Source organism: Tachypleus tridentatus, chromosome 7, assembly GCF_004210375.1.
Source record: "Tachypleus tridentatus isolate NWPU-2018 chromosome 7, ASM421037v1, whole genome shotgun sequence".
In the NCBI taxonomy this organism is placed as follows: domain Eukaryota; kingdom Metazoa; phylum Arthropoda; class Merostomata; order Xiphosura; family Limulidae; genus Tachypleus; species Tachypleus tridentatus.
In genome coordinates this window covers 149,283,494-149,348,038 of record NC_134831.1, presented here as the reverse complement: position 1 = coordinate 149,348,038, position 64,545 = coordinate 149,283,494, and the positions used below count along the sequence as shown (strand labels likewise).

Sequence of the window (64,545 nt, the reverse complement as noted above, 5' to 3'; positions counted from 1 at the left end):
GTTAATATTTCTGTTTAGTCATAGAGAGAGACTATTATGACGTCATCAGGTCGTCATACATAGCAACTTCAAGAAAAACCTTAGTTTACTTATGCACAAGATTCGGTGTAGCACATTATTTAACACACCCCATTTCAGTATGAACATGGATAGGGCTGATGTCATCCAACTTGCTGCAACTTGCTTACCACATGCATGCCTGGGTGTGTTTCTGCTGACCCTTGCATTGTCATTGCTAGTGAAAGTATATAAAAACCAGTCCAGATCCTGGTGCTTCATTCATTGTGTTTCACTTTCCATGGCTGCACTTCCACATTGCTCGGTTGGTGTGAAGTTGTCAAATGGAAAACAGTGCCAACAAAACAGTTCACTGTTATAACATAAAATTGACTCATCTACAAAATCTGAGACAAGAAGACACAGACCTTCTTAAACACAGAATTTGCCTTGATCTGAAATGTTGGAAGTGCAATACAAGTATGCATGGACAATTCCAGGCACAAGAGATAACCACTCTTTCATTCCAGATGGAGGGTGGCTCAAGATCAGCAGAGTGTTTGGACAAGATAAAGTATTCTTCTCCTCGAGTGCAATGACAGCCTCAGCTACAAAGGCGCATCCAGGCCAGTATGTAGCCTGCATTTATAATGGGAAGTGGTGGCTAAGGTTGGTATCTGAAACTGATCAGGAGCATGAAGACATAAAATTGAAGTTCATGCATCCCAGTGGTCCATCTCCATCATTCAGGTGGCCTCATCCTGAGGACATTTGTTGTGTTCCAATTGTTCATGTGCTCTGCTGCATTGAACCAGCGAAAACAACCCGCACAGGTCGGCAGTACACACTGAATACTGCAACGACTAAAGTAATTCACAAGTCATATGAAAAATTTTTGTCTAGTAACAAATGAACTTACAACTTTTTTTATATGTTCTGAGCTTGTTGTATACATGAGTTAATAAATGCCTTTGTATGATTAACAAATCTTTCTCAATAAAGGTCTCAAGTTGCTTTGTCTTCAATCAGTGAGTTGAATTATTTAATTAAATTGATTGACTATTTGAACATGAAGGCATTATAGAAGGATATTGAAACTTGGCACACAAGTAAACTATACTACCATCTTTTACTACTATAAAGTTCATCAACCTACCCATGACTCAAGATGTCCATCTGGCCATTAGAAAATTAATAAATTTTTTTTGTGTCAACTTTGATTGGCCATAACTCCCATTAATACTCCAGAACTACAGATGTTTAGGCATTCGTAATGTAACCCAGATATTATTCTTACAATAAAATTGATCAACTAGATTCTACGTATTAAAGATATGTTTTCCTAATTTTTTGGAAATCCACTTTATTTGCAATTTTAGAACAAATCCTGAATTTGAGAGGTCTTAAGCAAAAAACCAAGGCTTGTTTGCCAGCATTTGCTGCATTCTCTCCATTCACCAGAAACATCTGAACATTTTCTGAAAACTAAGACACTAAGACTTATATTTCAATAGATATAGACATCTAAAAGTGGGCTCTCATTCAATTTCCAACTTGCAAGTGATTTAATAAAAATTTTCATTGGGCAAAAAATAATGAAAATGTTATTTCAGCTAAAAAATTGACAGGTGTCAGTTTCAGATGCCAAAGATCATTTCTACAAAATTTCAAGAGATTCTGGGATGGTCAAGCAACCACCTTTGCTGAGTTGACACAGAATGACCCAGGAACTGCTGGTACTTTCAGAAATACTCAAGTATTCAAATTATATAGAGGATTATTAATTATATGTCAAAAACCACCAAATTCTTACAGCATCTGCAATATATTTGTAACTTGTTTGGAAAGGTGGTGAATTAGAAAGTAGAGACTCCAACAACTAAGAGCCAATGTATACTAAAACTAGGCAAGTCTATGCAACCTCAGGGTATTTCTACAGTCTAAATGCTGTGCATTCACAAATAGCATTTGAACTAGTTTTTGTCTGTTCTTTTAGGCCACATACATATAGTCAGAGCATGTTGATTTCTTTGCATTAGAAAGATAAGAAACACTAAACTATGAGCATAAGGTTATGATGAACAGATATCATACAGATGATCCATAAACAATTAAAGAAAGAAACTGTACCATTATAAAGTGTACATACATAAAGGAATAAAAGCCAGTGTTCAGTGAAAAAAGTACAAGTGAGATATAGTAAACCCTGAATAATTATTTTGAAAGAATAACGTACAAAGACATAAGCCATTCACAGAGTTGAGTCTTCATAGTATTAAAGATTTATGTTATAAAAAAAAAAAAAAAAAAAACTGTGGGATGACTAACTTTTAATTTCAGGTTAGACTTCCATAGAGTATTTCAATTATTCATGCAATGCCTAAGAGATTAAGGACATGACTTAAAGTATATTCTACCATTCTATCGACCATTAATGCATCAGAACACACTAGAGTTCTGTTACATCACAATTACTAGATGTAAATATAACTTTAACAAATCATGGTATTAGTATTTCACTTTTTGCTATTACAATGACTGCTCATTTGTTATTGTGGAAAGTTGAACCTGTCATGTAATGCACAGGAATTTCCTGGTCATATACTGTGAAGCTAGCATATCTTTTATCTATTTTCTATATGAGGTCTGTTACCAACATGCCCTCTTTCTTGATACAAATTATTCATACATCATGATGTGTAGAGAAGTTTCATAAAGTTAGGATAATTCCTGACTTTCCTCTTGCTGTCCACTTGTATGCAGTTTTCCCTCTTTTGTCATCTCTGGAAATAATTTCCCAATTTTTTTTATTTATTACAGTTAACATGAGTTAATGTTTAAATATTACTTGATATGATGATTCCATAACTTTGAAATGGTGTCCTTAGTTGTTTATCTATGAGTTTGAAGGATTCCAGTTCCATCATCATCTGTAGAGCTTATTTAAAAATGTACACCTAATTTGCTTCAAATAGTTTGCATATCATTTGTTATGTCATCTATAAATTGGCCATGTGCTGACAAATCCACCATTTTACGAGTGGTATGTAGGAAAGAGAATTGAACAAGGCTTTTCAACTCTTCTGAAAGTTTGGTAAAAATTTCTTTTTCCCTGTATCATTTTCTAGAATTATAAACAGCCTAAAAATTTTAGACCCATAGCTAATGTGACTTTTTTGCATAAATGTACACAAAAATGTGGGTTATGATTGAGCTGTCTTTGTTGAAAAACTAAGCATATGCAGCTTATTTTCAGATCAAGCTCTACATTTAATTGCAAATTATATACAATGTACCAAATTTAAAAAAAATCCATTAAAGTTAAGTATGTCTTATTTATCAAATAACTTTTTGGTGTTTTGCAAATAAAAAAAAACAAGAAAAACTGCATATTTTTGTAGCAAAACTCAAAATACTTGTCCTACTTTATGCAATTCATTAAAGTAACATGGTGCGAGGCACAGGGTAATTATACATTTTATTTTCATTCTTTCTTTTGTCAAATGTATAATTTCTTTTTGGGGACAGCCAAGAGCTGATTGAGCCTTTTTATCAAGTTTAACAAGAATGTTGAGGCCAGCTGTACAGCTGGTGGAACCAATCAGAACCTAGGTTAAAAAACAAAAAAATTAAAATTTTATGAGGATACAGCAAAAAGAGCAAATAGTCCTAGTGAGTTCACAATGATGAAATGCTGATACAAATTTAATGATTCTGTGAGTTTTATTATAATGATGTACAGTGACTTAGTTGAAAAGTGCAACAGTGTATGTTGATTTGGAAGTTATGTTGCAGTTTAAACAATATATCTTGTCTGGCACTATAATGGTTAGGGGTTAGAAATGTGTGTACAGTTATAAAAGACTGATGACTCAAACTCACTTATAAGTAAATCATGGCAATTTAAAGTAACTACTTGTTTTATTGTTATCTATTTTATGTGTTGACGTTGGAATATTGTTGGCCTACTCCTCAGTATTAATTGTGAACCACAACTTGTCCATATTTTATTACACGCTAGAGAATGGGGGCAAATATTGCACTATCTGATAAAATTAATCTAGTATTTATTTTGGCATGAATTATATAATCAGGTTACAGAAAGTAAGACTAAACATTCACTAAGAAGAAGAGAAGGGAATGTTTTACTCATTCTTCATGGATATATTCATTACATCTTTATCTGTTATTTAAAACAGAAATGTTTACTCCTTTGTATGTGTTCAGACTCCTTATTTTTCATTCAAATGACAGAAACTCAACCACAACAATTCTTGTGAATTTCCTTGGCAAACTCTGCGACTATTGTGGAATAATTTATCACACTTGTTGGGAAATTAGTTTTAACTGGAAATACCACAAACAGAGAGAATCGGAAAAGTCTGGTGTTACGACACCGTTTGTTTGTTTGTTTTTGTGGGATTTTCTTGTGATGACTTGTTATTATTGAGTAAATAGCCCTAGTGGTTTTCTCCAAGTGTGGAAGTACTTGTTGGTGGCAGAAAAAAGTCCATTCACAGAGAGAGTTGAATGGGTTAGCTGTAGAATATGGTAAGCGTGTCTATCTCTGCATATAACGCTTTTTCCAATTCTCAAAAGTTGATGACTTTTTTTTTGTTAGCTTTCAGCTATTGAGTGAGAGAGGTCTGCACACATCTTCTATATCAATTATACACAAATAAGCTTATGTCTCTGTGAAGGAATATTGGTGGTAAAGAAATGTGGATAACTGAGATCTACCAGAAGGATGGGGCATCTGGCGAATCCGAAACTGCATAGAAAGGTCTCTATTTAACTTCCAGTTTGTTGCCAATCAGAACACTGCAACTCTGGTTCTGGTCAAAGCCACTGGATATGAGAGGATGAGATTGAATGTTCCACTGAGAAACGAATTCTGCTAGTCAGAGTTGTTTTACTGGCTCTCATAAGCAGCTTGTTGCTCTACAGTCATGGACCACAAAGAAGCGCCCATTGTTGTGGTGGAGTACCAGTGCATAACTTCTAAAAAGAGTTAAGAATACGGTAGTGTCTTCTTTTTGCATCCACCAGGATCAGTACAAGAATAAAAAGCTTTTGTCAAATATGCAGAATCTGATAAACTAAGTTAAATATATCATGCCTCTAATCTTTAAGAGGAAATTAAAAGAGTACATGGACCAGTTCTTAAGTTGTTTCGGACAAATAACTGAGGGACTGACTACCTATGTAGGTGATCTGAGCCAATTCCACAAGAACATGGACCTAATAACGACCTAAGTTCGGGAGGACATCCTGGTAGGTAATTTTAATGAGGAGCTACTCAGCGAACTTGCATGGCAGCATCTAGAGGTGCAAAACATATTTAGACCCATTGAGGCTATTTCTGTTGTGACAAATGTGAAAGTGGTAACTTTGACCATCAAAAAGAAGAAAGCCCACTATTGCAGTGACAACTCCATTAAAACAGGCTAAACCCAACTGAGAAGGTGCAAACTGCCATCTACACAAAGTAGGAGCAGAGTGCAATCACAATGGCTACCAATGAAGAGTGACAAGGCTATACAGATCTTTTCATGACGTACATGCTAACACAAGGCTCACCAGTTGGATATTCTCCACATCTGCAGCTGATGCCCCTCTATATATTGTTCAAGGCAATAATATAAGTTTCTGCCTTGTTCAGGTTCATGAAACCTTAAGAAAGGGACTGCACATACCCTGTAGCACAACAAGGATGGTTGGGCCGATGAATATAACTAAAGGCTCAACAGTTTGTTTATTAACCATCAACAATTTCACTTTGCCAAGCAGTAAAGTGGACAAGGGTTTCAGTATTGCTCAGTTAAGTAGCAAGTCAAGGCCAACAAAATATATCATCCAAGCTAGCTTTAGCCACAATTTGGAAGAACATGGAGGTCATCCTTTAACAAGGTGTCTAAGAGTATGTCCAGCACTCTCAAGACTGGATGGGGTCTGGTACATACTTACAAAGGTGGAAAGGCAAGAAATTGAGTTCTTGGGGTACAACAGAGTGGGGATAATCCGAGATGACTTTGTGGTCTTCAAAATCCCTTCACGTGAAGCTGCTACTATGGCCAGTAAACACATGTTGTATTAGTGGAAAAATAGATCACTGGCTCAGTCTGGGATCTTTCATTCACAGGATGAAAGTGGTAGGTTCTGATTTTGGATTCACATTAAGCATTCTTAGAATAGGTATACTACAGTAAATATTTTCTGTGCAATGAGTGAACTGATATTCTAAAGGAAGGTAATCCAGTGTCACCAACACTGAGCTCAGGAACAGTGAACTGTACGAGTATACTTGTGAAGAGAATGATGACATTCTAATGTATGCAGATTTAGTTCTACATTAAGATTTAGACACAATCTAATATGCCAGTTCTGTGCAAAATATATATAAGACACGTAGGAGGTAAACTGTTTTCTGTCCAAAGAGCAAATAGCACTTACTTCATGCACTGATATTTTGCCCAGTATGGGATGAAGTTTCAGTGTTCCTCTGCAGTTATGGTTTATCAACTAGTCATTGGTATGTTAAGTAAAATGATAGCGACAAAAGTTAGTTGCACCTGTAATGTAATAGCTGAAATCAAATACACGCTAATCAGAGGACATTGGTTGATGATTCTGCTGACAATTTAAAGCAAATGTAGTGAGAGTAATTCAACTTGTTGGTTGATCATGCCAATGAATTTCTGGGCCAGGTGATAGTAACTTGACATCACATAGACACAGGAACTGCACGCTCGTTAACACAACTATCATCCAAATTGCATGCAATATCAGGTAGCACGTGAGCACTCAAAGTTTTTAGAGAATACTTTGTCTTCTTCAAGAGTTACTGTCAAAAAAGAAGTCACACAAATGTTCTCTGTGGACTTAAGATAGGTAAGCATGGAGACTCACGTCAAAGTCTTCCCATTACCACAGACATAAGGCATCTGCTTGCTCAGCACCCTGGATCTAGTCTCTGAACATTGAGAAGTAAAGATGGATAAAAAAGGAGAGCAACAACTGCTTTTAGCATGAGGTAGCTTGTATTCGATCTGTGTACTTTTACTCAGAGACTGATAGAGCTTATGTTCAAGAAACTGTAATGAGAAAAATGATTACTCTATGCCAACAATGTTTTAGTATACTTTTGAAGTAACATCTAAGAATCTTAGGGTGATATTTCAGTGCTTGTTAAAAGCAAACCTGAAACTAAAACCCAGCAAGTGTTTGCTCATATGGATAGAAGTGAATTTTCTTGGCCACAATATTAAAAGGAATGGAGTCTTGATAGCAACAGTAAGAGACTGGCCCAGCCTGATACAAAACAGAGTTTTGCAGTTTTCTCGCACTGTATTATCTGTGATTCGTTGCCAATTTTACAACGATAGCAATATCCATTTTATATCTCACGAAAGTGGAAAGACCTACACTAAAACTGTAGTGAGAAGTGTAACCAAGAATTTCAGTAGCTAAAGTTGTTTTAATGATGTTCCATTGCTAGCTTTTCCTTGGTATAACCGCGAGTTTCTTTTGTACATAGACATCAGTGACAGAGGAGTCGGAGCAGTACTGTTGCAGTCTTAAAAGAATTGAAATATGTGATCTTACATGTCAGTCATATGCTTACAACCTTCAAATGCACATACTACAAAATTAAGAAAGAATTGTTGAATATGGTTGTCCTCGTCAACATTTCTGTCACTTCTTGAATGGTAAGAGGTTTACCTTGTTACACTGAAATAATAAATTATAAAAATCCAGAGGCAATGGTTGCTGTTGATTGATTTGTAATTAAGCACAAAGATACACAATTGGCTATCTGTTCTCTGCACACCACAGGTATCGAAACCCAGTTTCCAGCGTTGTAAGTCCGCAGAAATACTACTGTGCTATTGAGGGCGAATGACTTCCAGATTGGACAACAAGGTCCTAATAATATGACTGTCATAGCTCGTTGCTTGGGTTCATAACACGTAAATGCAGATAGATAACATCACCATATAGTAAGATATTGTGGAATGTGCTCATCCTGAATACCACGTGGAAGTTAAAACCATCACTCTATCGGTCATAGGTGCAACAAGCCATGAGGTAACTCAGTTTAGCAAAGGGTGTCTATTAAAGTAAATAATTTAATAATTCTGAAATAAGCGGTGAAAGATTCCGACTTAACATGGGTGCTTCTTGTGATCCAATAAGGACAAGCCTACCTAGCATATTCCAGTGTGGCGAATGAGTATGATATGTGCTAGCAACAAGGAAATAACTGGAATCTGGATGAACTGGTCTATATCTTGTACTCTAAAGCAAAATAAAACGTATTTGAGCACCAATGAAAAGCTGAATTTAGAAAAATTCCTTTTCTGACCAAAGAGATGAAAAATATACAGTGTTTACCAACACTTTATCGATGTAAATATGAAATTTTTGTCGTTTTGTTTTGAACAGAGAATTTATTTAGTTATTAATATTTCTAGACCCAATATCATATGGTTCACGTTAAAAGTAAGTAAACGTACTACAATAAGGGGAATCAGCTATTTGACTTTAAAGGATATGTTTGAAATATTTCAAGCAGTAGATAACACAATGAGTGAAAAAGTAACGTTTAATGCTAATTTAAGTTACAACTTAAATAAAGAGTTTCTTAAAAGGAAACATGGTGTCATAAAATGAAAACATGTAAGTGCACTAGTGTTTTGGGGTCCGTTTATTTTAACTTAAAGTTAAATAATTGGTTTTCTGCACTTTGTTCATGGAGGAGAATCAAACCCCAGATTTTAGTGTTGTAAGTTCACAGATTAAAGTTATTCGGCCAAGAGACTGAAAGTGTAGTCATTCATTTTCAAATAATCGTTACAATTCCTCTTTATTTATGGCTTTTGAGTTACAATTCAATTTCAGATTTTGGTTCAAAATTAATATTATTTATATATTCCCGTATGGAGGGAGTTCTTCAGGTCTGCGTTATAGCCACCCAGTCTACAAATGAGACCCACTTACTTTGTATCAGAGGAAGGTACATATTCCTAGTTCAAATGATAAAACTCATGTGGGTTTCATTCGTAACTACCACCTTATTGGTTATATATACACGTATAGCAAAACAAAAATATAAAGGATACAAAAAACAACATATGCACCTTAACATAATAATGTAATATCTTTTGTACTTAAAATATAAAGCTAAAACTTTTCATGAACAAGCTAGATACGTAGGTTAGTTTTTTTAAAAGGCATTCTACTGATAAAACATAAGATTTAAATTTCTATTTAGACATAAATATATTAGTAGCTTTATTATTAATAAAATGGAAGTTGGTTAATAATCTCGTACTAGAACGTACTTTAGAAAACTTTGATACTGAATGTACACCTTTTAGGGTAATACGTGGAATTATTGGTAAGGGTTCAGAGAACTACTAGGATGATACATTGTATGAAAAAAATTATATATGAGGATAGGTTAAGATTTCTGAATTTGTTTTCTCTTAAAAAGAAGAATTAGAGGGCATCTAATTGAGGTGTTTAAATTTGTTAACGGACTTAGTAGTGTCGATGCGTAATCTTTTTTTCATATTTAATGGTTAAAATGCTAAGACTTGGTGTTGTCAATCTTCACCACATATATTGAGTCTTTGCTTGAAACAGCATTATCACGTTTTCAAAAACGAAACAGCAAAAACAAGGCACTTTGTTCGAATAATTAGAATTCACAAGGCATGGTCGGAGAACTTTGTCTACATTATTTTCAGGTGAATATAAAAATTCTTCGTAAAGTGTCTAGAAACTTTATCATTATTTTGTGTAAATTCAATACCATTGCAGTTCGAACTTTAGACATCTCAAATAATGCACTCCAATAAAATGACTCATACTTTATTGAAAACATTGTACATTTATTAGTTATAAATTGATTTTTGCTGGGAATACTGTTAAAAACATTGTTATTATGCACGACCTGAAACCATTTGAAAAGGCCAGATTTTAGGTCACCTATAAACCTTTCTCAGTTTGTGGTGTTTATTATATTTATTGTCAAAAGTGGTGAATACTTCAATTAACAAAATAACTTTGAAAAGAAATATATTAACCAAAACCAATCATACTGAATTTGATGAAATGGTAAAAAATAAAATAATTGCTATTCTAAGGTTAAAACACGCTGATTCATTTCGATCTAATAACAAACAATCCTGCCGAAACCCGTAACAAAAATGTGGGCATACCTTATATGGTGCAATATTTCATTTACTCCCATACAAAGAAATAGTGTTCTTAAATCAGCAGAACTTTGTAGACAATTTTTAGCGGCACATTAAAAACATGTTGATTAATTTAAATCTGCTACACAAACGATGTCGGAAATCTCGTCAGTGTTCCAAATAAATGTAGTGTAGAGGTTAGACAGGTTAGTAAGTTTACATTTATTGCTATTTAATGTATTGTAATAATTCGCAAAGTTAACAATTCTTAAATAGTATTGATTTCACATATATTTTTAAATTAAAATCAAATTCTTCAACGAAACGTTACAGTTTAATACTTACATGTATACACTGTATACATAGGCCTATTGTTTTGGCCTATATAATATGTAATAATTTGGGAGTTGCAACAAGTCGTAATATTTGTCTGTATGAGCGAATAGTCGTAATGTATACACCAAAATCGTAATGATTACGCTCAAGTCGTAATGGTTGGCATCTCTGTTAATGTTACTATCTTGGTACCGTTAGAGCATTAATCACAACTATTTCTGTAGAAGAAAGTATACACCTTATGGCGCAGTTGGCCTTCATGAGTATTAGTATCTGAGTCTTCAAATAATAGATATATAGCACTCAAGTACACTCATATTTAGTAGATAGTCACAAGTATCTGCAAAACACGAGTTCCGACTGCTTAGCGAATAATTTCGAACATGACAGTAAAGGATATATGAATAATACAGTGAACTTAGTGTAAGGAGGCAGGAGAGATGTTATCACGCTTGTACAAGATGAAATCTTGTGAGGTTATACCACATTGTTATCAGGGACGACTGTGACAAACCAAGACTTCTTAGATTATCTAAGTCAATGATTATCACCATTAGACATATTCGTAAAACAACAGTCCCCCGCTAGTACAGCGGTAAATCTACGAATGTACAACGCTAAAATCAGAGATTCGATTCCCCTCGGCATATAGCCCAATGTGGCTTTGCTATAAGAAAAACACACGCAGACACTTAACAACAAATATATATATGTATAATTATATGCCTGGCATGGCCAAGTGGGTTAAGACGTTCGACTCGTAATCTGAGGGTAGCGAATTCGAATCCCTGTCACACCAAACATGCTCGCTCTTTCAGTTGTGGGGGCGTTATAATGTGACGGTCAATCCCACTCTTCGTTGGTAAAAGAGTAGCCCAAGAGTTGGTGGTAAGTGGTGATGACTACCTGCCTTTCCTCTAGTCTTACACTGCTAAATTAAGGACGGCTAGCACAGATAGTCCTCGTGTAGCTTTGTGCGAAATTCAAAAACAAACCATAACTCATATTATCAGCAAAAATAGTAGAACTAAGGGACACAAATATAAGGGATGGCTTTTAAGTTATTCATTTAATAGTTTTAGTTTCGTTTACAGGAAGGTACATTCGAGATGGACCAATAAGACCCCTGTTGTTCCAAAACATTATGTTATGTTAACTTCTACAAGTCTCGTCTCTCCCCTTTGTAATAAGTATTCTTCAACCTTGTTGGCCATGAAAAAAATTGATTTGTTTTACTTTTCGAATTTCACACAAAGCTACATTAGGGTTAACTGCACTAGTCGCTCCTAATTTAGCAGTGGTGAACTAAAGGGAAAGCAACTAGTCATCAACATCCACCACTAACTTTTGGCTAGAGGAAAGGCAGCTAGTCATCACCACCTACCGTCAACTCTTGAACTATTCTTTTACCAATGAATAATGAGATTGGCCATAATATTATAACGCCCCCCCCCCTGGATGAAAGAGTGAGCATATTCAGTGACAGGGATTCGAATCCATGGTTTCAGATTACGAGTGGAGCGCCTTATACACCAATGAAAAAAGAAACTACTAGGCGAATATACGCCTTATAACAGAATGGTTATAGTATTTTTACCTTTGTCTAAGGTATAGGATTAATGAAAGAATATGGCATTCCCATACTCGACTTACAAATATATCAAAATTACCTTCAGGCAACTTAGAGAAACTATCTGAATATACCTAAATAAAGACTTTTTTAAAACTTTCTCTAAGGGATAAAGTGTAATTATATTTTCCAACTACAATACATGTGTGTATTAGATCCTGGAAAGTCTTACCCATAAGTGGCTTGTCAAACTGTAGTCCAGACTCTTCAAGGTTCGAAGTATGATACTAATGGACACACTTTTCAGTTACTGATGTATTACAAAGGTAATAGGTAGTCTCGTTAACTAGCTCAAACCAGGCATCATTCTTGTAGCGTGAAAGCAACCGGTTGGCTGCCAGTCATCTGATCATTGCTTCAAAATTAGGGAATCTTATACTTGAATATTAGGAATGTCTAACTTAGATGTTCAGGTCACGTGTATATTAGGGCATAAGGCAATTTTCTTTCTAGTAAAGTTGTCTTTCTGAAATCTTCAAATTTTACAATAAGTAGTTCTTCAAAAGAAATTAACAAGCACAATCGTATAACGTTGAGGTAAATTCAATGTCGTTTTAAAATAGCCAACAGGTAGTAAGATTATTTTGTTGAATTCCGCGCAAATTAGATTCCTGTAAAAGTTGCGCTTCAGAACTACCGTCTGTCTCCCATTAAATCATTGTTCTAAAGGCCCTTCGAACAATACCAAAATTGTTCGTGATGTGATGTGAGTTATAAGAAAATTTTGCGTCGGAAGGGACTATAACATACCTTACCACAAATCGATCCAAAATTTTCAGTGACATCACATTATCTACTAAACACCTAACATATGTCGTTCCACAGCAACCTTATATCGGCTTTAGTTCTCATACAAACTGTTTATTTGCATATCCAAAATCATTTGAGCTGACAACCTTCTACTAATATAACTCTCCCTTATAGAAAATAGTATTGTGGGTTAAGCCTTTTCCTCGACATTGTTTGGACTACTTCCTACAAAAGTAACTCAAAGATCTCCTTCCTCTTGCTGTTTCTGCTTGAAAGCTCTATCTATCGGATAAGGAACATACTACAAAAAAAAAACCTGTATTGTAGTGAAGGTATTCATATTTAACTATAGGAGCAGTATAAAAATAGTCACAGGAAACATAACAAATATTTAATAAATTAAATATTTTCATATTAACAAAATATATATAATATATATTTGAAATAAAAACAGTAAGAATATATATATATAACTTTAAAATTGAGTGTAACTTTAAAAAAGTGAAATAGCTATGCTAAACTTTTATACTGGGTTAAATTTCATTCATTTATTTATAAAACTCACTTTATCCTACATACCACATGTGACACAGTGAGTCGAGACTGAGTGGTATAGAACTAAATATTAGACACAACTTTAGTACTATTGAAATATGTCAGTGGTTTAACGACACTCTCGCCGGAAAAATTATTATCTCGTAAGGATGTCTAACTCAGATTTTGCATGAATATCAAGCATGTCTTTGTGCCGAAGAAATGAAGTAATAAATGTTAATTTTGCTTGCTTGTCTGTTGAAGTACGATCTACCCTCCACTCCAGGTACTGGTTTAGAGAACACTATTATTGAGCGTTTGTGTAATGTAGTCAATCATCATTCTGCTACTCTTAATAAACAAGGACATTGGTTTAATATGTATGGCAGATGGTAAAAATTTGGGCACAGAAGAAGTTAAATTCGAAAACGTGTAATGTTCTCTATTTTCATAACGTCGTATTTCATCAGGTTAACAATATGAAGCAAACAGCTGAATTTTACAGAGGTGAGCTGGGTGCGTCTGATCTTTATCCAAAACAAAAGTGAACCCGTGCTTTGAAAGTCTGTATAGTATTATAGCTCTATAATAATCCGGGAAAGCATAGTTTTCAATCGCTTTTTCTCCCTTGGGGTTGCCAAATGTATTAAAACGGTTTGTAGCTCCAAACATAATAACGTAACCTAAAATAGAACGAGTCTGGTTTGTAACTTTATCACTCATTCTGTTGAATTGAACCTAATATTCTCTCTTTATGATACCATTTGTATCGGGAGATGAATGGAAAGCATAGTTCCTTATAGAAAAGTAAACAGCTTACGAGCTAAAAAGATAAGATTATTTTTATCAGCCCTTAGGCACTTTTGTTTTTCGATATTTTTCATCAAAAACACCACAGTAAAATTCAATAGTTCTTAAAGGTTGGTTAGCGGTGACGTGCATATTAGTGACAGAACGGACGTTAAGTTTCGTTGTTCTTCTAGTTTCATCAGAACAAGAAATATCCACAAAAGCATAGCTTTCATTACTAACTCTATTATCTTTTTAACTTTAGATTTAATTTTCTATCCTTCAATACTTTTAAAATACTTTCCAATTTTATTTTAATCAGCCCGCCAAAGTGGCACAACGATACGCCTGCGGACTTACAACGCTAGAAATAGGGTTTAGATACTCGTGATGGGCAGAGCAGAGATAACCGATTGCGTAGCTTTGTACTTCACTTCAACAAACAAACAAACAAACAAACTATTTCAATCGAACTATTAATTTTTTTTATCTTATTCAATATTTAATAGCTTTCGCTTTTGAGAATGGTTATGCCTGGTTCGGAGGACTCTTATAGAAACAGTTTAACGTTGTTGCTGTGAAAAATAGTGCAGCGATTATTTTTGCTGTTTTATTTTTCATGTGCCTGTACTGAAAAGAAACTAACACCGAGCTAATGGTCTGCAACTGCCTCTTTCAAAAATCCAACGATATTTCAAATTCTGTATTAAGGTTTGTTTATTTTTTGAATTTCGCGCAAAGCTACACGAGGGCTATCTGCGCTAGCCGTCCCTAATTTAGCTGTGTAAGACTAGAGTGAAGACAGTTAGTCATCACCATCAACTCTTGGGTTACTCTTTTAGCAACAAATAGTGGGATTGATCATCACATTATAACGACCCACAGCTGAAAAAGCGAACATGTTTGGTGTGACGGGGATTCGAATTTGTGACTCTCAAGCTGATACTTGTCGAGTCGAGCGCCTTAACCACCTGGCCATGCCGGGCCCTGTATGAAGGTCTTCTTCATGTTGAAGAAAACTTTCCGCTCTAGAAACTGACACAAACAGCCAGTAAGTCAAACTTTTCACCACGTCCACACTGCCTAAAATACCTTCGAAACAACAATGAGTTACGACTAAAAATATTTCCCCAAAAATTTGGTAAATAATATATACATGGCATTTTATTTAGCAAATTAATTAATATAATAAATTCATGAAATAGTTCTTATGAGATGCCACACATCATTCACATCAACAGTAAATTCACATCAAATGTTTCTGAATGATATCAAAACATTTCATTTCTAGATTAAGAAAACCTGCTTTATAAGCCAAAGTAAAATCAGTAGTTGTAAATTATTACACATATCACTCTAATTGTACGAAAAGTGGAGCTTATTTAGGTAAACTTAAAGCCATAGGAACAACAGTGAAAACAACATACAACTCATAATTTAGGTGATTTATATCACAATCGTTGTTGTTGCTTAACAATTAACATCAAAGAGACATAGATCTGTAGAACTCAACGTCTTCATTAAGACGGAAGTATGTGTCATGCGTCCCATAACAACGTACTGAATGCACCGAAACTCATGCGCTGTATTACTGCTCCCTATGTAATGCCATTCTATCTTGAGCTTTGACGAAGATTAGACAACCACGTTGATTTCAAGTTACAACAGAACAGGTACATTGTTTTGAAGTAATATTGACTATAAACACAACATGATGAGATAGTTTGCCTGATAGTGACTTTACTTTTCCTCATAGTGTATTAACTTCACATGGGATAATTCGTTTCTGCTATGTAAACTATGTCTTTATGTTATATTTCTTTTGATTTGTAGCTTTACTCTTAATGGTATATTAAATTTTCAATCTAAGCTAATCTTGATTTTCTTTATTATTATGTATTACCTTGGATGGAATTTAGGTGAGCTTCTTCTTTTACATATACGCATATTTTCATAAGCAGATTATTTCTAATTTGTAATAATGAATTATTAATCAGAGTATGAGTTTTCAATGAAAACTGCATTGAAAACGCAGTTCAAATAACACACCTTTCTGAAATGTACCTTGGTATTTACATTATTATAATTTACCATCTATACTTCATATTGATGGCATTTTAGGAAGCCCCTCCACAGTTTACCTCAGCCCCCCCTCTCACCCCCAACGAAAATATTCTGGTGCCGCCACTGGGTTTTCCAGTTAAATAAAATTTAAAAAAAAATTAAAATTATAAGGACCCTAAACATGGTACAATATATAAAATATCACAATATTAAGTAACTTTTTCCTTATTACGCAGGGTAAAACTAACCCTGAGAGAAAAGTTCTGACGTCAGGCTTTCCGGTCAGAATTGCGTGCCTTCCTTATTCCATTACAGAAAATCATTTTACACTGAGTCACTTTCTCACCTACAAAAATATTAAGTGCAAAATTCTACTCTTTAAATAATTCCCAAGAAAAAATAAATTCCTGTCTTCCCTAATTTTAAAATTTAGGGGAAATTTACCATGGGTAATAGGTAAAAGTAAAAATCCAAGCTGTTTCAAAAATTTAAGAATCAACTTCCTGTGGAATGGAAAGTAAATAATAAAGCGTGGATGACAAGTGCTATATTCAAGGAATTTTTGAACAAATTAAACAAAAGAATGGAACAATAAAATAGGAATATTCTACTTTTCCTAGATAATGCAACTTGCCACCCAAAAGTTAAACTTTCATATGTTCGTTTAGTCTTTCTACCTCCATGTACAACATCAGTTCTACATCCACTAGATAATGGAATTATACAGTGTATAAAACTGAAATACAGAATATTGATGCTTCGGCATATTATTGCAAATATGGACGACTATAAGAGATCATCTGAAATGACAATGAAAATTGACGTGTTAGATGCAATTGCATTTTTAAGTTATTCAATCAAATGCGTAAATGATGAATGCGTAACAAAGTGCTTTCGAAACTGTGGATTTATTCTTGATAATAGCGGAGATTGTGAAGAAGTTATTTGTTATGACGATTCTAGTGAAATCCAAACTCTGATTGAGAAGATTGATACAGATGATTCTGTGAACGCGGAAAGTTTTGTGAACGTTAACAAGAATGTTTTAACAGAAACTGATGAAACTGACTTAAAATCTATAATAGAATCGCAAGATGGTAACAGTGTGAGAAATTCAGAAGATGAACAAAATGGAAAAGATAGTGAGAAAATAGAAATTTCTACTTCACCGCAAGTGTTAAGTTATATTAACGCTAACAAATTGTATGCAAAAATGAAGGGGAAAATGAACTTCATGAAAAGCCGTAGAATTGGGGTTTTCTTTTAACCGCAGGAGAAAACCCATTAAAAAAAACGATAAGTTAAAACTGGACACTTTCTTCAAATAAATTTGATGTATATTTTGAATGTCTATTTTTGTTCTTATTCTAATAAATATAGCATAAACAGTATAATAACTTTATTCACAAACGTCTTACTTCTCTTGAGTCAAGCCAGTATAACGTTCCACACAAAAATTATATATAATTAAGAAAATGCATGTTCACTATGTCTGAGCCGGAAAACCTGTCTAAGGCGGAATCACACGGGACAGATTAAAATTTCCGACTTAAGCAGGTTTTCCGGCTCAGACTATACACTCTTCTAATTCCCGAAAATCCTTAAGGATCCAGATAAAGAAACTAATGTTTAAAAATATAATATCTGACATTAATGTCTCATGACGATTGTAATTTGTTAGAATCCGGTTATAATTCATTTTCTAGTTCAACAAACTCAAAACAGTGGGCTATGTGTGAAGCTTACTGCTGAATCAATGAGAGGGTAGGGGAGTTTAATGCATTCTTTGAAAGGCATGCTGCTAACAATGTAATTATAAATGCATTATTTTAATAGCGAATTTTAAACATTCAATCTTTTATTTAGGGCCTATCATTACGTAAAATGTCATACGTATTAAATATTTGCATTCATTCATTTACTGTAAATCCTTATAACAATGCACGAATGACATACAGACTTCAAGTTTATTAAGATCTATTCTTCACTTTTTTACCGTTCTTATGGATGTAAAATACTTTGCTCTCGTTATCTTTTATGCCTACATATGTATTACAAAATTTAATCAATAGGACGTGTTCAATAACCATATAATGTTAAAAATGTTTTTATAAATATTTTGTCATTACGGTTTTATCTTTTTTGTTCTAACAAAACAACAATGCCTTCATATTGAATACTGCGCTCCTAGAAACTCGCACATGAATTTAATGTTCATTGTTCCGAAGATAAAAAAACTAAGAACCTCTTATCTCCTGTTCGTTTAGAAGCAGCACGCACTCGCGTTGATAAGCATTAAGGAGATACAGAGGACAGCAGAACATAGACGTTCTCTTTTGGTTTGAGAAAATATTTTACGTAGAAGAGCGAACAACGTTTCGATCTTCATATATATTTCTCTACAAGTGGGTTTTCTCGACGTCACTGATAGACGTTCTATAAACGTACGACATCTTCCTTGTTTATTTTCCTCACTGTCACCATCAGACATCATTCCACCGTAACTAGTATATCTACTATGAACATTTTCGGATGTACTAGTAGGAATTCTCATCGATTTGACAGATTTTGGTGTTTTGCCACTGGTGAAGAAGATGTATTATTAATTAGAACAATAGATGTGGTAAAATTGTTGTTTTTAATTATCTTTCGCCCAATTAAAATGTATTTTTGTCATGAAAATTGGAATCTTCTAATGGTTTCAAAATCTCTACAAATATACTCACCAACTCTTACGTAAACAGTCCTTTGTCAGTAATTTGTATTTGTACTGATGTAAGAAGGACAGTTACTCTTTTCCCACCCTTTCCGACAGTTACAAATGCTAAGTGAGGTACGTTTAGGAAACATTACTAATTTTTGGTTATTAAATCAGTTTACTATTATTCATTTCATTCAGTGAAAGTAATTTTGTTTATGTAGCTGTTTAAATTTTAAAATAATATTGCTTATAGTAGCTTAAAAACCTGTCTTTCAGTTTCAACTGCTATACCGGCACTACGTCATTGCGGCCGAAAGTACTCCAAACATGGTTTTTAATTACATCCGAGATGTATTTCTAGGTTTCCATTATGTACGACAAAAAAAGCCAGGGCAATGTTGCGATTGTTACTGTGGTTGAGAAAAAGAGATAATCTTTCAACAATGATGTTAATATTAGTAGTTCATATTTTCATAGTTTTATGTTCTTGTTCATTGTTTGGTATGCGACTAGCTATGAAGTGTTGAATTAGGTCTAAGGTTGAAACACGTCTTAGGCCTAATTCAGCAGTCGCGCTACATGTTTATATAATAGTGTGTTTTAGGGTTATAACATATATAAAACATTACCTTACCTTGTTTATAAACATTTGTGTTAGAACAATGAGAATATTTTTCGAGATCATTCGAATTAACATTTAGACTTTAATAACTAACTTTAAATATAGTGTGTCAAGAAACCTTGATAATTTGTATTGAATCTCCCGGTGGAACAGCGGTAAGTTAACGGACTTAAACGCTGAAGTCCAACGCCCGATTTCCAGCGGTGAACACTGCAAATAGCCCAAATATGGCTTTGCTCTAAAATTCAACAAATTGTTTGTTTGAGCTTTACGAGGTTGAATGAATTTGCAAATTTGATTTTGGTAGATTTTAGTTGTCTTATGAATCTATAACTTCTCAGATATGGTTGAAATATTCTAAATTTATAAATACAAAAAGAGAAACTGTATATTGAGTAGACAAACTTAGAAATATTAAGCAACTTCCTCTGACTTATGGTTATTGTCTTAATACAGGAACAGCTAATTGAACATGTTCGTCACAGCATTTCTGTAAACTTTCTACAACTAATACTTCAGCCGCTGAGTTTGTTCGACAGTACTGCACTACCACATTATAGTGTTATGTTGGAAATTGTTCATTTAACATTAAGTTACATATTCAGTTCCTGTACAGTATCATTTTGAACATACTCATGGGTCGTTAGCCAAGTTTAAAGAAGATTAACTAGACTTGCATACTGGAGAGAGTTCCATCGGGATGTATTAGGGTGCAGATTCTGGTGAAATACTTTTTAAATTCTCCAGTGTGATTACCAATGATGTGAAAATGCTAATTTTTCGCCTTCCCCCGAACTACCTCTTTTGTCCCTCCTGATAAATTTCAAATAAAAAAGTACTAGAAGCGCCGATAGTTCTTAGAAAACTGTACTTGTTCTTGTGAGCATTTTTGTTTCATTTCTCATTATTAGTATATTTAAATATCATATTACATTAACTTCAGGCTACTGTTTAACATTTTGTTCTTCAACAGTGGTTTGTTCAAGTTAGAGTAAATAAATCTTTACTTCAGGAAAACAGATTATTTAATATTTTACCACCTCCAAATGGTACAGTGGCATCTCTGCGGACTCGCACCGCTCGAAACTAGGTTTCGATACCCGTGGCAGGTAGAGCACAGAAACCCTGTGTGTAGTTTTGTGCTTAATTCCAAATAATCAATATTTTACTTTATATTCCTTTTGTTTAATAAAGAGCAGAAAAAAACGTTTCTGATGCCTATTGTTCGTGATTTTTAATATTGAATAAAGTATAATACGTAATGTATACTGAAAACTACAAAACATATGCTTATTTGTTTTACAATTCATATGATATTTGACCTTAAAGTCTTCTTGGACTATTATAATTTTTGATATAGAACATTAATGTTTGAAACCATTTCCGTGTGTAATACTTGGAAAACTTTTAAAGCCAACACTTCGGACGAATAATATTTCTACACTTACAGTTGTTTCTGTTTTTAAATATCTTTAAAGGTGATAGAAAATAATTGTCAGCTATTTGTAGATAACAAAGTTTATGCTTTCAACTTTAATTTTAACCAGTAACACACCTGGCGTTATCAAGAAGGACTATCAGTTATAAAACCAGTTTTAACATTATTGATAATTGCTATTTTAAGTTTTTTGTGGATTACAGAGAAATAATAAATCCGATAGCAATGCGACGAAGTTTCTTGTAGTTTTTTTATTAAGAAACGAAATATTGTACAAATTGATGCATTCAAAATGTGCACAAGAACAGTCTTGATAATGTAACACGTAATTAACAAATCTAGATACATTTACACGATTTGCTCATAGCGTCATAAACAAAATTGACAAAATAGTTTATTGACAAATTCTGTTTGTAAATCAATAATTATGTATTATTTACACAAAGTTCTTCTATATTTTAACAGCGTATCTATTTGAAAATATTCTGTAAATACACCTACAGATTATATTTACTTTTGTAGTATTATGTTTGATTTTAAGTCACGTATTTTTGAGCAATTCACAAGCATTTATTTCTTAATATGTAGATAGTATTATTTTAGCTATATATATTAACAATACAAGTTTTTAAAACTGACATCTCTAGTTGTAATTACGAAATAAGACATTAACAATGGTTTTTAATTATTTTAATAATCATTGTCTCAGTAACACATTGATTTTATTAACATAATTTACTGTTAGTAATGGGTAAAGTCCAGTTAAGCAACTGCTTCTTGTCTGAAGTAAATTTTTAGCTAATAAATTGATTAATTTTGCAAAGCAAATGTTGTTAAACTTTTCAGTTTAAGTAGAACGTCATTAACAAATAATGGTGTTTTTAACTTCAGAATGTGGAAGGCGCAGAATCCTTCCTAAGTATGCGTCTTCTCGAACAGTTTATTTACTGAGGTTATGTAGTTATTTCAAAAAATAAAGTATTTAATCATAATTAATTACTTACAGAAAAGACGAAGTAAACAGTGTTTACCAGCTTCCAGTACTCTTACTTCACAAGAGAATGGTAGATGTTACGTTCGGATACAATCAGCGAAGTTGTAACAAAAACATAGAAATATGTTTAAACTGGAAGGGTAGCGAATATAATGAATGTATATAGTTAGAGCGTGTTCACTTATTAGATTGTGCTATGTTCACAGAAGTATGATGGCTGATAATACATATAGATTATAAAAACCAGTCGAACCATATATCACTTTCTGGAGCCTATTTCCACAGATACCAGTTAGTTATTTTTCCCCCCAATAAGATTCACATTAATGGAAAAAAATAAACAAATAAAACAACCATGTAGGTGTTAGGGTGTCTGGATTAGTGTAGGTGTACGTTTGCCGTTACGAATAAGTTATTGTACATTCCTATGAAAAAACAATATTATTTTTATAGTGCGTTAGGTGCAACTTATCGCATTCCAGTTAGCAGTCGTTATGACACTATTTAGTTCTCATCCGTTCAAGATTACTCATAAATAATGTTCAATTAAATTAACGGGTTAAAAGGTTCTAAAACACGTGCCAAAAATACAGACGTGCTCATTACTAGATGTTACTTCAGTTTGTTGACTGTTTCTTTTTTAACACTGAATAGCTTTTGAATTAAAAACGACATTGTCAGAATACTACCAGTCAATACGGCACTCGATAGTATCTAATTCATTTTGAAATTGTTCAATTCGTACACGATGTAAAACATCAGTGATAATGCAGCATCAAACACTAGTTTTAAATAATATTGAGATTATCACAAGATCTTGCTTTTAGTTCACATCTATGGAACAGTTTACTCATCAAACCTCGAGCCTTTCCACCCATTCTTTTTGGCCTGCAGGCATCATTAGTGTCATTATTTAATCTCATTCTCAGTCGGATCTGACTGACAATGCCCACCAGTAGCTCGTCCACGTTGTGATTTACCGCAGCCGAAGTCTCGATAAACTTAGCGTCGACTTTTCGTGCCAAACTACGACCATCTGTTAAAGACAAGTATATTTTTCTACGTTACTTGGTAAGAAAATAATGAATAGTAAAACAGACATGCTTATAACCTTTTCTCTATACTTTACTATTTCTTCAGTGGCGCGTAGAAAAATAATATCACGTGCAATAAATTCTAATCACTGCATCAGTAGATACATCATCGTACCTCAGTGACGTCATTCTTCGAATGTATTAAATGTCTATTCTTTATGTCATCTCTAAACGTCATCTTACATCCGTGCGTGACGTAATCATACAAAATCCTTAACATTTGCTATTTTAAAGTGCGTTCAAAGTTGCTGTTCTATTTGTATCGTCACTTTTTCGTGGAGATCATTAAACTTTTACTGAAGACACATAACAGGTTAATTAAGTAAACAGGCAGATTTATTCAGAGAACAGAGTAACAATCAATGTGATAGAAAATTAGTTTATGATGAGACGGCTCGGCATGGCCGAGTGATTAAAGCACTCGACTCGTTATCCGAGGATCGCAGGTTCGAATCCACGTCCCATCAAACATACTCGCCCTTTCACCCGGGGAGGTGTTATAATGCGACGATCAATCCTACTATTCGTTGGTAAAAGTTCAAACACATTTTGAACTAAAAATAATCTTAACGTTTTTGTATTCAACACCTTAAAAATGAGACCAACTAAAAGTTTAACCAGCTATTGTAACTACTTCTTAAAGTTAAACTGCCCAAAATATACTCTTCAAAAAAAGAAACGCAAAAGGGATATTTTGTTATTTTAAAGAGAAATATATGTAATAACGTTACAAGCTCAGAGTATGTGATGTTACACGTGTTAAGGCACTGATTGTCAGACCAAAATGACAATAAAAGTTGTGCACTTTGAAAACGGAGGAAAACATCGGATTTTTCGCCAAAATGCATTCGTGTCCAATAAATTTGTTTGAGAGATCTGCATATTCTGCAAGTGCAACATGTGCAAAATCCCTATAAAAGTGACGGGTTCTCGGTTTCCATAGCTCAGTGTTAAGCCACCGACACGCAATACAGTTACGCCAAGACTGACTGAAGCACAACGCAACAACGCCATTGGTTGCTTGGAAGCAGGCTAATCTCGATCAGATGTTGCCAGAGCTGTGAATGCCCACCCAAGCACCATCACAAGACTATGGAATCGTCACCAACAACATGGATCAACTCGTGACCGTCCACGATCTGGCAGACCTCGTGTGACCACGCCCGCACAAGATCGCAACATCCGGTTACGTCACCTTCGGGATAGGACCACCACTGCGACGTCTACTGCCTCAACCATACCAGGGCTGCGTAGGATTTCCGATTACACCGTACGCAACCGTCTACGAGATTCTTATGCCCCATGTGCAACCCATCATGGTGAACGTCAACGACGTTTTTCAACAAGACAACGCCCGTCCTCACACAGACCGACTCACCACTGTGTTCTTGAGACACCACAACATCAACGTTCTTCTCCAGATCACCAGATTAAAACCCCATCGAACATCTTTGGGACGAGTTGGACCGACGTCTGCGACGGCGACAACCTCAACCGCAGACTCTACCTCAGCTTGCAGCAGCTTTGCAGGCTGAGTGGACAGCCATTCCACAGGATGTGGTTCGTCATCTCATCGCTTCCATGGGCAGGAGATGCCAAGCAGTTATTGATGCTCACGGGGGGCATACTCGTTATTGACGTTGTGTGACGTTAAACTTCAACTAGTGAGCGTGGACTTCGCCTTTGCAGACTTTGGATATTCAGCAGTGAATGTGCAAAGTTTCACACATGTCATACAGAACTACCCGGAATAAACTTGTTAACAATATGTCTCAAATTTTGCCTTTTGCGTTTCTTTTTTTGAAGAGTATATTTTAAATAATTTTTTTCGTATTTTTAGTTACTTACCGTCTTTTGATACAACTCTACAACGTTCAAGGTCTGCTTTGTTTGCGACCAGAATGACAGCTTTCTGAGTTAAGCCTTTTCCTCTGCATTGTTCGGGCTGCTTGTTACAGAAGTACCGCAGGGATGTAATTATTCTTGCTGCTGCCTGGAAGCTCCGTCTGTCGGTTACCGAGTAAGCTACAACGAAAGCTTGGGTTGTAGTAAAGATGTCCTCATCAAACTGCTGGGGAAACATAAAAATACCCATGGTAAATATAGCGAATATATAATAAACTAGCTATTGTGTGTATGTAAATCATATTTATATGCTAATAACATAGAATAGATCGTAATATGAAAACAATGGATAAAACAAGGAAGAGAAGTTGTTACGCTAAAAATTTGTGTTGGAATAGATGTCGTTCTGGTATTTAATATACACATTTCATCAAACCCAGTACAGAACAGAGAACCGAGACTAGATGGTAGAAAATCAACTACAGTAACATGACTACTAAAATATGTCACGAATCCAAGGTAACTCTCGGCGTAAAAATTGTTATTTTGTAAGGATATCTGACAAATTTTATACGAGTATCAAGCATGTCCTTGCACTGAAGAGATAACGTAATAAAAGGTTCTATGTACATATACGTATTGTGACCCGGCATGGTTAGATGGTTAGAGAGTTTGACTCGCAATCTGTGAAGCAATCAAATTCCCGCCACATGAGACATGCTCGCCCTTTCAGCCATGGGGGCGTTATAAAGTGACGGTTGATCCCACTATTCGTTGGTAAAAGAGTAGCCCAAGAGTTGGTGGTGGGTGGTGATGACTAGCTTCTTTCTCTCTAGTCTTACACTGCAAAATAAGGGACTTCTAACGCAGATAGCCCTCATGTAGCTTTGCACAAAATTCGAAAACAAACAAACACAAGCATGTTAATTTTTATTCTGACAAGTCTCGATTTACGGCCTCTTCAAAAACTGATTTGTAGAACTAACATTTTTAATCGTATGTGTCAGGTAGTCGATTAATATTTGATGTTTAATTATCTTTTTGCTATTATTAGTACATACTGACTTATGTCCCTGATATGTATAGAGGTGATGATATAAAACTATTTCAGTAGAACTTAGAATCGAGAAAGTGTCTCACTTTCTTTACAGCTATAGGTTAACAGTATGAAGCATACAACTGACCTTTAGAGCTGGGTGCGTCTAACCTTTACAAGTGTAGTTCGGCTGTACTTTCTACCCTGAGATTACCATATGTTCCAGATTAATAAAAGTTTTGTTTTGTTTTAATCAAGTTACCTACAATAGAAGAAGCCTAACCTTTATCGATAACATTAACTCATTACTGCCGAAGCTTGAGCTGAGTTGCTATTCGTTCCTGTTACATTATCCTTGATTTCCTTTCTTATAAACGAACTTAGTGAAACTAATGGTACCTATTTTTATCTCGTTAGCTGTTTCCTTTATTTTAAGGACCCGCTGCTTGATATTCGTCAAGAGAAATAAAGCTAAATAGTTCATCTAGGATGTTAAGCGAAGAAAAGCGTATCAGCGAGATGACACCTTTCCTGTAGCGTATGACGTCGCTATTTACACAGTGACGCAGTATATTTAAGATAACGTCAATGTTTCATAAAAGGTAATGACGTAGTAATGCATATAGTGATATTTCATGTTGTTCTTTGTTGTTACTCACAAAACTACACAAAGGATTATTTGTGCTCTGGGTATCGGAACCCGATTTTTAGCAGTATAAGTCCGCAGACATACCACTTTATAACTGAGGGTAGTCTTTGTAAAATAAGATAATTAATACACTAATCGTTATCTTAATTTTCTTCTGTACGCAGCAATTTAACATTGGCGTGTATTTTGAAGTAAGGTTCTGAGACTTCTTATCGTAGCTTAACATATTGTTCAATTATAATAGAAAGGTTTTCTTTAAAATTTTGAACCAGATTTAGACCCGACATGGCCAAGTGTGTTAAGGCATTCGACTTGTAATCCAAGGGTTGCGGGTTCGAATCCCGGTCGCACCAAACATGCTCGCCTTTTCAGCTGTGGGAACGTTATAACGTGAGGGTCAATCCCACTATTCGTTCGTAAAAGAGTAACCCAAAAGTTGGCAGTGGGTGGTGATGACTAGCTGCCTTCCCTCTAGTCTTACACTACTAAATTAGGAACGGCTAGCGCAGATAGCCCTCGAGTAGCTTTGCGCGAAATTCAAAAAACGAACAATTAAACCACATTTTGTTATAAAGAGTTACTCACCCATGTCTGAGGATTATTCTGTTTCTCAAACTGAAGCTCCGTTTCTTCTCCATCAACCAAAATGGACACTCTCGATTCTTGGTGAGCATCTTAATATATAAGGAAAACAAATATTATTATTATTAATAAACTTACTAACTTTGGATTAGAATTTGAAACTGTGTCGTTCATAGGCGATGCCAGATATGTAGTATTCACTGTATGTTACAATTTTAAACGTAACTCAAACTTCAAAAAATAACCAGTAGGGTTTGTGGATGGAAAATCGCCTAATTTTCTTTTTAAAGTATATTGGGCAACGCTGTAAAGAAATCCCCCTGTAATAATACAGTTTTTGCAGTAATTCTTGGTGATGCAACGAAACCCTCCTATTAGAAACACGATTCTGTACAAGTACAGGAGGAAGATGAAAAAACAAACCTAAGTAACCCTATATTCAGAAATAGCTTGTAGTATCAAAATTTAAACATCCAAAGTTAAATTATATTGTAGATATTTCTAAAAAGACGATAGTAAATAAGGAAAGTTCATATACTCAGTAACGTACGATATTTAAACATGTGATTATTACTTTTATTGTTATTATTGCTATGATAAAAGTACTTTATAAAACCTTTTGCGAATTTTGAAAATATTTATATTATATTATGATATATTGATAGATTAACTATATATAAGCATATAGACGTGTGTCTACAAAATGTTGTATACCATACTGGATACAAGTAACAACCACTTCTTATCACCCTATTTTTTGAAAGTGCTTTGTATATAGTCACACACGACAATGTTTATGTGAATGCTATGGGATACTTGGAAAACCAGAAAGAATTATGAAGACAAGTCGTAAGTATGAGCTGGTTACTTACCAGTTACTGTGACTGGATCATCGCTTGACGTGAGGAATTCTGATGTCATAAACTGGGAAATTAATCGAGATTTGCCCACGTTCTCTTCACCAAGCAGTTTTACACTGTAACGATCGGATAGATTTGTCGTGCGAAGCTGTGAGTTAGAACCGACTGAGAATGTCCGATTTCGAATATCGTCAACGAAAATGGTAGCTTCACTGACATTTGACCTTGACCTGTACCGTACCAAGTCACCCAGATTCATCACGCCTTTTTGAGTGACACTGAAGTTGCGACAGCGGTAGCAGTCAATGACCTTGTCTTGTTCCATGGACCGGCTAAGTCGTTCAATGAGCTGGTTAGGGATAGCATTGGTCTGGCGTCTGAACTGTGTCCACGGATCTATGTCACATTCTACCCATGCAGATGATTTTCGACTTCGGGCAGGTGAAAATCCTGATTGGGTTATAATTCGAGACTGGCAAGGACCTCGGCGTTCTGTTCTTATGCCCCTTCCTTTCTTCAGGGCTATACGAGCTGGCTTTACCCTGTCTTTACTCGATCTCCTTGAAGACCTAGATGAAGTCGAAGCCAGTGCAGGTGACCGATAAAGTTGTCGGAAGTCAGGAACGCTGTGAGCGAAAGGACTTCGGCGATGTAGTTGAAAGGTGTTGTTCTGATGACATTTTGCTGGGCCAAGAGTCATGGTGATTGAACCACTGTCCTTAAACAGGTCTAGTTCTATACAAATAAAATCGGTTAACCAGTCTAAATTTTCTTGCAGGCTTGCACCTGAAAGAGGAAATACAACAGTAAAGTTATCACCACTGCCTTATATACAGAGGGAAACCTTCCGTGGAAGATAAACGATCGAAATTAGGTCGCGTGTTCTAAGGCTGAACAGCTATTGGTTTCTTTGTTGAAAACACTATCCAATCACATCAGTCGCGTCACGGGAATCGATATTTTGCCAGTTCTCACTTGCGTGGTATAGCGTAGACTGTACACTATACATCTCCTCAGGTGTCGAAAGCCAGATATGTAGTATAGGATTGACATAAATATCAAAATATCATAGAACACGTTAGTAATTCACATTCATCTTTACCAACCTTTTTGTGCAGTTCTTGTTTTCTTAATATCACACCGCTTAAGCCTTCTGGTTCCGAGCAGTCATTTATTATTTACCAGTAGTAAAGACTCTATTGTAGGTCACACACACCCTTTTAAATATTCTCTATGTTTCATGTATAAATTTCTATATCACAAATGATTTGTGGTTTCAATTTTTAGTAGGACTTTTCTCTCTATGGAACATATCTTGATATAATAATGAATTTAGAACATTTACAAATTTATTTACTGATTTCATAAGTTCATTTTACTCCTGTAGACTATTCTATACAACTACTCTTCTTATCGTGCATACATTATTTCAGTGAAAATATGGACTAAAATAATTCTTTTTCAGAAAACACTCACATCGGGCTACCATTTGTGTCCACCGCGAGAAATCGAACTCCTAATGTTAGCATTGTAATATTGCCGCTGTCCCGTCGAGAAACAACTAAAAATTAAATACGATTTTTTCTTTTATAAACTCCCAGTTAAAGAAATTTTGTTATTAATTTTACCAAAAAGTAGTTTAGTCAGTTAGAACATGATGTCCCTTAGTGGCACAGCGATTGGTCTGGAAGTTTGTAACGTTAAGGACTGTGTTTATGGCCCGGCATGTCCAAGCATGTTAAGGCGTGCGACTTATAATCTATAATCTAAGGGTCGCGGGTTCGCATCCCCGTCGCGCCAAACATGCTCGCCCTTTCAGCCGTGGGGGCGTTTTAATGTGACGGTCAATCCCACTATTCGTTGGTAAAAGAGTAGCCTAAGAGTTGGCGGTGGGTGGTGATGACTAGCTACCTTACCTCTAGTCTTGCACTGTTAAATTAGGGACGGCTAGCACAGATAGCCCTAGAGTAGCTTTGTGCGAAATTCAAAACAAACAAACAAACAAGGACTGTGTTTCGATAGCTTTGGTGTGCACTGCACAGTTGGTTCATAATGCAGCTTTGCGCTGTACTACAAACAAGTTGATCACTATTTTTCAGCAATACAATTTCCTTTCTATTTGCCCTAACAAATTTTCATTACGCCCATGGTTTATTTATTTTTAATTAACTGTTTTTTTCATGTAATTCATGCATTTTTCATGCAATCCAACTTAAGTTATGCACATGTTAAAATTCATCGTGAAACGGCTTTATTTGCGTGTTTTTTTTCTATGATTGACATACGTAATTTTTAGTACACGAGTATATATTTATTCAAATTTTATTAAGATTTCTGATTGATTTGTTTTAACTATAGTAACATTTGGTTAACTTTAATTGGTTAAACTTGCAAATGTATACGACTTTAAATAGAATATCTGACTTATGATTTGTTTATTTTTCTTTACAAAGAATTTAGTGTCCTCTGTTTATTACTCCTAGCTATAAGCACCTAAATACAGTTTGATATATTTGTTTTCAAATCACAAACCAAAACATTTAAAACACTAAAACAGTGTTTCTGTTTATGTATTTCACAGCGGTCTAAATACATTTGAGAAGCAAAACTATTAGTAAAAGGACAGAACTTTTCAATAATATCGAAGATAAAACACTGCTTTGAATACTCAATGTTCTAGAGTTTATAATATTATTCTGAGCTCTATAAATACCTTGGTACAGCAGAATATAACAGCGAGTTTGTAGAATTTTTAAATAATTATGCTCTCGAAAAAAAGACTTCACTCTATTGACAGCATTTCACGTGCCAGAATATTAATATTCACGTGATTGCTTCAAAAATTTAGCTAATTTAAAAGTAAAAAACCTACAACTATTGAATTGTTGAAGTAAGTAGTCTGCTAAGTTCTCTGTGTTGTTATTGACTGTTTAAATGTTTTTCTATGTGTTATAAACACAACAGTAAAAAGTTGCTTCTTCCTTTTTAAGAACTTTGGAACTTTAATGTGATTAATTGTTTGGAATTAAGCAAAAAATTACACAAGGAGCTATCTGGACTTTGCTCACCACAGGTATCAAAACCCAGTTTCAAGCAGTGCGAGTCCGCAGACATACTGTTGTGCCACTAGAGGAGCACTTATAAGTAAGTTAAGGTTTACACTTTTGCTTTTCTAAAATGTTTGCTTTCTTGATAACAAATGTTTATTCTTCAGTTAAAGTCTACTGACTCCTTTTTTTATCTTCAAAAGATGTATATTAAAGAAGTATTGCCATGAATATAAACTAAACGTTTGTGTCGTACATGAGTAATCCAGCTGAACATGTACGCAAGTTCTTCATTGGTGTTTTTACACTGTTTTTCAATTTACAAAATGTAGTTATAGAAGATATAGTTCAAGTACACTTCATATTTAACGATCATGTTCATTATAAAACGAACAATTGAAGATCTAATAATAGTGCACCCATCTTCTGGTTAAGAGCTGGTTTTCTTAGCTTATGGTATTGGAAGGTGAAATTCTTACTGAGCAGAATGGCAAACTTTCGTTTTTAAATGTTCATGTCTTAAATAACCACTACATGCTCACCACTGAAGTGTATTCTAATCCCAATTTCACAGGACTTTATTCACCTTTCGAAAACGTTTCACTCCTTCAGTTTTAAAGCTCTTATCAAAATGCTATTATATAGAGCTTTTAAGATTTCGGAAAAATCAAAACATTTTTGAAGGAGAAGTTGATAATGTTAAACAAATTATTAGAAGAAACTGAGTAAGAAACTGTTTCCCCTTGTCGTTCCTGAATATAAAAATTCATCCAAAAGCTAAACATTCCATGAGTAAGAAACTGTTTTCCTTTGTCGTTTCTGAATATAATAATTCATCCAAAAGCTAAACATTCCATGAGTAATAAAATGTTTCCCTTGTCGTTCCTGAATAGAATAATTAATCTTAAATATAAACATCCCATGAGTAAGAAACTGCTTTCCCTTGTCGTTCCTGAATAGAATAATTCATCCAAAAGATAAACATCCCATGAGTAAGAAACTGTTTCCCCTTATCGTTCCTAAATAGAATAATTCATCCAAAAGCTAAACATCCCATGAGTAGTAAAATGTTTCCCTTGTCGTTCCTGAATAGAATAATTCACCCCAAAGATAAACATCCCATGAGTAAGAAACTGTTTCTCCTTGTCGTTCTGGAATAGAATAATTCATCCAAAAGCTAAACATTCCATGAGTAGTAAAATGTTTCCCTTGTCGTTCCTGAATAGAATAACTTATCTAAAAGATAAACATCCCATGAGTAAGAAACTGTTTCTCCTTGTCGTTCTGGAATAGAATAATTCATCCAAAAGCTAAACATACCATGAGTAATAAAATGTTTCCTTTGTCGTTCCTGAATTGAATAATTAATCTTAAATATAAACATCCCATGAGTAAGAAACTGCTTTCCCTTGTCGTTCCTGAATAGAATAATTCATCCAAAAGATAAACATCCCATGAGTAAGAAACTGTTTCCCCTTGTCGTTCCTAAATAGAATAATTCATCCAAAAGCTAAACATCCCATGAGTAGTAAAATGTTTCTCTTGTCGTTCCTGAATAGAATAATTCACCCCAAAGATAAACATCCCATGAGTAAGAAACTGTTTCTCCTTGTCGTTCTGGAATAGAATAATTCATCCAAAAGCTAAACATACCATGAGTAATAAAATGTTTCCTTTGTCGTTCCTGAATAGAATAATTCATCCCAAAGATAAACATCCCATGAGTAAGAAACTGTTTCTCCTTGTCGTTCTGGAATAGAATAATTCATCCAAAAGCTAAACATCCCATGAGTAGTAAAATGTTTCCCTTGTCGTTCCTGTCGTTGCCTGAATAGAATAATTCATCCCAAAGATAAACATCCCATGAGTAAGAAACTGTTTCTCCTTGTCGTTCTGGAATAGAATAATTCATCCAAAAGCTAAACATACCATGAGTAGTAAAATGTTTCCCTTGTCGTTCCTGAATATAATAATTCATCCCAAAGATAAACATCCCATGAGTAAGAAACTGTTTCCCCTTGACGTTCTTGAATAGAATAATTCATCCAAAAGATAAACATCCCATGAGTAAGAAACTGTTTCCTCTTGTCGTTCCTGAATAGAATAATTCATCTGAAAGATAAACATCCCATCTATTGTTATGTTAGATATTCCGAAGCAAACTGTTACTTGAGTATACTTAGGCACTATTTCATGCACGATTAAGAAGAGAATGAGGAAATCATCGAACACACACACATATACATATATATCCACAAAGCCAGTTAGAATGTGTTTTAAAAGAGTCTATATTAAAATGGCTCTTCAAATTTAAAGACAGAAATATCTACCGAATAGCGATAGAATCAGATATGAATATGCTTAATAAACTATTAGAAGGCTTTGAATTTGAAGTCTAATAAGAGAACACAGCAACATTAGGAACTTCAACATCAGTTTATGTTGTGTCTTAGTCAGACATGTTCCACTTCATTTTCCTTTCCGAAGAAGAATTCTACCTTGGAAATTTAGAATCTTTTGTCGTCTCTTAACCTGAAGATGACTCCCCCTCAACCACCACTTCACATTCAACTGTAAAAATGTAAGGAAAAGAACGCAATATGAACTTTGATCAGAAAATGATGTACAGAGAAACATAACTCTTTGAATAAACTGTGTTGTAAATCATTGTTATATATTGGCTATTTACTTATATTGTTTTATGTTTTATACAAGTCTCAATCAAATACTTACAGATTTACTTTTTATATAGTGAATTGCATAAGTTTACGCATGCAGTTGTTAGTACATTACTTATTCCAGAAGCAGGATAGTATTTAGCATAGGCTTAGGAACATACAGGATGTTGCAGAAAAGAGTTATGTATATTTAACTATAAACACTTTAACAATCCAACCATCCATGCATCGATATATTAATTTGTACTGACTGTCAACTTTATTAGGACTTCACACATCTATAAAGCGCTCCATTTATTTCCGTATGCAAAATAGATTATCATGTGGTGCATCAGATGGTTGCATCAGTCCTATGAATGCCAAGATGTAAAATGTCGACGGACCGAGCTCTATATAATGGCTTCAGTCCTGTAAGTGTGCTAACGAACCGAAACTTCGATGGTTGCTGCAATCCTATAAATGCGAAGATGTAAGCCTACCAACCTGACTGATTAGTTGTAGTCAGTGACAGGAATATTTAGTCCTGATTGTTAAAACCTAGTAAGTTATAGTAACACTTAACTTCAGTAGTTAGTGCACAAACTTGGTATCACTTAGCCTTACTGGTCGATGTATAGTTTGTTATGGTAATGCTTAGCTTTAGTGGTTAATGATAGTCTTAATAATCATTAAGTATTTAGTCATAGCAACACTTAGCCTTAGAGATGCATCATAGTTCATAGCACTAATAGTTAGTGTATAAGTGATAATAGTAATGCTTAGGTGGTTAGTGCATAATGAGTCAAAATAATAACATTAGTGTACTGGTAGTCACAGTAACAAACATTCTTAATGGTCATTCATTAAGTTCATTGGTTAGTGTGTAATCAATTATAGTAACACTTAGTGTTAGTGATTAATGTATAGCATCGATATAAAAGTTATAAACCTGGAATTCAATCACATCTTATTCCATATCTGACACATCATAATTATAAAACAGCCACGTTGGATTAATTGTTTGTTTGTTTTTGAATTTCGCGCAAAGATATATGAGGGCTATGTGTGCTAACCGTCCCTAATTTAGCAGTGTAAGACTAGAGGGAAGGCAACTAGTCATCATCACCTACCGCCAACTCTTGGGCTATTATTTTACCAACGAATAAAGAGATTAAACATCGCATTATAACGCTCCTACGGCTGAAAGAGCGAGCATGTCTGGTGTGACGGGGATTCGAACCCGCGACCCTCAGATTACGAGCCGAACGCCTTAACCACTTGACCATGCCGGATGTACGTTGGATTAAATTGACACTATCTGAAAGCCAGCTATCTAGCCAAGACACCACTGGAAAAGTTGCAAGAATATTCGTAATTGATGAAAGTCACTTTATCAACGGTCCAGGAGCCTGATACTTGTTTCAACCACTATTTGTTTTGATGTCAGAATATAAAACAATTAAGAACTGATTTTATAATAATAATTTCCAACAAGTGTACTTGTTGTTCTAGATTGCATTTGTCAATAACTGGGACTTCATCTGAATTATCAGGACAGAAAATTTGTCGATAAATTGTAGTTTGGCTTTTCGTTAGATACAAAATATTTGAGTGAACACTAAACGTCTCCGGTGTTTCAACGGTACATCTATAGATATACAATACAATAATCACAGTTCGATTCCAAGCTTTAGCCCAATTTGACTTTGCGTTAAAACAAACACACACACTTTATGCAAAGTAAAGCATCTTGTATCCAAATCTGAAACTCTACCTTTAATAAGTTAATATATGTTGTCATCACTATGTTAAAGTCATATGTTCAATGGTAATAAATAATGAAATACTTTAGGAATAATTATGATTACTGCAGTTGTTTTATAAAGGTAATCAACACAGTTACTGTTTTATCATTAATATTATTTATGTGGTTTCTAGAAGCTAAGTGGCTATCCTTACACATTTAAGTGCACGTGACAGCGCTCGGATGCGACAGGTAGAGGATTACGTTAAAATTCTTGTCCTAAATCAAGCTTCATTTATTACAGAGCTAAAAAGACTAAATCAACTAAACATTTTTCCACATCAAAACTCAACTAAAGATTAGATGGTTGTTAATTAGAAAAATAGACTGGTTAATTTACACAATAACTATAACTGAAAATATACAAATTAAATATTAAAGTAGAGAGTTTTTTTGTTTGTTTGAGCACAAAGCTACGCAGTGGAATATCTGTGCTGAGTCCACCAAGGGTAGAATACCGCTGAAATATACACTGAGGTAAAATCAGTAAAACACAAGCAAATTTTTACTAAAGAAATGTTATAGCATCCCTGTATGACGACGTAGCATTACATTCATTTAAGTAATGTTATTTATTGTTATTATGCATATGAAAGGATTCATTTAAGTAATGTTACTTATTGTTATTATGTATATGAAAGGATTATTCCTCAAGTACTGAGTCTATAACCTGGCTTTTTCGCTCGTGTATCACACAACAAACATCAGTAGAAATAGTGTGGATGTATATTTTAGAATTACAAGTGAATTAAACCAATTGATAAATTGGACGTTGTGTAAAGCAGCATTCAGAAGAACATTCGAGGTCGTGTGAAAATAAAATAATTATTAAAAGCTAGAAAAGTGACACAATTTAAATATTACAGATATAACTTATTGGTTAAAATGCTGTAGTGACAGGTTTAAACGCGTAGTTGTGTTTGTTTATATATAAATACACATTGTATATATATATATTTCTTACTTTGCAGAAAGTGTGGCTTAAGCAACTGGTGTAACAAGGGTAAAGCTAATCGTCTAATTAAATGTAATACCATTTAATGGCAAATCTACAAAGTGTAGAGTGTGCATTAACAACAACAAAACAAAAACATTATGAAACAAGATCGGTTGCAAACTAAGGCAGGTAAAGAGTGTAACTTCATTGACGTAAGTTTTGAATATAGAAGTTATTCGCAGAATAGACTGCCAAACAGAAATTTAGAGAAATTTGATAGTAAATACAAACTGCTGTTCGCCAGATGTTAACTAAGACACTAAATGTTATGGTAAACATAACAACAATCTATTTTCATTTTATTAAAACTGTTTCACATGGGAGTAAGGAGGTGAATCGTATAACAACTATTTAAAAAAACAAAACGACTTGGACAACATAGTCAGTGTGTAATATCACGGATAAAAGCAAAAGTACTTACCACTCCAACTTTCAAATACTTATAGTAATGGATATTTAACTAGCAGGATGACCAGGTGGTTAAATCACGCGTGTCGTAATATGAGGGTCGCGAGTTCGAATCCCCGTCACACCAGACATGCTCACCCTTTCAACCGTGGGGGCGTTAAGATGTGTCGGTCAATCCCATTATTCCATGGTAAAAGAATAGTCCAAGAGTTGGCAGTGGATGGTGATGACTAGCTGACTTCCCTCTAGTCTTACACTGCTAAATTAGGGACGGCTAGCGCAGATAGCCCTCGTGTAGCTTTGCGCGAAATTAAAAAAACAACAACAAACAATTTAATAGCGATGCATCATTACTGTTGTTTATAAAAATAATTCATTATTTGTTAAGACAACCATTTATGTATCTAAATAAGTTGTATATTTTTTATTGCTTCTTAGGGTTTTACTTTATTTAATATTCCAGTTCTAGTAACCTTACCTGTGATCAATCTAATCTTTTTAAATTTAGTAAAACAAGTTTTCTTCTTTATTTTGTTAACTTGTATAACATATACAAACAAGCATTAACTGTTTTACTTTACTTTCTGTTCCTCCCTACTATCCACCTTACAGGCAATCAATGAAACGTCTTTGATACTAGGTCCGGCATGGCCAACCGTGTTAAGGCGTTCGACTCGTAATCCGTGGGCTGCGGGTTCGAATCCCGGTCGCACCAAACATGCTCGCCCTTTCAGCCGTGAGGGAGTTATAATTATACGGTCAATCCCACTATTCGTTGGTAAAAGAGTAGCCCAAGAGTTGGCGGTGGGTGGTGTTGACTAGCTGCCTTTCCTCTAGTCTTGCACTGCTAACTTAGGGACGGCTAGCGCAGATAGCCCTCGAGTAGTTTTGCGTGAAATTCAAAACAAAGCAAACAATCTGTGATGCTAAACTAATTAATTAACATTCTCAGGACTGAGAAGCTGATTACCACTGGTAGCTCGTTGTTGTTTGAAAGACTTGCATATACCGGTTTCATGCTGCAGTAGTTTAAATTTGTTATATTTTATCGTTTCATCGTTACTAAAACAATATATATATATATTTATTCAGATGTTGTTTCAAACTTTTCATATATGTGTTCTACCGTTACCTGATTTCCTTATAAATAAGACGTAAACAGTAATGCATTAACATTCGCTTCAAGTTAAAATTACATGTCACAATACCATTTATTTGAGCTTGTACTTGCTTGACTATATTTCACTATTATATTCTGCTAGAGAACCTGCTCAGTTGGATGGAAAGTAAAGATTTGCAAAAGTCAGTATGAACTAAGAAATTGTCTCGTTTGTTTGTAGATAACAGGAACGGTCACTAACGAAGGCGATCTAAAACTGTGGAACGATGCACTCGGACTGACCTGTTTCTTTGTTTGTTTGTTTTTAATTTCGTACAAAACTACACAAGAACTATCTGCGCTAGCCGTTCCTAATTTAACAGTCTAAGGTTAGAGGGAAGGCAGCTAGTCATCACAACTCACCGTCAACTTTTGGACTACTCTCTTACCTCCGAATAGTGGGATTGATCGTTACATTATAACACCTTCACGGCTGAAAGGGCGAGCATAGGTGGTGCGACGGGTATTCGAACCCACAACCCTCAGATTACGAGTCGAGTGCTTTAACCACCTGGCCATGCCAGGACAGGACTGATCTGACGTATTTCTTTAACCTTTGGTCAACTAAATATTTTTCCTTTACTCCAAGAATGAAATTTTTCGAGCTTTAGTGCAAAGTAAGCCAATATGAAGGTTTATCCCCAACATATTTTACTGCATGTAATAAATATTTTTTGGTTTTAAACTAACACCTTCTTTTTGCTTTCAGTTTGTTCAAATCATCCTCTTAAATTACCTCTTTGATGCCATAATCAGTAATTGTTTTGCAAAGTAGTTTTTAATGAGCTTTTTTCATCCTGTTTGACTATCTAGTTACTATACTATTTGTAATTTGTACACATGAAATGGCACTTTCTGAAACCATATAAAACTTATAGTGAAAGTGAAGAAACTGAAATCTAGCTAAAGCAAAACGTGATTTGAGAGTGCAGCAAGTTCTAATGCTCTCTTTTAGACCAAGGATTTTATTTCAGCGATGGAAAAGGCAACGTTGATGTTGTTGACTGATTTAATCTCTACCAGTTACCTCCTAACTGTAGGAGGAGGATGGGTCACAAAGCTGCTGACCAGATTCGCTTCCCGAGACCAACGAGATTAGTTTAGATATGAACAATTCACTGGTAAGGTAAACTTATTACTTACAAAGAGATGAGAAGTGTCATGGACAGTATAGTACCATGATGAAACAAAATTATTTTGTTTCAAGTGATGTTACATGAAGATATTCCTCATTCTGAATTGATAGAATGAAAGGAAGACAGCTAGTCAACGACGCCAACCGCCGACTCATAGGTTATTTATAATTATTTTTGTTAAGTGTGGTTTAGCTTTCTTTGGTATACTTTATCGTTAATAAACCCGAGTACACAAGCTGACTTGTGTACGTATATTTCGAAAATTATTTAACTAATTTCATTTGCAGGGATGACCAGGTGGTTTGGGCGCTCGACTAGTACTCTAAAGAGCACGAGTTTGAATCCCTGTTACTCCAAATATGTTCGTACCTTAGGGCATTATAATGTTTTGACAAATCCTACAATTCGTTGGTAAAAGAGTATCCTAAGAGTTGACGATAATTAGCTGCTTTCCATCTTGTCTTACATTGTTAAATTAGAGACGGTTAGAGCAAATTTCGTGTGTAGCTTTGGGAGAAATTAAAAAACATATACAATTTCATTTCTTTGATTATTTTTTTTAAACAAACCATCAGATTAACCAGCTACTAAGAGTTATGGTTTAGAAGATGTATAACTATCGTTAGAATAAATTAATAACACCTTCCAGTACACTTATATAATTCACTTTACTTTCCGATGAGACTTGTTAAATAGTATTACTAAATAGTGAGGGAATAAAGAGTAGCATTACTAAAGTTGCACAAGCCAACAAGCTACTCATTATTTAGTGTTGCGGCCCGGCATGGCCAAGCGTGTTAAGGCGTTCGACTCGTAATCCGAAGGTCGCGGGTTCGAATCCCGGTCGCAACAAACATGCTCGTCATTTCAGCCGTGGGGCGTTATAATGTTCCGATCAATCCCACTATTCGTTGGTAAAAGAGTAGCCCAAGAGTTTGCGGTGGGTGGTGATGACTACCTGCCTTCCCTCTAGTCTTACACTGCTAAATTAGGGACGGCTAGCGCAGACAGCCCTCGAGTAGCTTTGCGTGAAATTCACTTGGCCATGCCAGGTCATATTTAATTACGAAATAAAACATTGAATAAAGAATGCATCCTTGCGAAACGATAATAAATTCGGTTTTAACTAAAGAATACTTCAAACTAAGGAAGAAAAAAGTTTATCAACCTTGTTATGTAAGATTCTCATTAAATGTGTTTTCAAACTCCTTGTACCATGTTTTTCCTAGAAGGATTTAGCAGGAAATAAAGACTTAAATGAACATTCACCTGGTGTTGTTTTTAGGTTCGTTCACACGATTAATCGGTTAGGAAACTTGTATGCTACACAGAACCGGCATTTCTAAGCACTGCTCTCTCGTTCCTTCCTAGGTTCGTTAGACCTCTGAATAGTTTACTAATGTAATGTCAGTGATCTTTGAAATATGACCGGATAAATCTTTGTTTACGTCAGATATTTTAATCTGCAAACATTTCAAAGGTACAGTTGGTTTGTATAGACGATTTAAACTATTTCACATAATGCTAGCAAATACTACTTAATACATCGATATGTATGTGTATATATATATATATATATGCCTCCATCTCTTCTAGGTTCGTTGTACTTCTAAACAGCTTACTAATGTAATGCCAGTGAACTTTAAAGACGCCGGATGAATCTTAGTTTACGCCAGATATTTTAATCTGTAAACAGTTCAAAGCTAAATTTTGGCTGAAAAAAAGAATTTTGATTAATTTACATTATGCAAATAAATGATACCTAACTTATTTTAATATATTTATTCAGATCTTTTGTGCTCTTTTTTTGGAGTTCAGCAGTAAGTTTAATGGACTATAACAATAAAATACCAGGTTTGATTCTTGCAGTGTATACATTAAAAACAGCCTACTGTACAACTATGTACTTTACAATAACAACAAAAAACTCAATAAACAGGACTATTTGTTTAATAATACATGAACCCTGAATAGTACAATGTTGGTAATGATTTGATAGTTACTTACTTACACATGTAACACACGCACACATATATATAATACCTATACACTATAAGCTATTAAATTAGTTGTTTACATATAATAAAACGAATAAACAAGGTTCGATATAATAAAACTGACACATTTATTTTTTTAAACTTGTTTCTGTTTGTTTGTTTCAAGCTAAGCGCAAAGCTACACAACTGGCTAGTTGTATTGAAACCCGGCTTCTACTCTTGTAAGGCTGCAGACATACTACTGTGCTATTTGGGAATATTTCTGAGGATTCATACAGAATTATACTTATCTACGAAGTAACTCATTACCTAGGTTTTAGCGATCTAAATGTTATTATTAAACCTCGAGATATATGAATGATCCCCCTGTTGGCTCAGCAGCAAGTCTAAGAATTTTTAGCACTAAAAATCCGACATCGATACTCGGCAATATTAACTGCCAAAACTGACCCTTTTAAAAAACTGGTCATATGCAATAGTTTAAAGAACCTCCATGGTGATTACGAGCTACCACCAGTACCTACATCGAGAATTTCTTTATCATCATAAGGGAAGTTTTCTGTTTATTACTACCGGAGTTTCGGGTTACCCGTTTCTTCCGTTTTAACATCACTAAAGCGAAGTGCCTGATCTTCGGTTGATAATGTGTCAAGATCTAATTTTCCTCTGTGCTAATGATCAGATTATATTGATTAATTCCGGAGGATATCGGGTGAAAAAAATGTATTTTACGTGATTAATATAAATGTATATCTGAACAATGATATGATCTCCGTTAGCCAATCATAAATTTAAAAATCAGTGTATTGGCCTATTCGGTATTATCTGGAAGTATTTTATGTCATTGTATAACCTGAGTCATTTCAGTCACACAATTTAAACAACTTAAGATAGAATCTCTTTCTCGAATTATTGTAAGCAGTTATAAATACAATATTTATTAAAACTTTTTTAGAAATATATAGCACACTCTTGGAGATAGGGAGGGAAAGAATTTGGGACTGGCATGGTTTGGTGTTTACAGAGTTCGGCTACATTGTGCTACGTATTGTGGAATTTAAAGAAGTCGCTGATCATGTTCGTGGAGATGTTTTATAATATGACGTTCGGTCACAGTATTCATTTGTCTAGTGGTTAGTGTGCTGGACAGTGAATTAACGGGCCTATCTTTTACGCACGTGTTACTATGATTAAAAAAAAAATATTTCTGTCATTTGGAGTTCTAGAGTCGTTATAAGAATAACGGTCAACTCTTACTATCTGGTCAGATAACAATACATCAGAATTTGATAGTGCGCGTTATTGGCTAGTTGTGTTCCATCAAGTCTATCCCTTCCAAATCAGGGACGGTTAGAGTAAAGAACAGTCGAAGATCTTTGTACCAAGTACATTTATGTCATCTGTGTTTTTCTTATAACAAAACCACATCGGGTTATCTGCTGTATTAACCGAGGGGAATCGAACCCCCGATTTTAGCGTTGTAACTTCGTAGACTTACCCATGTCCCTGCGGGGGACTAAACATATAACTAATTGGAGTAAATTATTCGTGAGTGTAATATTGCAGTATCTACTAAAGAAGAGAACACCCTTCTATAAACGAATCCACAATGCCCCAATTTTTCACGATTATCACCTGCAGTTTTTCTTACATTTTTTGTATATATTAGTTTACGTCATAAAAGTACTTAGTTTTAAGACATCAAAAACACTTATTAAATATTTTAGTTCATCATTCTTTCAACTCCCACCGCTGCCATTCTTTCTTTATTGGGCTGGGCATGGCCCGGTAGTTAAGGCACTTGACTCGTAATCCGAGGGTCGCGGGTTTGAGTCCCCGTCACACCAAACATGCTCACCCTTTCAGCCGTGGGGGCGTTGTAATATGACGGTCAATTCCACTATGTAAAAGAGTATCCCAAGAGTTGGCGGTGGGTGGTGATGACTAGCTGCCTTCCCTCAAGTTTTAAACTGCTAAATTAGGGACGGCTAGCGCAGATAGAACTCGTATAGTTTTGCGCGAATTTCAAACACAAACAAACAATCTTTCAACTCTAAAATAAGTATTAGTTATGCTTTTCTGTTGCATAAATTTGACGGGGTAAAACCGTAAAATACTTCTCTGTTGGTTAAAAACTAATTACTTCTTAATATGCAAAAGAGAATCCTCAACAGCCGCGTCACTAGAAGTTACTTTAGACAGAATTAGAGTAAATTAATCTTCCCCCACCCCTTTCATAAGCTAATTTTTTGTGTGCCAACAATATCAAGTCGTGAGTAGCGCTTGTACCCGACTGAGTTTTATTACTCATCAATATCTCAACCAGCCCACCCTAAAACTGAAATTCTCTTAAGCAAGATTAGGCTATTTTAAATTATGAGATTTTGTACGAGATGAAATACACTAATCAAAATGGTTTGATCTCCTGAGTCCAAAACCGTAATTAGATCTGAAATTGCTCAAAGGATGAGTGAACCATGAGCTAAATGTTTGTGCTTGAAAGAAAAAAACAGAGTCGTTTCATCAGCCGCTGACTAAAGACAAGTATCATTACTGACGTTTCCAAAGAATTTAACTCTAAATAGAACAAGAAAACACCGCTGTGCAATCGTTGAAAGTAAATTGCATAGTTAACTTTAAAAATAATAAAAATCAACATGAATAACTATTGTGGCCAACCAAACGAAGGCTGATAACTAGGTGATCGTTTAATCATGCCTTTTAACCTGATATTTTTTTTATAAAATGGCATTTTTATCATAATGATATTTAGCGTAACCTCTCAAGAAACTGCTATGGAACAAACTTTCCACAAATCACTCAAAATTAGCAATGTGATAATTTGAAATACTACTTTATCATCTTTTCTCAAAATAATTTCACATTGCACTATATTCTTCATTTAGAAGCATCACAGAAAAGATATATGGATGATTATTTGTAATTCATAAAATTTGTAACAGTAACTATGGTTTTGTTGTTTTGAATTAAGCACAAAGCTACACAATGGGCTCTCTGTGCTCTGCCCACCACGGGTATCGAAAGCCGATTTTTAGCGTTGTAAGTCCACAAACATACCGCTGAGCCACTGGGGGGCAGTAACTATGGATTAGAAATATTTAGGAAAGTTTTAAACAGTATAAATAAAAATTGTTCACGTCTGAGATGAGTGAGAAGAACTTAACCTTTTCGGATGTTGTGTGTTTTGAATTTCGAGCAAAGCTACACGAGGGCTATCTGCGCTAGCTGTTCTTAAGTTATCAATGAGAGACCAGAAAACCTTATTAGCGTTATGTAAACCACTAATCAATGAGCTTTATTTACACGTCTACCGGAAAACTAAACCTGAACTAGAAGTCTAACGGAAAACACAACCAAAATTACGTAAAATTACATATGTTGATAACATTTGATACAAATAAATTATCTTTCAACCTATGTGTTTTCCTAAAAAGTCTTGAATAATAACTGACAATAAGAATTGTCTGCCAAATGATACAGTATGCAGGAATCTAGTCCCCTATCCAAAGTAACAAAACATTAAATATGAAACTGTTTAGGATTTTAAACTTGGTGAAGTACAAGAATAACTTGCATTTTACTCAAATAGTTAGTGATTTTTATCAAGAATAACAATGGTACAGGCTTTGTTGAGTCGTGTAATATGAGTATTTTTATTTAGCGACGATTTTTTAAGGCTCAAATTTCTTTAAGGCTTAGAGTTAGGATGTATCTTAGTATCCAAATCATCAGTAGAAACAGCAAAAATGTATTGTTCCTTTTTTAACGAAGTAATCACGGGATTCATCAGGATTTCCTTCCTCGTGCACAGGAAGGTAGGTTCTATACAGCATTTCTCAAAGGTAATAAACATTAACAAAGTTCACCGCGTAGTGTGGATGTTAAGACTTAGCTAGGGCAGACTTACACTAATTATCCGTGTTAACAATCAAATCTTCAGTATCAAAACAAGCAGGAAAGTTATTAGTCAGTCTGCTCAACTTCAAGGTTTCGATATGGTCAATTCGGGCAATTTTTCTATCTTTGCCTTGGCTCCACTTGTTTATACAAAAATCGAAAGATACCTGAGAGAACGTAGAAAAAATATTATATCTAGTAATGCGGCACGTATTAATTTTCTAGGGATAAGTGTTGTTATTTAGCACAACTGATAAAACAAGTGCCATATACATTTGTAGAGGCTATTATATTTCACAGGTAACAAAACCTGAATTTCATGAAGTACATTAAGATGCGTTTTGTGGGTCTTTAAATAAATTTATGCTCCGTTTTGGCATTCACTAAATAGAAATAATTATTTTGGGCGTTCACTTATAAACTTATCTTATGTTTAACAGATCATTGCATATACTCCATATCTAATCAATTCCTTTTTAAGACCTATTATATTTGTCTTGTATTTTATGGTTCATTTTATTCTACAGCGTATGTCTTTGAAGTTTCATTATGGTTATGTCCCGCTATGTGGGTTCACTGTGTAAGCTTTTCATTCGTTTCTATTTACTTTAAAGAGTTATAATTAATCCATGTTTGTAATTTCCAACATTCACCTAACATGTTCTATCCACCTATACACAATTAAGTTGCATTATTTTAACAATACCATAGCATTCAGTTCATATTCATAAGTTTCGATCCGCTTTGTATACGTTTATGTCTCATTTCGTTTTAGGGATCAATGTACTCTATGCCATGTTAAGATTTGGGGATTGCAAAGATTTAAAAACGATCCTCAAATTCAAATTCCCTGTGTTCACATAGATATGAGTACGACTAAAGACAAAGTGATGAATGAAACTTTCCGTGACACCTTGTGATTGTCCAAGACAAAATACGGGTATTGTTCTATTGTATTACCTTTTCACTTGTTAAAGCCACATTATCTAAACTGCAGTTTATTTTTAAACTACTAGTTTTCACTCTTTGATACTATTTGCAGTCTAAGCCTTTGTCCTTATACTACATGAAACGTAAAACGTATATGGCTATTTACTTGTAAATATCAGACTACTTTTACAAATAAATCAGTCGAATGAACTATGTAAATTATTTTGATTTAGCACAAAGCTATATAATAAGCTAACTGCGTTCGATCCACCCAAGTGACTCAGAAGAAAATCTGAAACATTATAAAACTAAAAAATTGGGTTTCGATACCGATGATGCGCACATAGCCTTTTGTGTAACTTTGTGCTTAACAACAAATAAATAAATGCACCGTGGGGAATCGTACCGTAAACTTACCACTGACCCACCAGAAATGAAAATACAACAATATATACATCGGTACAGCTAAACGTTCATGTTAATAGCGTGTAATTGCGAAATTAAGTTTCAGCGAAAAATAAAGTAACATTAAAATTTATATCACGATGTTGTTGTTTTTTTAAATAGCATAGCAACAATTGGTTTGGTTTGTTTGAAATTTTGCGCAAAGCTACACGAGGGCTATCTGCAATAGCTGTCCCTAATTTAGCATGTAAGACTAGAAGGAAAGCAGCCAGTCATCACCACCCACCGCCAATGTTTGGGCTACTCTTTTATATAGTGAGATTGACAGTCATATTATAACGGTACCACGGCGAGTATGTTTGGCAACAGTATTCTACATAAAGGCACGTGGAAAATAATTATTCTATAGATCTTTTCTTTCTTTCAGTGTTGTACATGTATGTTTATAACGACTTAAATTTTAAATGTTAAAAGAGCCCCCAAAATGGATGGGCTACTTGAATAACTCTGTTTATATAGGATCAAACTAAATCAGGTTTATAATTGATTGCCTAGAAATAGAAAGAAAAACAAAAGTCCAATTATTTGTTACTTTACCAAAAGGTTCAGCAATGAGAATTTGAGCTAGTAAACGAAGCCCTAAGGAAGAAAAACCTTATTACTGAACCTTTTGGTAACAAATAATTGGACCTTTTTTCTTTATTTTTTGAACTTACTTTGTTTACGAACCATGAAGTAATGCGCGTTTTGACGTCGATGTGAAATAGCGTTATGACAATCAATTGCCTTTTGCGGCCGAGTTTTAATGACATTGTAACAAGTAAGTATATTTTCTAGTTGACGTTTAATAACGCGATTACAAGATAGTCTCTCTTGAACTATTAAAAAGTTGAATAATGAATAATACTCAAGATTACATCAAAAAAGCATTTTTTACCTCATGTCAGCGCCCTTGAGGAAGGTTTCCGTTACATGTTTAGTCTGTTGATAATCGGAACACGTTTTCCTGACATGTATTAGATAAGAATGTTGTTCTAAGGTAAATTGACTCTTATTTTGCACAATGACCGGGCACACACATTCTTCTGTGTAAACAAGTCCAGCTTACCAAATAGTGCTTACACAGAACAACAAACTTCAATCTCATTTGGTTCGAGATGTTGTGTAGTTGTTTACGTACCATTCTTTTACCTCAAATTAATTTTATAAAATAATATTTTCTTTTTCTTTCCTGTACACAAATATTTGTTTATATATAGTTTAACTCAGATTTTTAATAAATATGGGAATGCATCTGTTTATTAGGCTGTAATGCCTAAATGGTAGTATTCTCGTTTCGAAAGCTAGGGATATTTTCCATTAAAATCCATTATATTAAAATCCGTAACTGCATAACAATTATTGATCATATAATTTATTCGTGAAGCTATATTTCACTTAATACAGTTTATACACCCAGAAAGGCTTAGTAGCGTTCATATTACAAAATCCTCTTGGGAGGGTTAATATTTCTACACTCTTCTAACTGGATTAGCTTTTCAATACGTGTGTAAATGGGGTTTTGATTACACTGCACAACAATTTTTTTGAAAAGTTTTTGCTGATTGTGACAGGTACCTGTGGATATGTACAAATATAGTTTTGGTTTTGCTTCATCACGTAGGAACTCTGAGAAATAGACAGTTAACTGTTTACCGGCAATAACGTATTTAATTGTGTTTATGTTTTTAATACGCTGTTAAGTTTAACATAATTAAAAGTGTTTTGCTCCTGATTTTTGCTTGTATTAAATGTCCGGTGCATCACGTTGCAGTGTCCAACAGTAGTCACCAAGCATCGACGGATTCCAGTTGCCCTGATATCGTTTTTCCATTGTAGCAATGTCCTGGCAAAAACCAAGATTTCGATGAAACGGTACGTGATGAACAACTTTGTATGTGATTTTCGTGATTAGCAGCCAAAAATTTATAAGGAACACCCAACAGTGTTGAAGAAGCAAAAACTTTGTTGTGCACTGAATATATCAGGACTCTTACTTTCCACACATACCAAAAGAAAAATCAAATAGTTTCTTTTTCACTGAGTATTTATGTATATGATGCTATAAAAATAAAAAAAGCATTATTATATAAAGCATTTATTATCAGTATATAATACAGTTACCCATGCATTGCGGCAAAAGCTGCTAGAATGTTGCTCTCACGGTATACATTCCTGCATGACATTCACACCATCATGGTAACAACAACTAATTAGCTGTGTTTGCCCTGAGCTTTTTGTTTACCATAAATCTTTCTATCGTCTTTCTTATCTCAAACAAAAGGTGAGTGACTTTCTTACTCCCCCCCCCCCCACCTGCCATTCCCGGACATTGAGATGCCGTAATCTCGGCTGTTTATTTGTCATTGCGTTATTTGTAAACAAAAGGTGAGTGACTTTCGTACTCCCCCCCACTCCTGTCACTCCCGGATATCGAGATGCTGCAATATCATTCGTTTATTTGTTATTGAGTCAAACCAGAAACTGATTAAAACCAGAAAAAGAGTTTTTCAGTATCGATCTTATGTCACTGTAATTTTTCACGGCAAGTATTAAATTTTGTCAAAAGATGTTAATTCATACAACAGTCATAATTAACTTTAAAATATTACGTGATCAAAAATGGTGCTCCAAACTTTGGGACGTGTCACTAATTGAATATTTTTATTGTTTTATAATGTTAAAATAGCAAATGCACATATTTTTTTGTGTGAAATAGTGCAAAGCAATATACTTCGTCGCTTAGCAGAGAAAGAACGTATTTTAAAGCATTTTCTGTAAAGACACATTATTACTTATTTCGAAATAAGCAACAAATAAATCAGTTTTTAATAAAAATTTGAGGAATATTTTACGATTTTGATACTAGGTATTTATTAATACTTCTACAGTTCATTTTAAACTAAAATTTTAAATAAACTTTGAGATATATTTCATATTTACGTTCCATCTATGATCCAATGATTTACCTTCTTGACTTGGTGCTTTTAAAAATTGTAATATTTTCTCACATTGCTATGCGTATTTTCACGTGTTTCGAAACACAAATACAGACAGTCATATCAATCTAGAAAAACCTGAAAAATGTGAAATAAGTATTACATCTGAGAGTGAAACGTTTCGCGAACAGTAAATCACGAACACGATAACAATATGTTCTATGTAGTGTACAAAGTAAGTACCAATAGATTTAATCTACAAAAAGAACAAAACACGAAACATCTTTAAAAGGTAATAGTTAATATTTAGTGACTGAACCCTCAGAAAAATAACTGCTTATTTTTTTTATAATATTCATTCTTGAATTTCGCGCAAAGCTACTCGAGGGCTATCTGCGCTAGCCATCCCTAATTTAGCAGTGTAAGACTAGAGGGAAGGCAGCTAGTCATTACCACCCACTGCCAACTATTGGGCTTCTCTTTTACCACTGAATAGGGGACTGACCGTCACATTATAACGCCCCCACGGCTGAAAGGGCGAGCAGATTACGAGTCAAGTGCCTTAACCACTTGGCCATTCCGGGTCTTGTAGTTAAGGTAAACAACAATAGCGAATTTGCCAGAGACATCTGTTAAACACTTACAAATTCACATAGATATTTAGATTTGTTCAGTCATCATCAGAAATATTGTACGTTTATTCTACCAATATATTTCTTCAAAATAATTTAAAAGTAAGAGGAAAGTTCGTGCTTCGCGTACGAAACATACATTTTGTTGTTGTTGCTATGGTATTTTGTATTTAACAAAGTTTATAATATGTAAAGGCAATACTACACGTTTAACGCATTTGAAACAGTTAAGTATCCTACATATACTACTTATGTTTAATGTTAAGTATGTGGTGCGAGGTTAAACCTATTCCATAAGACGTGATACACACCAAACACAAAACTGGTTTGATCAAAAACGTCAAACAGATCGCGTAATAAACATCAGATATAACGACACTTTCAAACTCTGGGTGTTTGGGGCAAGTATTAAAACTCAGTATTACTACCAACTTTCTATTCAGCATGGTGACGATCCATGCACACTAAATGTGTATAAATAAATGAATACATTCACACACAAGACTTCAAACACAAAAACACTATTGGCTAAGGTCAGGCTATCAGCGTTAACAGATTCGTTGCTCAAGTACTTTCCCTGTTATTATTATTATCTACACCCACCTCTCCGTTACACATATGGTCATGTTGTCTGTACTTCCCTACTCCTAATTTTACGCATGGCCTGCTGGTCAGGGCGCTCGACTCGTAAGCTGAGGGTCGTGGGTTCTAATTCCCGTCACAAACATGTTCGCCCTTTCAACCGTGAGATCGCTATATTGTGTGGTCAATCCCACTATTCGTTGGTAAAGGAGTAGCCCGAGAGTTGGCGGTTGGTGGTGATGACTAGCTGCTTTCCGTCTAGTCTTACACAACTAAACTAGGGACAACTAGCGCAGGTGGTCGTTATGTACCTTTGCACGAAATACTAAAAAAACAAACTTAATTTTATTTTTGCATGGTTAAAAAGCTCCCCTCCACGCAGGCGAGCACACGTTATTTTTTTTTTAATTTCATAGTTATAATTTTAGAAGTAACACTTCAATAATTAAAAGGTCTTAAAAATATTACCTAGATAAATTAATCGAAAGAAGATTAATAAAAAGCAAGAGCTAAATCTAACACTAAATAAAATAAAAAGAAAAAAGAACTTTTGTCTTGTGTGTGTATCTATATATACATACAGGGTGGCCCGTAAGTGCCAACCCATCAATATGTTATTATGTTATATTCAATTACGCATGTATTGTAAATCTGTTTCTTTTTTTCAGAGCAATATGGCCGATTTAAGCCCATTTACACCTGAAGAGCGTATTGTGACAAGTACGTAGGCACATGAGCGCAAGAATACTGGTGACACCACACAGATACACTGGATACATAGATATATGGATGGGTAGGGAGCTACGGGCCACCCTGTATATATATAAATATAATCAACATGTTAGATTTGAAGGTAAATACATGCAAAAAAAATTAAGAGGTAATAGATAAAAACCTAAAGAAAGTATTCAAAAAATCACAAGGGAATTTCATAAAGAACAGGAAAAATGTATCTTTCGAGGTAAAAGAATACAAAATTATAATTACTCCATAAATAATATGTGCAACATAACCTAGGGTATTTCATCATACATATGTATAAGTGACTATCGGAAACCCATACAAAGAGTACCACAAAATCTACTAGCAAACAACAATGACAATGTAATATGACTGTGCTGCAGAACATGTAGCTATAAGCTCCTTATGAGGCTATGAAATATAGACCAGTAAACAGGTTTTTGTCTTTTCTGGAGTTATTTTCAAAATATAAACAAAAAAAAAAAAGTCCAACAATGGGACTGATAGATGTTTACAACTATTTCTCAACTGGCTCTCTACCAGTGACCAGTAAAAACGATTTGGGGAATATATATATGTATGTGCTAGGTGTATTGTGTTGTAACGTCACACAAATTAGGGATCTATAGATTACATCTCGCAGAATAAGGCGTTATATACTCTAATAATACTTAGATTATCTATCGGGAAACTATGTGAATATTAATTGATACCGGCAAATTATACCAACAATGGTTATACATTTATAGGAGTAGTATATTAACGTCTAACCAATATCATAAGCATTGTGTGTCACGTCACGCTTGATTTCTCGAAATAGAGTCATAACACCTAAAATGCATTTATACAAATAGAGTAATTCGACTACTCTTTGGCTATTACGATTTTAGTGGCTGAGGCAAGGGAGCTGTGAGAGTTGTGTGTGTCGTGAAACCTTATAAGTATAGCGAGGTTGATATAATAAGCTGAAAGTAAAAACGTAATGAGGGATCCCTATTTCTTTAATATTTATGTTCGTGTCAATTTAACATATATTTATGAATGTATGTAACTTATATTGTTAAATGTGTACTGCGCAATTCCCGCCTGTTCTCTAAATCTTTAGAAGATTCTAGGGAGTAAGAATCAACAATGTGTTTTACCAAAGCACTAGCGTATCTTCTAATATTGTTGCCAAGCAAATTTTCGAGAATGTTGCCTTAAAGTTTGTAAACCGCCACGCCGAAAGATAGTTTTAGAATATTGTTGGTCTACTAAAGTCAATATACTATAAGCTTCGGAAGCTTAACTGTGATAAACGCTTATTAATCAGGGTAATAATCAGATATTTGGTCAAGAACTTTCACAGGTTTCGAACGTTACAAACCGTTCAGCTTCAGATAATTAATTATGTGAAATGTGAGCTTAGGTTATATTATTGGGTGTGGGTGATAGTACTTGACCTACCATTTTGACGCTATACGCTAGTTATCTAATTATTTTTCACACAACCATATAAATATTATTAAACATCTGCTGGGAAATTATGTCAACAATACCTAAATGTCGAATGAAAAACTATATCAACATTAAACGTTTAACGGAAAATTTCTACCAACAATATTCAGTTATGTAGAGCAAGAAAATTAAACAAACAATATTTAAACGACAACCAGCAAATTATATTATTATTAACTTAGAAAAACGACTTTTATATTCCAAATAATCATAAGTTTTTATTTCAGCAAAATAGTATTTTTGATCATTATCTGGGGAATAAAGGTCGTTAAAAAAAAAAAAACTTTACAGTTAAATTGTCTAAACTTCTCCAATATTCACAAGAAATTCCGAAAACAAAAAGTATTTCATTTTTACTTAAGCGTTTAACAGAAATCTAAATCTAACATTACTATTGTCCTGTAAAACTACATCTGTTCAAAGGGCTTAAAAGTGTAAGAAAAAATGGTACCAGTATTAGTTGCGAGTCTAACAGTAAACTATACTAACAAAGTTTAAAAGTGTACATAAACTTATATCAATATTTCTTAGTAATTTATTTAAACGTCTGGTGAGAAATTACATGAACATTATCTAAGCGTATACTACAAAACTATATCAGCATTATACAATAAAGTATATCAACAACGTTTATTAAAAGTAGTTAATAAAATTTTTGAAACTAAATGCTAATTGAAAACTACCAACGTTAGGAAATTGTATTAACATTACTTAAAAATCTACAGAAAAATGGCATCTATCTTTCTTTAACATCAGCTGGAACACGAATTACTTATTATCTTATTATACTCAACAATCTGTTAAAAAACTAAACGTTAACTGAAAACGCAACTAACGTTAGGAAACTGTATTAACATTATTTAAAAATCTAAAGAAAAATGGCACCTACTGGGAAATTATGTCAACAATACCTAAATGACGAATGACTTAAATCAGCTGGAATACTAATTAAAGTCACAAAAACCGTGCCATAAATTATCAATGAGAGACCAGAAAACCTTATTAGCGTTATGTAAACCACTAATCAATGAGCTTTATTTACACGTCTACCGGAAAAGTAAACCTTAACTAGAAGTCTAACGGAAAACACAACCAAAATTACGTAAAATTACATATGTTGATAACATTTGATACAAATAAATTATCTTTCAACCTATGTGTTTTCCTAAAAAGTCTTGAATAATAACTGACAATAAGAATTGTCTGCCAAATGATACAGTATGCAGGAATCTAGCCCCCTATCCAAAGTAACAAAACATTAAATATGAAACTGTTTAGGATTTTAAACTTGGTGAAGTACAAGAATAACTTGCATTTTACTCAAATAGTTAGTGATTTTTATCAAGAATAACAATGGTACAGGCTTTGTTGAGTCGTGTAATATGAGTATTTATTTAGCGACGATTTTTTAAGGCTCAAATTTCTTTAAGGCTTAGAGTTAGGATGTATCTTAGTATCCAAATCATCAGTAGAAACAGCAAAAATGTATTGTTCCTTTTTTAACGAAGTAATCACGGGATTCATCAGGATTTCCTTCCTCGAGCACAGGAAGGTAGGTTCATACAGCATTTCTCAAAGGTAATAAACATTAACAAAGTTCACCGCGTAGTGTGGATGTTAAGACTTAGCTAGGGCAGACTTGCACTAATTATCCGTGTTAACAATCAAATCTTCAGTATCAAAACAAGCAGGAAAGTTATTAGTCAGTCTGCTCAACTTCAAGGTTTCGATATGGTCAATTCGGGCAATTTTTCTATCTTTGCCTTGGCTCCACTTGTTTATACAAAAATCGAAAGATACCTGAGAGAACGTAGAAAAAATATTATATCTAGTAATGCGGCACGAATTAATTTTCTAGGGATAAGTGTTGTTATTTAGCACAACTGATAAAACAAGTGCCATATACATTTGTGGAGGCTATTATATTTCACAGGTAACAAAATCTGAATTTCATGAAGTACATTAAGATGCGTTTTGTGGGTCTTAAAATAAATTTATGCTCCGTTTTGGCATTCACTAAATAGAAATAATTATTTTGGGCGTTCACTTATAAACTTATCTTATGTTTAACAGATCATTGCATATACTCCATATCTAATCAATTCCTTTTTAAGACCTATTATATTTGTCTTGTATTTTATGGTTCATTTTATTCTACAGCGTATGTCTTTGAAGTTTCATTATGGTTATGTCCCGCTATGTGGGTTCACTGTGTAAGCTTTTCATTCGTTTCTATTTACTTTAAAGAGTTATAATTAATCCATGTTTGTAATTTCCAACATTCACCTAACATGTTCTATCCACCTATACACAATTAAGTTGCATTATTTTAACAATACCATAGCATTCAGTTCATATTCATAAGTTTCGATCCGCTTTGTATACGTTTATGTCTCATTTCGTTTTAGGGATCAATGTACTCTATGCCATGTTAAGATTTGGGGATTGCAAAGATTTAAAAACGATCCTCAAATTCAAATTCCCTGTGTTCACATAGATATGAGTACGACTAAAGACAAAGTGATGAATGAAACTTTCCGTGACACCTTGTGATTGTCCAAGACAAAATACGGGTATTGTTCTATTGTATTACCTTTTCACTTGTTAAAGCCACATTATCTGAACTGCAGTTTATTTTTAAACTACTAGTTTTCACTCTTTGATACTATTTGCAGTCTAAGCCTTTGTCCTTATACTACATGAAACGTAAAACGTATATGGCTATTTACTTGTAAATATCAGACTACTTTTACAAATAAATCAGTCGAATGAACTATGTAAATTATTTTGATTTAGCACAAAGCTATATAATAAGCTAACTGCGTTCGATCCACCCAAGTGACTCAGAAGAAAATCTGAAACATTATAAAACTAAAAAATTGGGTTTCGATACCGATGATGCGCACATAGCCTTTTGTGTAACTTTGTGCTAACAACAAATAAATAAATGCACCGTGGGGAATCGTACCGTAAACTTACCACTGACCCACCAGAAATGAAAATACAACAATATATACATCGGTACAGCTAAACATTCATGTTAATTGCGTGTAATTGCGAAATTAAGTTTCAGCGAAAAATAAAGTAACATTAAAATTTATATCACGATGTTGTTGTTTTTTTAAATAGCTTAGCAACAATTGGTTTGGTTTGTTTGAAATTTCGCGCAAAGCTACACGAGGGCTATCTGCAATAGCTGTCCCTAATTTAGCATGTAAGACTAGAAGGAAAGCAGCCAGTCATCACCACCCACCGCCAACGCTTGGGCTACTCTTTTACATAGTGGGATTGACAGTCATATTATAACGGTACCACGGCGAGTATGTTTGGCAACAGTATTCTACATAAAGGCACGTGGAAAATAATTATTCTATAGACCTTTTCTTACTTTCAGTGTTGTACATGTATGTTTATAACGACTTAAATTTTAAATGTTAAAAGAGCCCCCAAAATGGATGGGCTACTTGAATAACTCTTTGTTTATATAGGATCAAACTAAATCAGGTTTATAATTGATTGCCTAGAAATAGAAAGAAAAACAAAAGTCCAATTATTTGTTACTTTACCAAAAGGTTCAGCAATGAGAATTTGAGCTAGTAAACGAAGCCCTAAGGAAGAAAAACCTTATTACTGAACCTTTTGGTAACAAATAATTGGACCTTTTTTCTTTATTTTTTGAACTTACTTTGTTTACGAACCATGAAGTAATGCGCGTTTTGACGTCGATGTGAAATAGCGTTATGACAATCAATTGCCTTTTGCGGCCGAGTTTTAATGACATTGTAACAAGTAAGTATATTTTCTAGTTGACGTTTAATAACGCGATTACAAGATAGTCTCTCTTGAACTATTAAAAAGTTGAATAATGAATAATACTCAAGATTACATCAAAAAAGCATTTTTTACCTCATGTCAGCGCCCTTGAGGAAGGTTTCCGTTACATGTTTAGTCTGTTGATAATCGGAACACGTTTTCCTGACATGTATTAGATAAGAATGTTGTTCTAAGGTAAATTGACTCTTATTTTGCACAATGACCGGGCACACACATTCTTCTGTGTAAACAAGTCCAGCTTACCAAATAGTGCTTACACAGAACAACAAACTTCAATCTCATTTGGTTCGAGATGTTGTGTAGTTGTTTACGTACCATTCTTTTACCTCAAATTAATTTTATAAAATAATATTTTCTTTTTCTTTCCTGTACACAAATATTTGTTTATATATAGTTTAACTCAGATTTTTAATAAATATGGGAATGCATCTGTTTATTAGGCTGTAATGCCTAAATGGTAGTATTCTCGTTTCGAAAGCTAGGGATATTTTCCATTAAAATCCATTATATTAAAATCCGTAACTGCATAACAGTTATTCATCATATAATTTATTCGTGAAGCTATATTTCACTTAATACAGTTTATACACCCAGAAAGGCTTAGTAGCGTTCATATTACAAAATCCTCTTGGGAGGGTTAATATTTCTACACTCTTCTAACTGGATTAGCTTTTCAATACGTGTGTAAATGGGGTTTTGATATCACTGCACAACAATTTTTTTGAAAAGTTTTGCTTCCTGAAAAGTGTTTGCTGATTGTGACAGGTACCTGGTGGGTATGTACAAATATAGTTTTGGTTTTGCTTCATCACGTAGGAACTCTGAGAAATAGACAGTTAACTGTTTACCGGCAATAACGTATTTAATTGTGTTTATGTTTTTAATACGCTGTTAAGTTTAACATAATTAAAAGTGTTTTGCTCCTGATTTTTGCTTGTATTAAATGTCCGGTGCACCACGTTGCAGTGTCCAACAGTAGTCACCAAGCATCGACGGATTCCAGTTGCCCTGATATCGTTTTTCCATTGTAGCAATGTCCTGGCAAAAACCAAGATTTCGATGAAACGGTACGTGATGAACAACTTTGTATGTGATTTTCGTGATTAGCAGCCAAAAATTTATAAGGAACACCCAACAGTGTTGAAGAAGCAAAAACTTTGTTGTGCACTGAATATATCAGGACTCTTACTTTCCACACATACCAAAAGAAAAATCAAATAGTTTCTTTTTCACTGAATATTTATGTATATGATGCTATAAAAATAAAAAAAAAGCATTATTATATAAAGCATTTATTATAAGTATATAATACAGTTACCCATGCATTGCGGCAAAAGCAGCTAGAATGTTGCTCGCACGGTATACATTCCTGCATGACATTCACACCATCATGGTAACAACAACTAATTAGCTGTGTTTGCCCTGAGCTTTTTGTTTACCATAAATCTTTCTTTCGTCTTTCTTATCTCAAACAAAAGGTGAGTGACTTTCTTACTCTCCCCCCCACCACCACCACCACCTGCCATTCCCGGACATTGAGATGCCGTAATCTCGGCTGTTTATTTGTCATTGCGTTATTTGTAAACAAAAGGTGAGTGACTTTCGTACTCTCCCCTCCCACTCCTGTCACTCCCGGATATCGAGATGCTGCCATATCATTCGTTTATTTGTTATTGAGTCAAACCAGAAACTGATTAAAACCAGAAAAAGAGTTTTTCAGTATCGATCTTATGTCACTGTAATTTTTCACGGCAAGTATTAAATTTTGTCAAAAGATGTTAATTCATACAACAGTCATAATTAACTTTAAAATATTACGTAATCAAAAATGGTGCTCCAAACTTTGGGACGTATCATTAATTGAATATTTTTGTCGTTTTATAATGTTAAAATAGCAAATGCACATATTTTTTGTGTGAAATAGTGCAAAGCAATATACTTCGTCGCTTAGCAGAGAAAGAACGTATTTTAAAGCATTTTCTGTAAAGACACACATTATTACTTATTTCGAAATAAGCAACAAATAAATCAGTTTTTAATAAAAATTTGAGGAATATTTTACGATTTTGATACTAGGTATTTATTAATACTTCTACAATTCATTTTCAACTTCAAAATTTAAATAAACTTTGAGATATATTTCATATTCACGTTCCATTTATGATCCAATGATTTACCTTCTTGACTTGGTGCTTTTAAAAATTGTAATATTTTCTCACATTGCTATGCGTATTTTCACGTGTTTCCAAACACAAATACAGACAGTCATGTCAATCTAGAAAAACCTGAAAAATGTGAAATAAATATTACATCTGAGAGTGAAACGTTTCGTGAACAGTAAATCACGAAACACGGGATTCGAACCCACGACCCTCGGATTAGGAGTAGAGCGCCTTAACATGCTTGGCCATGCCGGGCCCATTATAATATTCATTGGTTAAAAATTTCATAAAAAGACTCTCCGTCTTTACAGAATGTAAGTTGGTTTTCAGAGATTTATCCACCAACAATCTGTTCTTCATTTTCATATTTCTAGGAGATGTATGGCGATCTATGTTCCAGGAAACGACTCTTGATCTTTGCATAATTTAAAGCTGAAATTCAAAATATGAGTCATTTAGAAAAAATTTTCCTTTTTTGTAACATAAATATAAAGATCGGAAGTTTTCTCTAACAGTATGTTTGTATGCTACTCAAACAGTCAATCTCACTATTCGTAAGTAAAATGGTAGCCTAAGAGTTGGCGGAGATGGTGATGACTAGTTGCCTTCCCTCTGGTCTTACATTACTAAATTAGGGAATGCTACCACAGATAACTATCGTGTAGATTTGCTCGAATTTTAAACCAATCAGAAGTCACTTGTTAAAAAAGATTCACTAATCGTTTCTCTAATAAGTGTCCCCCGCTAGTACAGCGGTATGTCTTCGGATTTACAACGCTACAATCAGGGGTTCGATTCCCCTCGGTGGGCTGAGCAGATAGCCCGATGTGGCTTTGCTATAAGAAAAACAAACTCTAATAAGTATATTAGTTATTCGAAAACCAATCTTCCACAAAATATCGTAATCATTTCCATATTATTTAGATACCAAATCAAAGGACGGAATTCTTCAAAATTCGTGTTCAGCTTTATATATGGTAAAATTTGAACGCTTTAAAAATTTCTGTTCAGCTTTGAACGATATAAATATGATATCTAGGTATTAAATAAAGTTAAAAAGTTTCCGAAAAAAGTACTTTTGTAAAATCTTAATTAATGTGTGAAAAAGATGTTAATTATAATTTAATAGCGTTTATGAATTTCTGTTTCTGAATAATTCCCGATTACAAAAGGAACTGTAAAAATACTTAAAAGGTTAAACAGTTAATGTCTCCAGTAGCATAAAAAAGAACGTTATGACTAGTTATTAACGACATGTATATTTTCTTTTATTAAAAACAAAGATTGCTTTGAACTTACTGCATTCTACACGAAGCTTTGATAGTGTATAAATATTAAATACATATTATACGTATTACATAACTTAGAAATAAGAACCAAATATATATATAAAATCTCTAAAATAATTTTACTACTGAAATACCCAGTTTTTAAAACACACACATACATACAAAGATTCCCAAATGTTTAATGGAAATACATGAATAACTTTTAAAATAGAATCACTATAAAAAATTTTTTTATGTAGGAATATTCCTTGAGCACCTAAAAACGAAAAGGGAATGGAATAATGTACGATAAAGATTAATTTAAAAAGAATTAAATCGCTTTTAATTGAGTTTCTCATCTAACTGTGTTTCAAAAGTATGAATTTTACACAAAGGTTGCATTATGCCTTGAATTGGACAAACATTATTTGAGCATTTTTTTTTTAAAATTTGACTTGAGAAAAATCAAAGATACTCACCTTTACAACGGTTTGTTAATTCAGTGTTATTCCACTCGTGTTGATTGTTCATCTGGAAGAAACAATTTCCAAGACATTCTATCATCAAGATATTCAATGAAGGTTCATGCCATCCCGCAGGTCTAACCAATGAAAATACTTGAGGTGTAGTTGAGAATGTTCAACTCAAACAAAAATGTTAATGTTTACTTGAGAATCAAGTGAACAACAGTAAATCGACCTCAGGCAGCAGTTCATTAACACTGAAAGGTAGATAACTTTCAACACAGCTTACCCGCTGAGCTGAGTGAATGACACATTATGTTTGTATGGGAGGGAAGAAGCAGGAGAAATGGGCCTGTTTGTGTATAGCCAAATTTACAAACTGCTTATTGATATGTACAAATACATCCACAAAATTACTGGTATGACTTTTGTGACAACGTATAAAAGATTTTTTTTTTCTATTAGAAGTAATCATATACTCAAAAGTTTTGTGGAATTATTTATCTGTCATTACAAAATGTATTTGTTTCTAAAAATCCATTATCAGTTATTTTTTAAGTTTTATATTATAAATAAAATATATTTTACTTACCAGCAAAAGAAAATTAAAAAAAAAATTTTAAAAGGTTATAATTATACAGGCGTGTTAATTTATACGTTAGTAAGTCTCATAATTATTCGTTTCTTTATTTGTTTGTTGTGTTAGCATAAAACTACAAAAGAAACTATCTATGCTGTACCAACCGTTCGCCCATTCAGCTATAGGGGCGTTATAATGTTACAATCAATCTCATTATTCGTTGGTAAAAGAGTAGCCCAAGAGTGGGTGGTGATGACTAGCTGCCTTCCCTCTAGTCTTACACTGCTAAATTAAGTACAGCTCGCGCAGATAGATCACTTATAATGCCCCCACTGCTGAAAGGGCGAGCATGTTTGATGTGACGGGCATTCGAACCCGCGACCCTCAGATTACGAGTCGAGTGCCTTAACCACTTGGCCATGATTTTCATTTAGCCATTGAAATAAATTGATTGTTTGTTTGTTTTTGAATTACGCGCAAAGCTACACGATGGCTATCTGCGATAGTCGTCCCTGGTTTAGCAGTATAAGACTAAGGCTAGAGGGAAGGCAGCTAAGCATCACCACCCACCACTAACTCTTAGGCTACTCTTTTACAGACGAATGGTGGAATTGACGGTCACTTATAACGTCCCCACGGCTGAAAGAGCGAGCATGTTTGGTGCAACGGGGATTCGAACCCGCGACCTTCGGATTACGAGTCGAACGCCTTAACCCACCTGGCCATGCCGGGCCTTAAGAATAGTGTAAAATCCTATTATCAATAAGGATATCCCATGAAATGGCGGTGGGTAATGTTGACCAGCTGCTTTCCTCCAATCTGTTACCTCAAAATTAGGGATTGCTAGTGCAGATAATCCTCAGATAGCTTTGCACGAAATTCTATAGATAACATAAACATTTAATTCCATTGTGTAATACTTATTAAATAAAACTTATCCGCTGAATTCTAGGGTTTGATAGATAAGCATAGAGTTCCATCGTCGATATAAAAATTGTGAGGCAACTGATTTATTTGTTTGTTTGTTGTCAAGCGCAAAGCCACACATTCGGGTCTGCTTATTATGGGTGTCAAAACTGGATTTTTAGCGTAGAAAGCTTGCAAACTTACACTCTGGTAATTGGAAAATAGTAAATAAACTTTGTATTCCAAAACTGTTTAATCTCGAAGTCTAAGTTCATACCTATTTACCACACATGCTATTGTGCGACTGTATAATGTGAAAAACTAAATAGTGGCCAATAACAATTTTTTCTTTACTTCGCATACCCAGGCCCCGGTATGGCCAGGTGGTTAAGGTACTCGACTCGTAATCCAAGAGTCGCGGGTTTGAATCCCCGCCACACCAAACATGCTCGCCTTTTCAGCCGTAAGGACGTTAAAGTGACGGTAAATCTCACTATTCGTTGGTAAAAGAGTAGCCGAAGAATTGGCGGTGGGTGGTGATGACTAGTCACCTTCCCTCTATTCTTACACAGCTAAATTAGGAAGAGGTAGCGCAGATAGCATGTTTGGTGTGATGGAGGAATTTGAACCCGCGAGCCTGAGATTACAAGCCGAGTGCCTTAACCACCTGGCCATGCCGGGCCTGAAGTAAATTGAAGTTGTTTTTTTTGCCATTTAGGGATTAAATTATCATTTTAAATCTCTTTTTTTTTGTCGTTTGAACTTTGAGGTAGCATCTTTGAAAATTTTTGACATTAAAGCAACATTTTGAAATTGTTTTTAGCATTTGCATGTTAACATTGTATTTTCCGAATATTTTTGCAATTAGAACTTTGAGGTAACGTTTTGAAACATTAATTTGCTCTGTTTTTAAGTTATAGATTTTGCAATAGTGTTTGTCGGTTGTAATTTATTTACAATAATCTAATTTCATATACTGTTAAAACATACATTGATATTTCTTGCAGTAAAGAATTGAATGGAACATTAAACTTAGGTAAATTTTTAAATTTTTTATCTCATTTTTCATTAAGACTAAACATAAAAGTAGCATTAAACGATCATGCTTATGTTTTTTTTAATAACATTATAGTTTGATTATCGGGTTATTTTAAGAATAATTACAATGAAGTTTTTGAACGTATACAATTGAGTACAGTATATAGAGTTAAGTCATACATCTTTTCAAACAACCCACCCGCTATCTTTCTTGATATTATTTATGTAAATACTTTATAAAGTAAAAAAAGAAAAAAAAAGGTATTGTCTGAGGGTAATAATAAATATATGAAATATGAAATAAATCAGAGAAGTTAGAGAAAATTGAAAGAGTTTGTTATTTGAAGTAATGTACTAGCAGCCACCATTTATCTCTTTGAACCGATAATCATTTGGGCGTTCTGCCGGAACAATATTCATTATTTACATCATCATACAATACATAACTAAATTTTTGTAATTTTGATTTTCCTTTTGACATCAGAAAATTGTTGAGTAAATAGCCTCAAACATCTCCCTGTTGAACAATTAATGATAGTAGGTCATGAAGAAAGACTGGTGGATGACGAACTGGTCTCGAATGCAAGGACATTTGTCGATGCCCGTTGATGGTGTCATAGCAGGAAACTTCAGGAGCTCGTAGTGAATAAAGATAGTCCAGTTCAAATATCTTGACCATCTCTGAGCAGATGATTCATTTGAAACTTGTGCTTTGACGTACCCGTTGATAACAATGACGAGAGCGTTACTTACATCTTCTCTAAACAGAGCTATGGCACAGTTGAGAGCCGTTGCGTTATCATTGATGTTAGCGTGTACACCAAATCACGTCTGTTCTTCGGCAAAAAACTCAAAGTCATTACGTGTGACTGATCTATGTTGTAAATGTAGGTCAGCCTAATCATTGTATCTGGCTGTAGATCTAGGAGGTGGACCAGGTTTAGCTGGGGCTCTCTTTCACGCTCTCATTGTACCACTAGGTCCTTGTTGAGGTGATACAATCCTCTGATCAACTGGTTGGGAAGCACTTTAATTCGGTTTCAATGTCCGTTCTTTCATCGCTAGTTTGAAAGTTAAGTTCAAGATCACAACCACCATCGTCATCACTCCCTTCTTCACCTAACTGACTCAGCACTTGCTCAGCAGTAAACCGTTTCGATGGCCTCTTTCCACTTGACATCTTTGTTTTGCAAGAAAATACTGAAAAAAATCGTCGGTCTCCAATACAACCTTTTGATCTACAATTTGTTTCAAAACAAGCGGCAATGCTTCATGGAACTTC

General features: G+C 34.3%; 1 protein-coding gene across 3 annotated transcripts; it reads right to left on the bottom strand.

Annotated features, from left to right (window-relative positions):
• Positions 1-21,317: 21,317 nt before the first annotated feature.
• On the bottom strand, positions 21,318-61,065 carry LOC143256885 (uncharacterized). 3 transcript variants are annotated; one of them, XM_076514696.1, is made up of 5 exons: positions 60,755-61,065; positions 28,136-28,909; positions 27,267-27,355; positions 25,000-25,222; positions 21,318-23,093 (listed from the first exon to the last, which is right to left on the bottom strand). In XM_076514696.1, exons 1-5 carry the CDS (start codon positions 60,837-60,839, stop codon positions 22,846-22,848), a joined length of 1,419 nt encoding a protein of 472 aa, XP_076370811.1. In that variant the 5' UTR covers positions 60,840-61,065; the 3' UTR covers positions 21,318-22,845. The 3 variants fall into 3 exon arrangements, with proteins under 3 accessions (XP_076370811.1, XP_076370812.1, XP_076370814.1); XM_076514697.1 differs by having other exon boundaries at positions 25,000-25,219; XM_076514699.1 differs by having other exon boundaries at positions 28,136-28,858; positions 60,755-61,064.
• Between the last annotated feature and the right edge of the window lie 3,480 nt (positions 61,066-64,545).

What these genes read in the sequence shown, in the direction of transcription:
- LOC143256885 (XM_076514696.1), bottom strand. Translation starts at nt 60,839, where the DNA reads ATGATAGAATGTCTTGGAAATTGTTTCTTCCAGATGAACAATCAACAC. An exon ending in ATTAACAAACCGTTGTAAAG is followed by an intron (nt 28,910 to 60,754) that starts GTGAGTATCTTT and finishes TTCCTCTTTCAG; the next exon opens with GTGCAAGCCTGCAAGAAAAT. An exon ending in TGATCCAGTCACAGTAACTG is followed by an intron (nt 27,356 to 28,135) that starts GTAAGTAACCAG and finishes TTATATATTAAG; the next exon opens with ATGCTCACCAAGAATCGAGA.